The 72089-nt window shown below is 36.2% G+C and overlaps 1 long non-coding RNA gene across 1 annotated transcript; it reads right to left on the bottom strand.

Annotated features, from left to right (window-relative positions):
• Nucleotides 1-46226: 46226 nt before the first annotated feature.
• On the bottom strand, nt 46227-49668 carry LOC123331793. Its single transcript, XR_006548569.2, has 3 exons — nt 49426-49668; nt 49069-49161; nt 46227-47895 (listed from the first exon to the last, which is right to left on the bottom strand). It is a non-coding gene; the product is annotated as an uncharacterized LOC123331793 (long non-coding RNA).
• Between the last annotated feature and the right edge of the window lie 22421 nt (nt 49669-72089).

The raw sequence follows: 72089 nt of genomic DNA, 5'->3' as shown, positions 1-72089 counted from the left end.
GTGCCAGTTACCATAAAGGAAATACACAGAAAGATAGAGGTGGGAGTGTGTGCTGCAAAGTACAACTTTATAAATAATGGTTAGTGATGGTTGGCATGAGGAGGTGACATTTGAGATAAATTCGAAAGTCTCAGTCAATTTATTCACAGGAAAATGTTTTAGGTAATCACTGCATCCAATTAGTAAAATACAGCAGAGCTCTAACAAGTGAGATTTTTTGATTTACAAAGCCAGACTAAATTAGAAAATGAAACCAGGCTTCTAGATACAGGTATGCTTATAATGCAAATAAAACTGCTAAATAATTAAAAATCTCTATGCAGCAATGCAGGAAAAATTCCTGCATTTATTACATTACTCTTAATGAATAATTATATGAATTATATATTGTATTTGTATTTAAAGCACCCATATGCACTTAGATATGTATGTAGGGTGTGGGCATGTGTGTGTGTCTGAGTAGTCGTGCTTTTTCTACTTTAACCGATACATATTTAAATATTCATGTATATAGCTGGAAGGTTGCACAGCAAAATATTAGAAGTCATTACTTTCAAAGTGTGAGATTGGGGAGAAGTGGTAATAGGATTTTGCTCAACAATAATTTATACCCTCCGAGTTTGATAGTATATTCTTTTATTGTAGTATATATAATAATTCCCAAAAAGAGGGACATAGGAAAAAATAAGGAACAAGTAATGGTAGACAGTACAGGTAGAAATGCAAAATACGAAAAAATAATTTTAAATTTTTAAAACTTAATTTTTTTTCAATTAAAATATTTTTAAAAATTCAATTCTATTTAGTTCTTTGGCCCATTTTTTGATTGGGTCATTTATTTTTCTGGAGTTGAGCTGTAGGAGTTGCTTGTATATTTTTGAGATTAGTTGTTTGTCAGTTGCTTCATTTGCTATTATTTTCTCCCATTCTGAAGGCTGTCTTTTCACCTTGCTAATAGTTTCCTTTGATGTGCAGAAGCTTTTAAGGTTAATTAGGTCCCATTTGTTTATTTTTGCTTTTATTTCCAATATTCTGGGAGGTGGATCATAGAGGATCCTGCTGTGATGTGCCAAAGAACTAAATAGACATTTCTCCAAAGAAGACATACAGATGGCTAACAAACACATGAAAAGATGCTCAACATCACTCATTATCAGAGAAATGCAAATCAAAGCCACTATGAGGTACCATTTCACACCAGTCAGAATGGCTGCGATCCAAAAGTCTACAAGTAATAAATGCTGGAGAGGGTGTGGAGAAAAGGGAACCCTCTTACACTGTTGGTGGGAATGCAAACTAGTACAGCCACTATGGAGAACAGTGTGGAGATTCCTTAAAAAACTGGAAATAGAACTGCCTTATGACCCAGAAATCCCACTGCTGGGCATACACACTGAGGAAACCAGAAGGGAAAGAGACACGTGTACCCCACTGTTCATCGCAGCACTGTTTATAATAGCCAGGACATGGAAGCAACCTCGATGTCCATCAGCAGATGAATGGATAAGAAAGCTGTGGTACATATACGCAATGGAATATTACTCAGCCTTTAAAAAGAATACATTTGAATCAGTTCTGATGAGGTGGATGAAACTGGAGCCTATTATACAGAGTGAAGTAAGCCAGAAAGAAAAACACCAATACAGTATACTAACGCATATATGGAATTTAGAAAGATGGTAACAATAACCCTGTGTACGAGACTGCAAAAGAGACACTGATGTATAGAACAGTCTTATGGACTCTGTGGGAGAGGGAGAGGGTGGGAAGATGTGGGAGAATGGCATTGAAACATGTAAAATATCATATATGAAATGAGTTGCCAGTCCAGGTTTGATGCACGATACTGGATGCTTGGGGCTAGTGCACTGGGACGGCCCAGAGGGATGGTATGGGGAGGGAGGAGGGAGGAGGGTTCAGGGTGGGGAACACATGTATACCTATGGCAGATTCATTTTGATGTTTGGCAAAACTAATAGAATTATGTAAAGTTTGAAAATAAAATAAAATTAATTAAAAAAAATTTCAATTGTATTGTTTTTTATTTTAAAAGTAATTTAAAAAATAAAACCCATCTGCAGAATTTCCTGAAGTAGGAATCAATTTTTCTTTCTTTCTTTTTTTTTTCTTTTGCCATATAACCTATAAACAAAGGGTTTTATTATTGTAGGTCATTTAAATTTAATCAATAGTTTTCATTTTTCTTTTCCTTAGGAAAAAAATCCTTTTAGGAAGCTGAAGTTACCATTTAGGAAGTTTTCTATCACAAATATTTAAAATAAGTACAAAAAGTTTCCTGTTTATGGAGATGTGCTTTAAATATGTGTGAAATGAACTCAGAAGGAGTATCTCATTAGTACTTGACAAGTGGAATATAGATAAGAGACCATAAAAGACTGAAAAATTTCCACTGTAAGCCTATGTGTTTTGGCCCCTATTTCTCCCCATCATTATTATTTTTTTTTAATTTTGGATTGAAGGATAATTGCTTTACAATATTACGTTGGCTTTTTCCACACAGCAGTGTGAATCAGCCACAAGTACACACATGTTCCCCCCCTCTTGAACCTTCCCCCCACCCCATGCCATCACACTGAGAGGGTAACAGGCAGGAAAGCTAGGGGTCTCCAAAGGAGGAAAAAGGCTACAAGTGTCAAAGGTTTTTTATCTCTCTTAAGTGGCAGGAGGAAACAAACTACAAGTTTCAGATTTTTTTCCCTTCTCTATACAAAATTAAAAGGAGGTTTCTTTTAGAATTTGGTGTTGCCATGATGACACCTGGTTCCACCTGAACTTAACTTTTCTCAAACCTTGAGCTAACCAATGTTTTTTTTCTTATGGAACCAGTGAGAGACTTTATTTTTTGGGCTACAAAATCACTGCAGATGGTGAGTGCAGCCATGAAATTAAAAGAGGCTTACTCCTTGGAAGGAAAGTTATGACCAACCTAGATAGCATATTCAAAAGCAGAGACATTACTTTGCCAACTAAGGTCCATCTAGTCAAGGCTCTGGTTTTTCCTGTGGTCATGTATGGATGTGAGAGTTGGACTGTGAAGAAGGCTGAGCGCTGAAGAATTGATGCTTTTGAACTGTGGTGTTGGAAAAGACTCTTGAGTCCCTTGGATTGCAAGGAGATCCAACCAGTCCATCCTAAAGGAGATCAGTCCTGGGTGTCCATTGGACGGACTGATGTTGAAGCTGAAACTCCAATACTTTGGCCACCTGATGCGAAGAGCTGACTCATTGGAAAAGACCCTGATGCTGGGAAAGATTGAGGGCAGGAGGAGAAGGGGACGACAGAGGATGAGATGGTTGGATGGCATCACCAACTCAATGGACATGGGTTTGGGTGGACTCCGGGACTTGGTGATGGACAGGGAGGCCTGGCATGCTGCAGTTAATGGGGTCACAAAGAGTTGGACACGACTGAGCGACTGAACTGAACTGAACTACGTTTTGATTGGGTGGTTTGTTTTTCTGATATTGAGCTACCTAAGCTGCTTATATATTTTGAAAATTAATCCTTTGTAAGTTATTTAATTTGCAGTTATTTTCTCCCATTCTGAGGGTTCCTTTCTGTTTATAGTTTCCTTTGCTGTGCACAAGCTTTTAAGTCTAATTAGGTCTCACTTGTTTATTTTTGTTTTATTTTCCATTACTCTAGAAGATGGGTCAGAGATGATAATGTTGTGATTTATGTCAAAGAGTGTTTTGCTTATGTTTTCCTCTAAGAGTTTTATAGTTGCTGGCCTTACATTTATGTATTTAATCCATTTTGAGTTTACTTTTGTGTATGGTGTTAGGAAATGTTCTAAATTCATTCTTTATGCATAGCTGTCCAGTTTTCCAACACCACTTTTTGAAGAGGCTATCTTTTCTTCATTGTATATTCTTGCCTCCTTTGTTGAAGATAAGGTACCTACAGGTACATGGGTTTATCTACGGGCTTTCTATCTTGTTCTATTGATCTATGTTTCTGTTGTTGTGCCAGTACCATACTGTCTTGATGACTGTAGGTTTGCAGTATAGTCTGAAATCAGGAAGGTTGATTCCTCCAGCTCCATTTTGATTTCTCAAGATTGCTTTGGCTATTCAGGCTATTTGGTTATTCAGGGTTTTCATATAAATTGTGAAATAATTTTTTCTAGTTTTGTAAAAAAAAAAATGCCATTGGTAATTTGATAGAGATTGCCTTGAATCTATAGATTACTTTGGGTAGTATAGTCATTTTCACAATTTTGATTCTTCAAATCCAAGAACATGATATATCTCTCCATCTGTTTGTGTCATCTTTAAAGTCTTTAATCAGTGTCTTATAGTTTTCTGTATACAGGTCTTTTGTCTCTTTAGGTAGGTTTATTCCTAGACATTTTATTCTCTGTTGCAATGGTGATTGATATTGTTACCCTAATTTCTCTTTCTGACTTTTCATTGTTAGTGTATGGGAATGCTAGGGATTTCTGTATATTAATTTTTGTATCCTGCAACTTTACTAAATTCATTGATTAGCTCTAGTAATTTTCTGGTGGCATCTTTAGGGTTTTATCTATAGAGCATCATGTCATCTGCAAACAGTGAGAGTTTTATGAGAGTTTTACTTCTTCTTTTCCAATCTAGATTCTTTTGTTTTTTCTTCTCTGATTACTCTGTCTAGGACTTTCCAAACTATATTGAGTAATAGTGGCAAGAGTGGGCACTCCTGTCTTGTTCCTGATCTGAGAAGAAAGGCTTTCAGTTTTTTTGCCATTGAGAAGAATATTTGCTATGGATTTGTCATACATCTCCCCACCATTCTTGATAAAACACAAATCACCCAGCCTTCAGCTCCCCATTCACAGAATCAATTCTTCTCTCTTTCGGGAACCACTGTGATGTAATAATTCCCATGCCAGCTGATCTCTGACTGACCCTATTGCTAAAGCTAAATCTGTCCTTCTTCCTCTAAGCCAGAACATTCCTTCACAACCCACATATTGAAATAAATGCTTAAGTTTAGCAGCATTTCCGCTGGTTTTATTCAAAGGATATATGTTTTACATAAAATTATTTAAATGTAAGTATAAAACTATAGAGCTTGGACTAATATAGGTAAATGAATAGGATGATATAATAGTATTAAAATAATTATATGAGTAACATTGTGACAACACAAATTTATTATCTTTTAATTCTGTGGGCCAGACATCTAGATTGGCTCAGCTATTTCTTGGCTTCAGGTTTCAGAAGTCTGAAATTAAGGGGCTGGCTGGCTGGGTTCTCATCACAGCCAGCAAAGACACATTCATTTCTTCTCATGATAGATTCTAACTTTCCTGTCATCCTCATCTCTCTTCTACCTCAAATTAAGAGGATGGTCTCTGCTCTTAAGCCCTCATGTAATTATATTAGGATCACATGAAAAATTGAAAATAATCTCCCTACCTTAAAGTCCATAATATTAATAATGTGTTAAGTCCCTTTCACCATATAAAATAACATAGTTACAAATTCCAGAAGTAAAAGGATGCATTATATTAATTTATAAATTATATAAGCTTTAATCATCTCTGGTAAAACTATATGAATATGCATGTATATGAAAAGTAAAAGTGAAGGTCACTTAGTTGTGTCCAACTCTTTGGGATCCCATGGACTGTAGCCTGCCAGGATCCTCTGTCCATGGAATTCTCCAGGCCAGAATACTGGAGGGGGTAGTTGTTCCCTTCTCAAGGGGATCTTCCCAACCCAGGAATTAGACCCAGGTCTCCTACATTGCAGGTGGATTCTTTACCCTCTGAGACAGAGAGTGGGTAGCCTATCCCTTTTCCAGGGGATCTTCCTGATTCAGGAGTCAAACTGGGGTCTCCTGCATTGCAGGTGGATTCTTTACCAGCTCAGCTACCAGGGAAGCCCATGACATGCATAGAAAAATTATAACATTTATACTTTATGTATGCTCTATTATCTGAATTTATCAAAATAAACATATCTGATTTGCAACTTCAAAAAGAATTATTATTTTTAAAGAAGGAATCACAGAAAAAGTAATATAACTTTATTTTAAATTTCCAGTTGATTGCATTTAATACATATTTGGAATAATATGTGCAACTTCTTTTTTGTTACAATCAAATTAGAAACAAAGAGGCTGACTATTCAATATGTGAGATTATAAAACCTAATCCAGTACACTCCTTATAACTTCTTGTTGCTAAATAGTAAGGATTAGAAAGTATTACAAGATATGTACTATCGTATAAAGTATAAAATAAGATATATTATACTGTCATTAACAGGTAATACACAGTAGTCTACTTGTAAGTTACTACCAATTCTTTAGAGATACTAAAAGTGACAATAAACTAGAGGCTCTTATTCTGCTTTGTAGTTTTCTTATGATTATTAACCATATAACTTTTTCTCATAAACATAAGAATATTTATGTGCTTTGAGGAAAATATATTTTCAGATTTTGATAGTAGGATTATAGGAAATAGTTGAAAATCATGTTGGAAAATTATCTAAAATATCTATAATATTTTGAAAGCAAAGCACTTTAAGAAATACCTACCAACTTATAGTTTAAGGGAAATCTTTATGTAACAATCAGATGTTCAATCATAATTGCCTTGGTAAATGTAAATTTAATCTTTTTCATAGAAAAATATTAATTTTAATTAATTATAAAACAACAAAAGCAGAGTTAATTTTTAAAATGTTAAATTTCTAGGTAGATTTCAGGCAAAGCCCTTTCCAATATTTACAGAATAATGTTTCAAAGCATAGTAAGAAACTGAGTTTTTGACCCTGAAAATACTAGGTACTCTATAAAAAGAACCATCAAACCAACATATCTCTGTGAAGATGTAACTAAAATAAATAGTGCCTAAAATAAACAGTGTTGTGATTTTGTAACCAGACATATCCTAACAGGGGAAAAAAAAAGATGTGAGTCTGTAATAACTAGATTTTTCAGATTAAGCTTAAAGTAGGTAAAAATACTCATTGGAAAAATTGAAATAAATCAAGGAAAAGAGTTTTAGATAATGAGGAAAATCATACTCTAGAATTCTACAAATGTAAATTTCCTAGTCCAGTGAGTAGCCACCTCTAATCATGGCAGCCCCTGTGGTCTAGAATGGAGTGGTAGATTTCTAATCAGTGGTGAAGAACAGACTCCTCTAAATCAGTAAGTGCTTGCTAGTGCAATTGGCTGTCCATTAGGAAAATACATTTAATTCGGCCCTATTTCCCATTATACATAGAAATAAATTCTAGATGGACTGAAGAGCTACACAGTAAAAAATGATAGTAGTCAAAAAAATTAAATCTCAGTGTTGAAATGGCCTTCTTAAACAGTACAGAGTCATAAATAAAAATGTTAACATATCTTAATATAGATCATAATGTCAAATGAAAAGATACAATGTAGGAAAAATTGTAAATCATTTTATAAACAAAGATTAATATCCAAAAAACATGAGCAGTCTCTACATGTAATGGGCAAAAGGTCCAGACAAATCAGAAAATACAAAATACAAATGACCAGTTAGCATAAGAAAATGTGCACAAGATTATTAAAATTAACATAACAAATTAGAACAGTGCAAAGCATATTTTCTTCTAATCATATTAAAATAAGATCAAAACTATTAGATGTTAGCGGGAATGTGGGAAATGGGCACATGAATAGACTCCTTTTAGAATAAAAATTGTAACCATTTTAGGAAGGTAGTTTATTAGTATCTACCAAAATGTGAACACCAATATATTTTTTCCAATTATTCTTCTAAGAATTTATTTTCTGGAAGCACTACACATGTATTGAATAATCAATATTCAAGACATCCATTTGAAGTACTGACTGTCTAACCTAAATAAACAAATAAATTCAAAATAGCCATCATAAGGCAGTGGTTAGATAAATTGTTTTACACTTTCTCTGTATAATACTTTGTAGTCATTTAGAAGAATGAAGAAGATATGGTTAAGAGAATAAAAATTTATATATATGTATATGTAAGGAACAAAATGTATATGGTTTCTGTGCATTCATGTGTAAGTAAATGGATGGAAATTTAAATGAGTATTTGCTTATCAACTTCTGGACAAAGAGAGGCATCTATATTTCACTCTTTACACTTCTTTATCATCCGGATCTTTCACATGTGTGTATTCCTGTATTACCTGTGGAAGGAAGGAAGAAAAGGAGGGAGGAAGGGGGGAAGGAAGGGAAGAGATGAAGGAAGAAGGGGAAGAATGGTGTACTCCTGTATTACTTGTATTATTTAAAGAGAGAGGAAGAAAGGAAGGTAGAAAAGAAAGGAATGAAAAAGGGAAGAAGAAAAGATAATTTGTTGGTTTGTCTTAAGGGCAGGGATTTTGAATTTTTGTCCCAGTGTAGGTATGTTGCATGCATACATCCTGTCAGGCTCTTCTGTCCATGGGATTCTCCAGGCAAGAATACTGGAGTGGGTTGCCATGCCCTCCTCCAGGGGATCTTCCTGACCCAGGGATCGAACCCAGGTCTGCATTGCAGGCAGATTCTTTACCACTAGCACCCCTTTGGAAACCCATATTGGTACATTATAAGCCCTCAAAAAATTGTTGAAAAAAACAATGAAAGAGAAAGGAAGGAGGGAAGAATTGTTTGCTACGAATTCTTCTCAATACCTGGAAAATATATGAATAATGGTGTAATAATGTGAACCATGAACTTCCAGATGTTCAAGCTGGTTTTAGAAAAGGCAGAGGAACCAGAGATCAAATTGCCAACATCCGCTGGGTCATCGAAAAAGCAAGAGAGTTCCAGAAAAACATCTATTTCTGCTTTATTGACTATGCCAAAGCCTTTGACTATGTGGATCACAATAAACTGTGGAAAATTCTGAAAGAGATGGGAATACCAGAGCACCTGACCTGCCTCTTGAGAAACCTATATGCAGGTCAGGAAGCAACAGTTAGAACTGGACATGGAACAACAGACTGGTTCCAAATAGGAAAAGGAGTACATCAAGGCTGTATATTGTCACCCTGTTTATTTAACTTATATGCAGAGTACATCATGAGAAACGCTGGGCTGGAAGAAGGACAAGCTGGAATCAAGATTGCCGGGAGAAATATCAATAACCTGAGATATGCAGATGACACCACCCTTATAGCAGAAAGTGAAGAGGAACTAAAAAGCCTCTTGATGAAAGTGAAATAGGAGAGTGAAAATGTTGGCTTAAAGCTCAACATTCAGAGGACAAAGATCATGGCATCTGGTCCCATCACTTCGTGGGAAATAGATGAGGAAACAGTGGAAACAGTGTCAAACTTTATTTTGGGGGCTCCAAAATCACTGCAGATGGGGATTGCAGCCATGAAATTAAAAGACGCTTATTCTTTGGAAGGAAAGTTATGACCAACCTAGATAGAATATTCAAAAGCAGAGATTTTACTTTGCCAACAAAGGTCTGTCTAGTCAAGGCTATGGTTTTTCCAGTGGTCATGTATGGATGTGAGAGTTGGACTGTGAAGAAAGCTGAGCACCGAAGAAGTGATGCTTTTGAACTGTGGTTTTGGAGAAGACTCTTGAGAGTCCCTTGGACTGCAAGGAGATCCAACCAGTCCATTCTGAAGGAGATCAGCCCTGGGATTTCTTTGGAAGGAATGATGCTAAAGCTGAAACTCCAGTACTCTGGCCACCTCATGCGAAGAGTTGACTCATTGGAAAACACTCTGATGCTGGGAGGGATTGGGGGCAGGAGTAGAAGGGGATGACAGAGGATCAGATGGCTGGATGGCATCACCGACTCAATGGACATAGGTTTGGGTGAACTCCGGGAGTTGGTGATGGACAGGGAGGCCTGGCATGCTGCGATTCATGGGGTCACAAAGAGTTGGACTCGACTGAGCGACTGAACTGAACTGAACTGAACTGAATGTCTCTCATAATCACTTGTATTTATCCTAAACCACATGGTGGAATCTGTTTTTAATACGCACACCTGAGCATCAAGTATCTTAAAACAAAGGCATGTAAGGACTAAAAGCATTACAGTCTTAGAAATCAGACATGGAAGCAATATGTCAATTCACTTGGATCAGTGTTTTAATTTTTGCTGGCAATATGTATTTCTTCTAAGGAAATTATTTGAAAAGCAATATACTTTTTTTTGTTCAAATATAAATTTTTTGCCACAGTGTGCTACTGCTGTAATATATATATTCTTAGTCATAATTTCTGTCAAGCTTACTAACAACTTAAAATATTCATAAAATAAAGTTGAAATTTATTTATAAATTAGGAAATAATAAGTGATAAAACTAGGAAAACATAATATTTGATTAATAATATAAATTTTATGTCATGCATTCCACATTTCTTCCATTTCATATTTTTCTCTCTTAGATTTATATAAAAATTCTATTGAAAGCAAATATTATACTATTACATTTTAAAATAATCATAGTTACTATATATCATTTTCTTTTCATTTCAGTTCAGTTCAGTTCAGTCACTCAGTTGTGTCCAACTCTTTGCGACCCCATGAATCGCAGCACGCCAGGCCTCCCTGTCCATCACCAACTCCTGGAGTTTACCCAAACTCACGTCCATTGAGTCGGTGATGTCACCCAGCCATCTCATCCTCTGTCGTCCCCTTCTCCTTCTGCCCCCAATCCCTCCCAGAATCAGGGTCTTTTCCAATGAGTCAACTCTTCGCATGAGTTGGCCAAAGTATTGGAGTTTCAACTTCAGAATGAGTCCTTCCAATGAACACCCAGGACTGATCTCCTTTAGGATGGACTGGTTGGATAGATCTTTTAATTCTAACCTACTTTTCTCTTTATTTCTGATGTTGTACTGTATCTTTAGACAAATAATGGTAAAGGTGTCATTGTGAAGATTTAAATGCATATTTAATTTTTTATTATGCTTCTCCATTTGCTTGTTAAGATTCTGCTTTTCCTAACCTTTTCTAATTATCATACATTCTTTTTCTATGTGAAGTTTAGTGATTCTAATAATATAATTATGATATCTAATTTTATATATTAATTAACCTAACAAATATTTATTGAGTGCTTTTTTAAGTCCCTATTACTGTTTTAAGCTCTAGGGATTCAGTACCAAAAAAAAAAAAAAAGGTCAATATCCATCATGGAGCTTCTATTCTAGTAGGAGATGACAGACCACAACCCTAATAAATTAACATGTGCTACATCAGGAAGTAATAATTCTTATAAGAATAATTACAGGATGAAGGGAACAGGGGTATTGTTGAAGTAAGCCTGAAACATCTCAAAGTGATGTTTGAAATCTCTCATCAACATTTCTTGGTGAAAGAGGGAACCAAGCAGATATCTAGGGGAAGGAATTTCTAGGCAGAGGAAACAGGTGCAAATAACTGAGGCAGATGCATTTTTGGTGAGATTTCTAGAAGAGTAAGGAGGCCAGAGCACAAGAATGAAGGGGACAGCTGTTGAGAGCTGAAGATAGGTCTCAGGAGGCAAGACTAGGGGTGAGGTAGGGCATGTAGGCATCTATAAGCATTTTTCCTTTTGCTCTGTGTGAGATGGGAAACCACTGTAAGCTATGAACAGAGAAATAACATCATCTGTCATGCATTTATAAATATCTCTCTGGCTGCTGTTGGAGAATAGGCTTTAATGGACAATGGCAGAAGCAGGGGAACAAGGAGGCTATGTTATAATTCAGAGATGATGGTGGGCTTTCTCAGTGGTTATTTAGATGCTGTGAGGCCATTTCCAATTCTATAAATATTATGAAGGATGTAAACTAGATGTAAGGTAAAAGAGAGAAGAATCAATGATGACTGTGATGCAGACAACAGGAATTCACTTAGTTTAATTTAGCTCAGCACAAAGAATTATTGTGGGGATACCCCTGAACTAAAACAAGAACAAGGCTGGTTCCATCAGGAAACATGGCAGTCGTTGGATCTCTTTCTCCCTCCCAGGGACGGCAGAGCCTGGTGGGCTGCCGTCTATGGGGTCTCACAGAGTTGGACACGACTGAAGCGACTTAGCAGCAGCAGCAGTAGCATATACCTTTTAATCTTCACATTCTATTAAATTACAGAATTCAAAATGCTAACAGAGGGAAATAATTCTTACTGCTGCTACCGCTAAGTCACTTCAGTCGTGTCCGACTCTGTGTGACCCCATAGACGGCAGCCCACCAGGCTACTCTGTCCCTGGGATTCTCCAGGCAAGAACACTGGAGTGGGTTGCCATTTCCTTCTCCAACGCATAAAAGTGAAACGTGAAAGTGAAGTCACTCAGTCGTGCCCAACTCTTAGTGACCCCATGGACTGCAGCCCACCAGGCTCCTCCGTCCATGGGATTTTCCAGGCAAGAGTACTGGAGTGGGTTGCCAGGCATTACTTAATACTTACGTTTTAATTATCCTTGGGTGGGAGAGGGGCATGCAATAAAAAGTGTAAATAGCAAGGCCTAATATCTCTGCAATGACAAGTTTCTCTTAAATTGAGAAAGGATGAATAGCGTGCTGAAGTGAGGGCTGCCCAGCTCAAGAGTTCTTGATGAGGTGGGTTTTTTTTGTTTGGTTGGTTTTTGGTTTTTAAATTTCTTATTTGACTTCATCTTCAATTGGTTGCCTGAAATAAAGTGGATTTTAACATCAAACCAGAAAGAATATCTAAAAATAAAGGACAGTGATCTTAAGAATGGAGAAAGAATGAAAAGAATGAAAGAACCTTGAAAATAGTGATCATTAATTACAAAATAGAATTGAAGTGCAGAAAACACAGTGAGAGAAAACAAAATAATGCAATGGAATACTTTTAAAACACCACTGTTACATAATATGACATTTTCATATTTAAATGCTTTCTACTCAATAGCAAGCATTATTTTCACCAAAATTAAATATTTAAGAAAAATATAAAAGGAGGTTAGATGGACTATATATATTTGTGGTTTTAATGTCAGGTCATCCAACAGTATTCCTTACCCTGAAACTGGAGTTTTTTTACCTGAGGATAGTGCCATATCATTTTATTACACAACATTGCCAAGCTCAATTGCTGATCTTCAGAATTATTAAGCTGATACCATCTCCCCCTATTGGCTATTTGCATTTTAGTCAATTAACATTATTAATAAAATTATTATGCTTTCATTCTGAAACAGGAACTATTCCTAAGGCCAAGGCAAGTATTATTATGGCAATTCCTTTACCAGCTGCAGCTTAAATATTTGGAAACACTGGGGTCACACAAGCCAATGAATTTCAAATATGTGCATCTGATGTCAAAGTGAATATCTGGCATTTGTAGTGATGCTACTAAATTTCCCCTAAGGTATTTGGGACACACTTGCTTTTCTCTTCATCTGAAGTGTAGTACTGTTGTTGGTAAAGTCATTTCTATATTTGATTGCTGATATATTCATTGAAGGGCTTCCCTGGTGGCTCAAATGGTACAGAATCTGCCTGCAACTCAGGAGATCAGGTTCGATCCTTGGGTCAGGAAGATCTCCCGGAGGAGGGCATGACAACCCACTCTGGTATTCTTGCCTGGAGAATTCCATGGACAGAGAAACCTGGCAGGCTGCAGTCCATGGGATCACAGCGTTGGACACGACTGAGCGACTAACACTTTTTTATATTCATTGAAGGAAATCTTACATTCTACTGTGAAATTGATGAGTTTTATTATCTATAACCTACTCTACTTGTACTCAATAGTGAGTGTTCACTGTCTTTGTAAAAATTATAATCTCTGAGGTGTAATGGTTTTATAAGCATACCTATATTTAGTATAAGAATAATATTTGTCCAGATTCTGGCCTAATACCTAATAATAAGGTTCACTGTATTGTTCTTTGTAAAGGTCTCTACATTGCAATAAGCTCTTTTTATATTCAAAGAAAATTACTATTTTAAAAAGTAAGAGTTTAAGACATAATGGAAAACAATAAAAATTCATTGGACGTAACGGTGATGAAAAGTATTGCTTTAGAAAAAACTGTGCTGCTGGTAATATTTTCTTGGTAATTTAAATTCTGTGATACCTTTCAAGAGTTTTAAAATCATGAATGCCAAGTTGATGCTTAGTAAACATCTCTAGAAGGGAGATTTAATTTCTTGAAATTTGTGGATATTTTTTCTGACCTCTTTGACTTTGAACAATATAAAACAATATGAAAAAGGTTGCTATGTTCAAAAATTGGGGCTGGGAAAATATGCAGGGTAAGATTAGAACTTTTGATTGATCTAGCTTTATATCATATTACCCAGAAGAGCTAATATCTAAGTAATATTACCTATAACTTTTCTAAAGAGAATTTCAGGAACTTGGGACCATACATACTTAGAATTATGGGTATTACCTTGTAATGTACAATGTATTTATTTGAATTAATTGAATTATGAAATTAATGAATATAAATATTATTAAAAGTATCCTTAGAATATAGAAAATGCAGGTAAACCAAATACCCCTGGAGATCTTTTTACTTTCAAATTCTATAGTACCATTATTCTAGGAAAAGTTGTGTGATTCTCCACTTTTATGGATGAAAAGACTTAAAATAATGCTGGAAACATATCATTTATTAATAAAATTAATAAATAAAAGCTAGGTTAAATTTTAGTCTCACTAATTATGATGCCATACAATTTGATTATAAGTAACATCTAATTAGGTCTTCTCTGGTGGTTCAGATGGTAAAGATCTATGGGCAATGTGGGAAACCTGGGTTCGATCCCTAGGTCAGGAAGATTCCCTGGAGAAGGGAATGGCTACCCACTCCAGTATTCTTGCCTGGAGAATTCCATAGACAGAGGAGCCTGGTGGGCTACAGTCCAAGGGGTCACAAAGAGTCGGACACAACTGAGCGACTAACACTTTCACTTTGGCTAACATCTAAATTAGGGGGATGTGGGAGAGCCAAGCAGGAGGGGACGTGTCTGCTGGCCTGCCCTGCCTAGTCTCCCAGGTCTCTGGTTTATTCAACCTGCTTCTCTGCAACAAACTCCACACTTGGTGGTGGGGACACAGCCACCAGACTGACACTGCGACATGGTCCTTGCACCACCGTGCTAAGCAAGGAGCAGAACAGTTAAGGTTCAGACCTTGGTTCTGCATCTTAGCTTCTCTGTGACTCAGTTACCTCATCCATGCCATGGGATAACAAATATTATCACTTCATACACTCTTCTAAAGGTTAAATAAAATGGAGTCATTGGGGAGGAAATGTGCATGTAAGAGAAACATAGAGCCCAATCAAACTCTAGGAAAGTTAATTTTGTCTAGTCAAGGCTATGGTTTTTCCTGTGGTCATGTATGGATGTGAGAGTTGGACTGTGAAGAAGGCTGAGTGCCGAAGAATTGATGCTTTTGAACTGTGGTGTTGGAGAAGACTCTTGAGAGTCCCTTGGACTGCAAGGAGATCCAACCAGTCCATTCTGAAGGAGATCAGCCCTGGGATTTCTTTGGAAGGAATGATGCTAAAGCTGAAACTCCAGTACTTTGGCCACCTCATGCAAAGAGTTGACTCATTGGAAAAGACTCTGATGCTGGGAGGGATTGGGGGCAGGAGGAGAAGGGGACGACAGAGGATGAGATGGCTGGATGGCATCACTGACTCGATGGATGTGAGTCTGAGTGAACTCCGGGAGTTGGTGATGGACAGGGAGGCCTGGCGTGCTGCGATTCATGTGGTCGCAAAGAGTCGGACACGACTGAGCGACTGATCTGATCTGATCTGATCTGATGACCAAAATTAATTTCTTATAAAGAATATGAAGTTATTAAAAATTCTGTTTAATGCTTATTTACTTTCATAATTCTTTCTTCCTCATTTCCACTGATAGAAATGTTTGATAGTTGCCTTTTGCAGTGCAGTCAGAAAACAGAATTTGAAGAGAAGGGCATTGGCTTTCAAGTACTATAACTGAAACAAATGGAGTGTTATTCAGTGTTACTAAACCCCCATTTCTCCAATCCCTCACATGCTTTTAAGGGACACCTTCTCCCAACCTAATTCCCAGCATTCTGATCCTGGGGCCACCCCAACTCTCCTTCTTCAATAAAGTCTGAGAAAAGTATCTAAAATGAATTCACACTGAGGTGTTGATAACTGTATCAGTATGGTTCCTTCACATGCATCTCTTCTTCCTCACTGTGAGTTATTTAAAGGCAGGAATCATGTTTTATTCATGATTAGTCTTAGGAACTCTCATGGTGCTAAGGCTAGGGTGCAGTCACTACCTCAATGATTCAACAAAAACGATTTCTTATTGTAATGCTGAACAATTTACCCTTATCTTGTTGTGAACCCTCTAGCTATTTTCTAAATTGTGCTCTGGGATCTGAAGAAATAGAAAAGAAAGAAAGAAAGTGAAGTCGCTCAGTTGTGTCCAACTCTTTGCAACCCCAAGGACTGTAGCCCGCCAGGCTCCTCTGTCCATGGAATGCTCCAGGCACGAACACTGGAGTGGGTTGCCATTTCCTTCTCCAGGGATCTTCCCAACCCAGGGATCGAACTTGGGTCTCCCGCATTAGGTAAGAGTAAAGTAGAGAAATGTGAGTGACGATGGGGAAAAGTGAGTGAGTAATGGAATAAAAACATTGTGCCAGGAGAAAGCATGCAAGGGATGTTTGAGTCAATCTGTCACCCTTTAGTAATAGGAGAATGAACATTTGAGAAACAAGGAGGAAAGAACATGTACTGAGGATCCCAAGGACATGTCCTCCAGCCAGGAATCCTCATTGAATTACATCTTTGGTATTATTAACCCTATCTCACAAATGAGAAAACTGAGGTTCAGAGAAGCAGCCGAGATCATGTACCTAGCAAAAGGTGCAATCAGAAAGAGAGTTTATGTCTTTTTAAAATCTGTCAAAAGAAAAACAAAGATCACTACTACATTACGAATAAATGAATTCTGAGATTCTTCATTTTTTAGATTAATATAATTTAGTTTTTTTATAACAGTCCCCCAAAATTTGAGCAGTTAGTATGGACAAGTTTTAAAAAAAATTCTTCCATTTTCTATTATTATTAACATCCTGAATTAGTGTGGTGCATTTGTGAAAACTAACGAACCAATACTGATGCATTATTATTAAAAAAAAAGCTTAGCTTCCATGAGGGTTCACTCCCTATGTTGTACAATCCTGTGAGCTTCAACGAATGTATAATGTCATTTGTCTACCGTCACATTACCATACAGAATAGTTTGATTACAGAATGCTTTCATTGCTGTAAAAATTCCCCATGCTTGACCTCTTCATTCCTTCCCCATTGTAATCTTTTTGCAATAGTAACATCAAAGATCACTGATCACAAATCGCCATCAGTTCAATTCAGTTGCTCAGTCATGTCCGACTCTTTGCCACCATATGAACTGCAGCACGCCAGGCTTCCCTGTCCATCACCAACTGCCGGAGTCTATACAAACCCATGTCCATTGAGTCAGTGATGCCAACCAACCATCTCATCCTCTGTCATCCCCTTCTCCTCCTGCCCTCAATCTTTCCTAGCATCAGGGTCTATTCAAATGCTCAAACTACCGCACAATTGCACTCATCTCACACGCTAGTAAAGTAATGCTTAAAATTCTCCAAGCCAGCCTTCAGCAATACATGAACTGTGAACTTCCAGATGTTCAAGCTGGTTTTAGAAAAGGCAGAGGAACCAGAGATCAAATTGCCAACATCTGCTGGATCATTGAAAAAGCAAGAGAGTTTCAGAAAAACATCTATTTCCACTTTATTGACTACCCAAGTTACCATAACAAATATAATAATAATGAAAACTATTGAAATACTGTGTTTGTGTTAGTTGCTCAGCCATGTCTGACTGTTTGCAACCCATGGACTGTAAGCTGCCAGGCTCCTCTGTCCATGGAATTCTCCAGGCAAGATACTGGAGTGGGTTGCCATTCCCTTCTCCAGGGGATCTTCCAGACTCAGAAATTGAACCCTGGTCTTTGACACTGTGGGCAGATTTTTTACCATCTAGCCACCTGGGAAGCCCAGTATTGTGAGAACTGCCTAAATGTGCCACAGAAATATGAAGTGTGCAAATGCTGTTGGAAAAGTGGTGCAAATAGGCTTGCTTGACTCAGGGTTGCTGCAAACCTTAAAATTCTCCAAGCCAGGCTTCAGCAATACATGAACTGTGAACTTCAGATACAATATTGGAAAGCACAGTAAAAAATGGAATATTGCAAAGCACAGTAAGCTAAGCACAATACAATGAGGTATGCCTGCGTGTAGCCTTTTCAGATTGGCATCTTTCACTTACCAATAAACTTTAAGCTTCCTCCTTGTGTTTTATGGCTTGAAGCTTATTTTTTAGTGCCAAATAATAGTCCACCATTTGGGTATACCATAGTTTTATTTATAGTTTATTATGTTCATATTTGAGGGACATCTTTGTTGCTTTCAATTTTTGGTAATTATGAATAAAGCTACTAAAAGCATTAATGTAAAATGTTTATGTGAACCTGTTTGCTTTTTTTACTTTATTTGTTTATTTATTTCTGGCTTCACTGGATATTCATTGCAGAATGGGCTTTTCTCCAGTTACAGTGAGTGGGGGCTACTTTCTAGTTGCGGTGTGTAAGCTTCTTATGCAGTGCCCTCTCCTGTTGAAGAGCATGAGCTCTAGGGTTCTTGGACTTCAGTAATTGTGGCACATTAGGTTAGTTGCCCCATGGCATGTGGAATCTTCTCAGACCCGAGATCAAACCTGTGTCCCCTGCATTGGCAGGCAGATTCTTAACCACTGGGCAACCAGACAAGACCCTGAACATATATTTGAGCTCATTTTTGTAAATACCCAGCACTATGGTTATTGGTCATAACTTTGGTCATAAGTTTATAAGCATAGACATTACTTTGCCAACAAAGGTCTGTCTAGTCAAGGGTATGGTCTTTCCAGTAGTCATGTATGGATGTGAGAGATGGACTATAAAGAAAGCTGAGCACCAAAGAATTGATGCTTTTGCACTGTGGTGTTGGAGAAGACTCTTGAGAGTCCCTTGGACTGCAAGGAGATCCAACCAGTTCATCCTAAAGAAAAGCAGTCCTGAATATTCATTGGAAGGAGTGATGTTGAAGCTGAAACTCCAATTCTTTGGCCACCTGATCCGAAGAGCTGACTCATTTAAAAAGACCTTGATGCTAGGAAAGATTGAAGGCAGAGGAGAAGGGGACGACAGAGGATGAGATGGTTGGATGGCATCATTGACTCAATGGACATGAGCTTGAGTAAACTCCAGCAGTTGGTGATGGACAGGGAGGCCTGGCGTGCTGCAGTCCATGGGACTGCAGAGTTGGACACAACTGAGTGACTGAACTTAACCGAAATGATGATTATTGGATTATTTAGTAAGACTATGCCCCAGTTAGTCAGCTCAGTCTCTCAGTTGTGTCCAACTCTTTGTGACCCCATGGACTGCAGCACGCCAGGCCTCCCTGTCCATCACCAACTCCCAGAGTTTAGTCAAACTCATGTTCATTGAGTCGGTGATGCCATCCAACCATATCATCCTCTGTCATCCCCTTCTCCTCTGCCTTCAATCTTTCCGAGAAACTGGGTCTTTTCTGATGAGTCTGTTCTTTGCATCAGGTGGCCAAAGTATTGGAGCTTCAGCGTCAGTCCTTCCAGTAAATATTCTGGGTTGATTTCCTTTAGGATGGACTGGTTGGATCTTGCAGTCCATGGGACTCTCAAGAGTCTTCTCCAACACCACAGTTCAAAAGCATCAATTCTTCAGCACTCAGCTTTCTTTATAGTCCATCTCTCACATCCATACATGACTACTGGAAAAACCATAGCCTTGACTAGGTGAACCTTTGTTGGCATACTAATGTCTCTGCTTTTTAGTATTACATCTAGGTTGACTATGCCTAGCTTCATAAGAAACTTCCTCTCTTCCAAAGTCGCTGTATCATTTTGCATTTCCAACCAGCAATGAATGAAAGTTTCTGTTGCTCTAACTCCTCACTAGCATTTGGTATTAACATTTTTTTTAACCTTTCTAATAGGCATGTAGTATTATGCTATTTTTTAATTTGTAATTCCCTAATAACACATGATGTTGATTATATTTTCATGCACATATTTCTTCTTCATTTAATTTATATGGTCTATTCAGAGATTTTGGCCTTTTTAATTGGGTTATTTGTTGTTTTATAGCTGTTTTAAGAGTCCATTGTATGTTTTGTATATAAATCCTTTTTCAGATACATATTTTGCAAAGATTTTCTCCAAGTTAATAGCTTATGCTTTCACTCTCTTAACAGTATCTTTAACAGAGCAGAACATTTTAATTTCAGTGAAGTCCAAGTTATCAATTTTTCTCTTCTGTGGACCATGCTTAAGTGTTATGTCTAAAAATTCATCACCAAACCCAAGGTCTCCTAGATTTTCTCCTGTTTTATATTCTAAAATGTCTATATGTTTCCATTTTACATCTAGGTTTATGACCCAGTTTGAATTAATTCTTGTTAAGTGTGCAAGGTGTATGTCTAGATTTAATTTTTTTGCATGTAGATGTCTTATTCTTTTCATATCACTTGTTGAAAAGACTATCCTTCTCCATAGAATTGCTTTTTTCTATTTTGTCAGTTGGGTATATTTGGGGACGTATTTTGGAAATATCTATTCTGTTCCATTGATATATTTGTCTGCTTCTTCACCAATATCATACTACCTTGATTATTGCAGGTTTAGTTGGTCTTAAAGTTCACAACGTCAGTCTTCTCACACTGTTCTCCTTCAGTATTGTGTTGACTGTTGTGGGTTGTTTGTTTTTAACTTACCATTCCGGAACACATATAGTAAGGAAATTCATAGAGTGGTTCTACAAGGGAAAAAAATATATATTCTCTTTCTCTCATGGTTTTGTTAATCAATAAGTACAAGTTTACACTCTAGATAATAAAGAATAAATCCATTAGCCTATAATTGATTGATTAAATGAAATTCTAGTATTCATTTTCTAGAAAGAGTCTTAGTAGCAACCAATGTTATGCTACTTAAATTTTCCTTCAAAATAGAGCTTGAAAAGAGATGATAATTAGATGAAAACTTCCCAGTGAAACACCCATTGGATCTCCCTCTGTATTCTTTTTTTTTTTTTTTTTTGCATTCTCCATCTGTGAATTTATACTTTTATTACTTATATATACACTCATTATCTATATATTCATTACGTATTGGACATACTGTGTTTTGTAGTTACGTAAATATATTATGTGTACAATTCGGAATCTTGTTTTTTTCACTCTGAGTTCTTGTGAAGGCTGTACTTTCCTCAGGCCATTTCCAGCCAGTGACTGAATACAGTGGCCATATAAGAGCCCTTGGCCTGAGGAACTCACAGATGGAGAATGCAAAAAAAATACTAGAATTTCATTTAATCAATCTGGGCACAAGGTCAGATAGGGAGAGATTTGAGGTTGACCTTCTGCCCATTTTCCTTTATCATTCAGAAGCATTTCTTTCTTAATTTCTTGTGTGTCCAATACATCTTTCTTCCCGCTTCTCAGAGGACCCAAACTGATATAGTCTTCAGTTAGATCCTGTGGGTTAAATCAGCTAGGATTGCTCAAAAATCATGGATTCAAGGCACATGGAACTGACCTTAACAACTAAGCTTCTTGGTTCCCAAGCTAAAGTAGAGTGTATCATCCAACCTACAGATACTTAAAGGAATCCAATTTCAGGGCCAACTATCTAGGTCTAACCTAAACCAGATGACCTTCAAAGAATTCTAATAATGATAATTTTAAACCATTAACTTTGAGTTGGTTATTCTGGCAACATAATTATCTGATTCAAGGCTTCTCACTAATATACTACTATCAGTCAAAATGCTTTTGATAGAATAAAGTAATCATAATCCAGATAAGATGATTTTATCAATAGAAATTATAAATCTTGCTTCACAGTATTTTCTCCAAGTTACCAAAATCAAGAGAAGCTTTTAGCATAGAAAAATAAGTCTAGTGGAAGAAAGCTAAATAGGGATCTAACTACAACATAAAGGTGTAAGCAAAAAAATACAAGAGCAATACAACAGAGCAGATTTAGAGCATTAGAGGAAAATTTCAAAGAAGCCAGAACTCAATAGTAATGTGTTTAGAAATACAACATATTCCATGCTCAGCATCTGAGAAGATAAGATATATTAGCTTGCTAGTACAGGAAGTAAGTAGAATTGCTCCTTAATAGGAATTCTAAAAAGGCCTGATAGGCAAAGACTAGTATTAGAAAAACAGAGGGAGTAAGTATATTGAACACACAATTCCAGCCATCAGCAGGAGGTTAATGGGGGGAAAAGGTACTAAATTTTTCTTTTCCTATTCATTAAAATCAGCTCTCTCTCTTAATATTAGGAGAATGTTGCCTTATGCAAAAGAAATAAAAAAGAGAAATACTGACTCAACTTGATATACTGACTATGATCTTGCTAATTGTACATTCTGAGCACTCTGATATCAGTATATCAGTATATAAGGCTTGGATATGTAGAAAAATATACACGAACTCTTCAAAGTATTATTCTGGTTACTGTGAATCTGGAGAAAAGATATCATATGAGCAATTTGTCAGAGCTTGAAATTCAGATGGAAAGATGTGTATAACAGGCTTTATTGAAGCAAACTAATATATGGCATTAATAATCAAAATAAAATGGAAAGTGTGAAATTATAGAGGCATGCAGAGACTGCAACAAAGAAAGAAAGGAAGACATTGGCCCTTAGAAAAGAGTAAGGATGTGTAAGTAGAGATAGTGAGGCTTTTGCTAGTGTTTAAATTATGAAACTAAAATATTGAGAGGGAAATCTGGAAAGATAGGCAAAGTAAGTTTACTATACTTTATGTTACTAGGGACCCCTGCAGGATAAAACTGCTTGTGGAGGTGGTTCTTGAGAAGGCAGGAGGGTAAGATATTTGAAGTTTTAAATTGAGATATGCTTACTTAGAGTATCGGAGAAGGCAACGGCACCCCACTCCAGTATTCTTGCCTGGAAAATCCCATGGACGGAGGAGCCTGGGAGGCTGCAGTCCATGGGGTCCCGAAGAGTCGGACTTGACTGAGCGACTTCACTTTCACTTTTCACTTTCATGTATTGGAGAAGGAAACGGCAACCCACTCCAGTGTTCTTGCCTGGAGAATCCCAGGGACGGGGGAGCCTGGTGGGCTGCCGTCTGTGGGGTATAATATGGAGAGCAGATAAAGAGGGCTTACCAGTATTTCCTGTTTAAAGAAGCTGAGGGTGCTACCAGAGTTAAGACAGTATTGTTTTCAAAGACTGGGGCTGCAAAATCAACTTAATTTGTGTTTTGAGAAAATATCATAGGACTAATGTGCTAGAGAAAAAAAAAAACTGCATTTAGAGCAAGTTGTACTTAAAATTTGTTGTGTTTGAAGAGGCATATGAACATTCTGGAAATTTTCACTCTGGAGATTAATTAAAAAGATAGCTGAAGATAAGTTGCCAGGGAAGATACAGTTCTCTAACTGATAAGTCTTACCACAGCGACAATTTAGAGAAACAAAAGGAAATAAAAGGTAGATTCAGTACCATATAAAACCTTTTCTAATGATGAAGAATTTCATTTAATAATTACTCATTGTTTAAATGAGTTCCAAGAATCATTCAACAAAATAGAGGGTTAATTTTTTAAACTATGATAAAGCTTTCCAGAAACCTTAATCATAAATCTAAATTTTTATAGAAATATGCTCCTTTCTTATTTTTATTTTTTAATAACCTAATCATATATAACAAATTTTCCTATTAATTTTGTTTATTAAGATTGAATCTATATATAAATTCTCTAATTTTGAGTTATTTTTAAGAACATCAAGCAGACCTATGAAATTTTACAATTTAACTGCTTAAGGTGATGATTAGCTTTATAGATGGTATCCTATTTAGGGTACAAGCTTTGGACTGTTAATTCAACCTCTCTTTTTTTTTTTTTTTTTGATAACTAACAGTATTATGGACATCAATCTAATTCCTTAGCCAATAAAAGCATTTTTCCATTTAATTGTTGTATTTTTCCTTGCATATTTACCTAAAGAAAAAAAATGACTTAGATTGAAAATGAAAAAGTTAAAAATGGAAATTTGAGCTCTGGACAAGTTGCAAATGCCACTCTCTTTAAAACCTGAGAAACCTTAGTTTATTTGAAAGTTTGCAAAAGCCTCCTAATCAATAGATTCAAAAGTGAAATATTTGTAGCCTAATATTAAAAATTGTATGTGCATCTAAGCATGCATATCTCTTAATAAATTTGACTGGAATAGGTTATTAAATGGCATGCATTAGTTTCTTTTTGAAATTTTGTACTATTTTTATGCTAGACTATTATTCTAAATAAATGACTCTCACTGTAATTGAATCTTTTAAAATCAGCATATGCTGCAATAAACATATGATATTCCTTTCTGAACAATACTGCTTGGAGTTATTGTTCCTTGTTGCCCAAATATGAGAACTAAACTCATTGACATTAAATGGATTCATTTTATATATTTATAAATTTTTCTTCTCTTTGAGCTGAGGAAGATAGGGAAAAAGTAGATAATGCTATAAAGCACTAAATAGTGTCTGGTACAGGGTAAGTGGTCAAAAACATTAGTCATTGCTATGGCTAAGATATTTTATTTGTTTTGTATTTCTTTCTTTTTTTCTGTATCTAGTAAATGCTTACAACAAACTTTGTAGCAGACCCAGAGATATACTACTCACATCCCTCTTCAAGACAGAACTTACTGACAGACTCCAAGGATGGTAATTAGTTGACAACCCCCAGTTGTTAATTAAGGTCATCAGAGTCCATGTTAACTTGTGAGCCGAGGTTATGATCTTTTAGGGCAGCTGAGCAATAATGAAGCAAGGTTATGGTCCAAGAGCCTAGCCAACCTCCCAGTGTGGATCTCCTTAATGAGTAATCTTTGCTCTGGAGCTCCCAGTTGAGCTGTTCAAAATTTTGTCAGGTCTGAATCATGTTCTGACTGATCCTTATATCTAATCCTACTTCCTCCCTTTTCCTTCCCCATTACTCTACAATAAACATTTTGACTCTTACTCCATCTCACCTTCTACTTCTCAGAGAGCTCTACCTGCAGGTAACATTAAATTTATTTTGCATATATTTGAAGGAAATGAGCAATGCAAGATTTGAAATAGTCTGTCAAAGCATAAATTTTGGAATAGAGAACAGAGAATGAACATGTCAAATATTCATTTGTGGGACCACTAAAACTGCCGAGGTATAATTTGAAAAAAGTTAAAAACGTTTTTATATGTGATGGGCTAAATTATGTCCTTCAAAATTCATATGTTGAAACTCTAACCCCTAGTACCTAAAAATGTGAGCATATTTGGACATAGAGCTTCTGAAGAGGTGACTAAGGTAAAATGAGGCCACTAGGGTGGCTCCAAGCCAATGTGACTGGCGTCTATGAGAAGAAGAAATCTGGACACACAGAGTGACTCCAGAGATGCACACACACACAGGAAGGGCCATGTGAGGACCAAACAAGTGGATAGCTATCTGCAATTCAAAGAGAGAGGCTTCAAAAGAAATAAGACTTTCCTACACCTTGATCTAAGAATAAAGGCCCCCATAACTAGGAGGAAATAAACCTCTGTTGTTTAAGCTACCTAGTCTGTGGTATTTTGCTATGGCACCCCAGGGAAACTAATACATCAAACAAATGTAAATAAATATATGTTAAAAAATTATTAAACTCATTAAAGATTCAATCAACAGAACGATAAAGCTGGTTCAAAAAAACATTTGAGGAACTGAGTATATGGTGACACTGAGGAAAGGCTTTTAGAATAAGATTGCTATATTAGATACACAATTAATTAATGTCCTATAGGACAATAGAGTCACTGGTTTGTTTCTACCAGAAGGAAATCATTTGCATCCTTATCAGATAAAAATCTCCATTTAACTTCATCAAGTCCGTCCACAACTTCAGTCTATCCACAAACAGCAGTAATTAGTGTGTCAATAAAGGTACATTTACCCAAAGAATTAAATGATATCTGAAGAGTCCTTTAGACAGTACTCTAGTATGTTATTGAAAGGAAACATGCTCATACTTTTGTTTTATTTCAAGTTTTTTTTATTGTCTTTATTAATGAATCAATGTAATTTACTACATCCTCTATCATTTATTTGTCCTCTGATTTTAGACAAACTTTTAATTCAACTGGATTTTGTCATATTGTGTTAATTCCCACTTTAGTTAAGCCACTCTAGTATGACTTACTAGCTAGTATACTACTATTCTACAGAAGTTGCTCTGTACAAAGTCACTAATATTCTCCTAGGTGCCAAAATTTAATATTCTTCTCTGCATGTTACTCCACTTCTTAGCTAACACTGCCACAATTCACCTCCTTTTTAATATAAATATCCTCTTCTCTCAGCATTTCCGCTACCACATTTAATTATATTATCACTGGTCATGTTTTATTCTATATTATTTGTGCCTCTTCTATTCAAACTTTCATATTGAAATAATTCTTCAGGGTGTTCTCTCATCTCTGTTCCTTATCTCCAATCTCAATCTATATGAGCTCATCCAATAAACATCATCTGCATTCTTAGGTCTTTATGTTTTTTATGTCTTACAAAGCAGTCTCCTGAGTTTCAGATTTGTAAGTCAAATGGCCTTCTAGATGTGTCAGTGCAGATGCTTGCTCTGTCTTTCAAGGAGCTTTGGATACACACTGCCCTGGCCCAAAATATTTCTTTTATTTTCTATAATAATATTAAACTGTGCCAAAATTTCATTCAATGCAGGATATAAGAACAAACAAAACAAAACCAAAGAAACAAAAATGCTGGGCATTACCCTTCATTGGTCTTCATTCCTTACTCCTTGCATCCCACATTCAATTTATCAGCAAGCTATAAGACTTTTTTTCCCTAGAAACCATATTTCAAATCCATCCACTTCTCTTTGTTGCCACTGAAAACTCAATTATTCTGGATGCCATTATCTACCATTTAGATCACTGAAATAATACTTCTGTGTCTACACTTCCTCAAATTCTATTCAGTCTCCATATAGCAAATGCACATCTGATATGACATGCCTTTTATTAAATATTGAGTGTCTTCTTATATAACTCAGAATGAAGTACAAAGTATTTCACAGTTTCCCTGGTTCTAGCATATGTCCTCCAACACATCTCACACCATTTTCCTCTTATACAGTGTGCTTCAATCACATTACTCACATGTATTCTTCGAACATGGCAAACTCTTTCCCAAACACTAATTTTGTACTTATTATTCCCTCTGTTTGAAATATGCTGCTTTGCCAGCATATTTGGTCAATCAAACATACCTTGCCAACCTTCTGTATGATCTGAGCTTAATCTGCCAGCCTGGTGTTAAGATCTAAATGGAACTCAAAATGAAAGGAAAGACAACCAGTATGCTTAAGCCTTTCTAGAATCCTTGAAGGAAAGGCTGCGTGAAAGCCTTTGAGTTTTACTGGACATAATGCTACCGCCTGCATTTATCCTACATATTGATGAGGTCCTTGAGGATGCAGTAGTGCTCTTTACCAGGGGGACTCATGACGAAAAGATTACTCAGTTTTCCATAGAGGGTATATCTGAAAGAAAGTCATTGCCATTTATTTGCAAACTAAAGTTCACACACTAAAGTGGAATATTCCTGATTAGTTCAGAGGATGTTTTCAAGGTGAACCCTTTCAAGTTTGAACTGTTAGCACAGCGTATTCAGTGCCATGTCACTCAGCATCCACCTTATCTGAAGAAAAAGCAAAAGAGAACTCAATAGGCAGACCCACAGTAGTGGCAAGCAGTCAGAAGAGAAAAAAAGCTCCTCTCAGTAGGGACACTCGAGATTTCTGTCAGTGTTGAGATAACTGTTTAAACTACGCATGAGTACAAATCAAGTGAGTGCTAAACCAGGTACTACTGGTGTCTTTGAAAGGCCAGGCAAATGCCTGTGGTGGTGGTGGTGTTTTTGTTTTACTTCAGATGTCTACTTCAGGGTTCTGAAGACTGCATAACTGGATTTTCATGATTAGGTTAAATACTAGATTAATGTGGTCCAAGAAAATGTCGAGTGTATTTTGTGAGTTCAAGAGGAAAACTGAGAGACAAGTATGAAAAATGATCCTTCTCCTAAGAATTCAAAAATCTTGAATTATTCTTGTTACTCCCAAATCTGCTTCCAAATAGAAAGCTTCCAGTGGTTCTTTATTGAATATGTCAGTCAGTATGTACAGATGAAAAGATGTAATGGGACCAGTGTGAGGCATTTCTAGTTCATTCATACAGCGCAACAGAAAAGGCACTAGTAGATTCTCATCCTGTATGTTGGTATTTGGCAGAGTCCAAGACTTCCAGTGTGTCTCTGATGACAAGTAAATAATAGAGTAGAAATGTCAGCAATCTCACCCAATCAGGGGTAACCTTATTAGCTCAGAGGGCAGTGGTTCTGAAGCAGCATGATTTGAGCCATTAACATGTTCAGGAAGCCTTGTTGGCAGATATGCAGCTACAAAAGAAGAGGAAATTATTCCATTAGAATGGGAAGGCCCTATATAATTAAAAAAGTTAATTCTTACAATATTTTGTGTGAAATAGTACAAGCTGAATGAAACTGGAAGAACACAAGTTACATGCTGCCTAACACTCATGGAAGGCTCCTAGAGTGTGGGGAGCTAAGATCTGTTGGGCAACAGAGCCAGGATTTTCAAATACCGTGTCACGTGTTCTATTGTTTTGACTTTCCAGAACTGAGTTAAAGACCAGTTATTTAATTCAGTCCCAAATATCCACACGCCTGCTCTGACAAGCCTTATGACTGTCATATAAGTAGGACTGCATAATTTTAAAAGTTGAACTTCATAACTTACAAGTGTTATAGGGAAAGATATTATTATGTCTGACAACTATCCTTTTATTTGTGACACTTCATTTTTATTGTCACATTTCTCTGAATATAAAACATGTATGCTACTTTAATGAGCATTACATGCCAAAACCAAAAAAAAAAAAAAAGATAGCAAATAAATCACCGTAGAACTCTGTTATTTCCTTTATGAATGTAACAGAGACTGGAAGCCAATACTTGGTTCTCCTGGCCTTCTTGGACCCAAAGTTTAACTCTCACCACAAGAATGAGGGCAGAAATATAATGTGTCACTTAAAGACTAAGAGAAGCTATCTGTGTTCCCCTAGATGCATTTTGAGTCCTGGATCCCTGAGTCAGCTGACCACAGTCATACTTGTTGGATTGTCATTTCAGTGAACAGTGAACTGTTATTTTGCTAATTTAGTGACTTTTCCCTTTTTCACAGCAGTTAGGCTACACTGAAAAAGCAGGGAGGATGTAATGTTTGTTCTATCTCCTCAAGAACGGGTTGGTTGAAGGTAAGAAGTAAATGCTCCATGCTTGATGGGAAGTAGCATACACTGCCCCTAAATGTGCCACTTTGGCAAGTGGATCATTTTGAGCTGAAGATAATTAAGACCCAGGAGACCCAGGAAGAGGTTTTTGCCTCTCCCTCAACTGCCTAAAATAATTCAGGTAGGGGGTTTGGCCCAGGGAAAAGAGTTATTTTCAAAGATAACTTTTTTTTTTAATTTCTCTAAGACTAAACATCTGTTCTTCTTATCTTCCTGTGAATTGCCCTCCTCCTCTTTGAAGCCCCAGGTCCCTACCCCATTTTTTGGTTCAAGACAGCATATAAGCCTCAGTTGTTCACCTTTGAGTCTCATGTCTTTGGGACTTACATACACACAAAATTTGGGGGTTTTTTCCTGCTGATCTCTTATGTCAATTTGATTATTAGACCAGCCAACCTGATTGGGAAGAAGAGAAAAGATTTCTGTTCCTACATTCTGATTAAAAAAAAAAAGTTGTTTCTGTCTTGAAAAATTTTAGATACAAGTTATTGTTTTAAGTGACCCCATGGACTGTAGCCTGCCAGTCTCCTCTGCTCCTGGGATTCTCCAGACAAGAGTACTGGAATGGGTTACCATGCCCTCCTGCATGAATCATCTAGACCCAGGGATCGAATCTGCACCTCCTGCAGTTCCTGCCTTGTAGGCAGTTTCTTAACCACTAAGCTACCAGGCAAGCCCTAAAAGTCTATATTATTCTCTATACATGTTGATTTAGTTCCTGATGTTAGGATGTGGAAAGATCTGCAAAAGGTTTTGGTTGTGTGATTATGTGTCTGTGTGCTTATGTGAGCATTGGTTCATACCTCATTGACTGGTATTTTCACTTTGTCCCACTCAATATTTTTAGTTTAATATATATAGAAAATTGTAATCATATGAGCTCTGATTCACTGCCACTACCAAGCAATTAATACTAATTTCTAAAATCCTTATAACTACTAACTAAATATGATGGCTCATTCAAAGTTACCTTTCTTATCTGTAGTGTTACTTGGGAAGGAGATATATATATATATAATTATATACATACACACCCTCATTTTTGGATTTCCTTTCCATTTAGGTCACCACAGAGCATCAAGTAGAATTCCCTGTGCTATACAGTAGATTCTCTCATAGTATCAATAATGTATTTATGTCTGTCCCAATTTCCCAATTCATCCTACCATGCCCCTTTAGCCCTTGGGCTTCCCTGGTGGCTCAGCTGGTAAAGAATCTGCCTGCAATGCAGAAGACCCAAGTTTGATTCCTGGGTTGGGAAGATCTCCTGGAGAAGGAAATGGCAACCCACTCCAGTATTCCTGCCTGGAGAATCCCATGGACAGATGGGAACCTGGTGGGCTACAGTTCATGGGGTCACAAAGAATCAGACACGACTAAGTGACCAACACTTTCACTTCACTTTCATTCACACATTTGTTCTTTATATTTGTCTTTTGTTTCTTCTTTGCAAATAATATCATCTACATCATTTTTCTAGATTCCACATAATGTGTTAGAATATGATATTTATTTTTCTCTTTTTTACTTACCTCACTCTCTATGACAGTCTCTAGGTCCATCCATGTCTCTATAAATTCAATTTTGTTCCTTTTAATGGCTGAGTAATATTTCATTGTATATATGTACCACATCTTCTGCATAATTTCCTCTGTTGATGGACATTTAACTTGCTTTCATATCCTGGATATTGTAAATAATGATACAATGAATATCGGGGTGTATGTGTCTTTTTGAATTATGCTTTTCTCTGGATATATACACAGTAGTGGGATTGCTGGGTCATATAATAGTTCTATTTTTAGTTTTTTAAGGAACCTTCATACTGTTATCCATAGTGACTATATCAATTTACATTCCCCAAAACAGTGTAAGAGGGTTCCCTTTTCTCCACACCCTCTCTACAATTTATTGTTTGTAGATTTTTTGATAATGGCCATTCTGACTGATGTGAGTTGATACTTCATTGTAGTTTTGATTTGCACTTCTTTAATAATTAGTGATGTTGCGCATCTTTTCATTTGTTTGTTGCCCATCTATATGTCTTCCTTGAAAAAATGCCTATTTACGCCTTCTGCCTATTTTTTGATTGGGTTATTTGTTTATTTTTTTGACACTGATCTTCATGAGCTATTTGTATATTTGGAGAATTTGCTAAGCCAGGCACATATCCATATTCTAAGGTCACATTTCAGTAGTCAATTGCCAATATAAAAAAATACTATATGCCAAATACAATGTAAAGTTTAAATAAATATATCTGAAAATGAGTTTATTCACATGTCATATTTTCATCATGTCCTTTTTTCCAGTAAATGAATTATTTCTCTCTCAGGCCTTCAGTGTCAGGTGTGGGGCAAGACTGTTTCACAGCTCACACCCCTTAAATATCACTGGAAGAAGACTGGGAGGAAGGAGAATCATCCAACTTGGCATTTATGAATATTAATGTTAATACCACTGTTCCTCCCCATTCATCTTGAGTCTGAAGTAGGAGAAACTGTTTCCATAGAAACAAAGCTCTTGGACAGTCACTTTGTCACTTCTCCCCTGCTAAGTGAATCAAGTTTAAGTGGCACGAGCAGTCACCGTTTCATAAAAATTAACATCAGAAACATGGAATGCAAGAATAAAATGAATTATGTTAAAACTTTATATATTTTGAATTCTTATTAAGCAATAGTATATTGAGTTCTTAAAACGGTTTTACTAAACAGTTAAAAAACTGTTGTTTTTAAAATATTTTAAAAACACATATGATTCAAATAATTTAGTTGATAATTAGTGGAGAAAGCTGAAGATGGAAATTTGTTCCAATGTTCCCTTTTAACAATAAGTACTATATCAATCAGCACTCTGAAAATTAAAATTAAAATATTTTTAAAAAATATATAGTAGAGGGTGACTTAAATACTGATGTCAGCATGTGCCTGACAACGGGGAGAAAACAGAAAGTAGAGAGGAGAGAGGGCAGTGATTTTTGGTATTAGAAAGGTGGATTTTATATATAGGATTTACTGTTCTTTGTATCTTCAGGTGTGAGGATGAAAACCTTTTGTGTCAAGAAAGTAAGATACCTAGAGGCAACAGCCGTATTTGTAGGCATCTGTTTTTCCTCAAAGCTATGTGTCCTTGAATTCCCAATAATTGTACCTTGTCATCTGATTGAGTAATTATCATAACATGGGAGTTCTTTTTTTTTCCCCTCAGTTCCAATTCTCCTATTAATTGCCTTTGCACCAGCAATTCATACATTCAGTGTCATGTTTCCTGACTTTTCAGGTTTTAGTCTTGTCCTGGATTCTTTTAAAATTCTATTCTAGATCTAACATTTTAGCATGCCATGTTGAGCTCCAGTGATCTCAGCTTGGTAGATTATAGAATACTGAGGAGGGAGCAAGAGAAAGAGCTGATTTCCATTGATTGACCCAAGCAATGTTTTAATTGATCCTGTAATTTAACCATTTGCCACCCACAGATCACGAACATCCTAATATAAATTTCTAAGAAGGCTTTTACTGATAAGTGAGAAGTAATAATAATAACAAAAATAATAGCCATAGCAGAGGATCCCATTCATTTCTATAGGCCTTTGTCAAGGGCACCATGTTTAAGCGTTTTATATGCAGTAAAGCCCTTAATCCTCATGGAATTTCTCTGTGGCAAACATTGTTGTTATTCCCAGTTTACAGAAGATGAAATTCAGGCTTATTCCTGAAAAGTAGCAAAGATTATAACCTAATGTTTAAGAGGTTCAGAGTTTCAGAAAATAAGAATTTTGGGGACCCTCAAAGCTATTATATTAAACATATTGTCATAATAAAAATCTTTCTAAATAAAATTTCTTTACAGCTTCAGCTTCACCAATAATTCTGTTTCATTGGCCACAATCCACCATCCTCTTTTTTCTGATATACTCTTTGTGCTCAGGAAACGTTATGACTTTGTTCTGTTGTGCTGAATCTAGTTATTCTTAAGTTTTTCTATGCAAACTACATTTCTTGTTAAAGTTTCTAACCAGCGTTTTGTTTTGTTTTGTTTTGCTTCAATCTTATTGTATGTTATTCTTTCAGTCTCCCTTGTTTTATTTTTGAAAGTCTCAGCAAAATACTTATATAACCTCTGCTTCAGGCCTTTTCACAAATTATCAGGGTGCTAAAGGGTCCATTTTTCAAGTCTCCCTCTTGCCATCTCAGGAAAATTGCTTCAGTCCCCATTCAATATTTTGTGTAAGTCACAAACTTTCCTGAGAATTTCTGGAATTCCAAAGAAGCTTCTATTTTCATGGTGACCTCTGTTTTCTAATTTAGGCTTCTCAGTTTCTGGTTTGTTTACTGTTACTAAGCTCAGGTTTGGCTGCTTGCCACTTGAAAAGTCAATACATGGGAGGCAAGTACTAGTCGGAAAAGGAAAAGATGCTTTAATCAGGAAGCTGGCTACCTGGAGAAAAGGCAGATTTGTGTCCCAAAAATAACTCTGAAGATTTTGCTCAGCCATGAAATTTTTTAAAAGGGAAATGAAAGTGAAAGTGAAGTTGCTCAGTCGTGTCAGACTCTCTGGGACCCCATTGACTGTTCCCTACCAGGCTCCTCCATCCATGGGGTTCTCCAGGCAAGAGTACTGGAGTGTGTTGCCATTTCCTTCTCCAGGGGATCTTCCTGACCCAGGGATTGAACCCAGGTCTCCCCCATTGCAGGCAGACACTTTACTGTCTAAGCCACCAGGGAAGCCCAAAAGGGAAATAATCTCAGTTAATTATTAAGGTAGGAGGTCAGGTTCTTTTCATTTTTCCATCAGGTGCAGACCTGCTGAATTCTCCTGATCTTCCTTTGGAAGCTATCTTGCCCACATGGTCCACCTACAAATTTGGTAAGGGGGAAGTTGGCAGTAGAGAGTCAGTTGTTCTTTAAGTACCTAATTCTTCACTGTTACTCCTTTTAATCCAAGCAAGGAATCAACAGGTTAGGTAAAGTATTGTGTACATTCAATAGAGAAGAAGTCAGGAACTGGGTGGGTTAAATGTTCCCCAGTGGTCTCATTTTTTTTTTTTTTTTTTTTTTTTGGTAATTTAGGTCTGAGGAAAACAGAGATGAGCAAACAGAAAAGGAGAGACAATTGCTACTTATATTACTATCCTTAAATGCTTGACCACTCAGATTTTGTGAAGATTGGAGGCTGATTCGAGGATAGTGGTTAAATAGGGACTGACTGTAATGTTCAAAATAACTGAACATTACAAATCTATTTTATTCATTTAATGTTGCTATAGCACTTCTGGGGAAATATCACTGGCTATCTATGATTCTTAGCCTTACAGTAGGTTCCCATATTTTTAGATTCTTACCCAACACTGGTGCCTTTTAAAGTAAACTAACTTCTAATGGCAGCTGGAAATCTTCAGCTTCACTGTGGAGAGTGGATATATCAAGTTCATCTTCAGGAATGACTAAGAGCAATAGAAGAACTCGCACTTCAAACAGTATTGGGAACCCCATGGGGATTTTTAAACTTATCAGGGAATTTGATAAGAGAGTAGAAGAGAGGACGGAACAGGAATTCTCTCAAATCTGAGATTTGGAGGCTCCAGTTTAATACTTGTAGTGATGGGGGAAGTTGTTATTCACACACAAACTCTGACAAAACACATCAAACTGAACACTTAAAATTGGTGGAATTTGTTTTACGTAAATTATATATCAATGAAAATAACTTTTTAAATGGCATGCAAATAAAAACTTACATTATCTCAAAGCCAAATATGTTTGTCAGGTCCCTCCAGAGAAACAGAACCAGTAAGATATAAGAAATTGGCTCCTATGATAATCGAGGCTGTATGCAATCTTGCTATATGCACGCTGGAGACCCAGGAAGACTGAAGAGGTAGTTCAGCCTGAGTCTGAAGGCTGTATAAAAAGTAGTAAATCCCAGTCCAAAGGTTTGGAAAAATGAGATGTCCCAGCTCAGTGAGACAGGAAAAAATGGTAGAATTACTCTTTCCTCAGCTTTTTGTTCTATTTTAGCCCTCAAGGGTTGGATGCCGCTCAGTCACATTGAAGGGGATAGTTTAATTTACTGAGCCCACTAATTCATATGCTAATCCAAAAACACCCTCACAGATACAGAAATAAAGTATAATCTGAGCACTATCTGGCCAGCCAAGTTGACACATAAAACTAATCGCCACAAGTCCACCCTTTGACAATTTAGCACCTAGATACATCTCCTTAAGTCCTAGTTTATCTCCAAATAAAGACAATAACAAGGTCATAATTCTGCCTAGACTGATAAAACTATACTGCTTACAACTGAAAATTTATTCTTCCCCAGGAGACGAGGTAAAATCTTGAGTGATGCTTAATCTTCTCCTTGGTATCCCATAATTTAAAAGCTATTATGTAAAATTAACAGTGCTTAAATACTATGATAAAAATATATCTTGTGCCACATGATAAGGGATTAAGAAAAAAGCAGAAAGAAAACAAACACAGACAGAAACATAAACGTAGTCATTGCAAAATGTATAGGAAATGCTCATCGCAGTTATACCCCTGCCTGTAATTGATCACGCAGTCATAGCTGGTATTTTAACTAAATTTTTCCACTACTTATTCTGTATTCCTACTTATTCTGTATTCCCTTAACCCATGGCCATTTAAGTTGACACATAAAATTAACCATTATACTAAGATTGGAAAGGAAGTTGTCCAAATCCAACATGAATTACCCTATTGATTGAAAATAATGAATGGTAATTTCAAAGTCGTAAGAGAAATCATGGGGGGAAAAGAAATGAATCAATAAATTCTTCGTGTCTGCAAATTACAGCCACAACAGCTTGTTTAATTGACAATTAATAAGTGTTTTGCTTTGTTGAATGTCAATTTATTGTAGAAAGCTCTAAAAATTATAAACAAATCTTAAAAATCACTCATAAGGCACATTTCTGAGTTAATTCATATTCATATTTAAAGAATTTCTAGTTGTGTTTCTTATGATTAATTATACTATGTATTTTCTCTAGTATTATATTATAGTCATGTTAAGTAATATACATGTTTTTAAATGAAATTTTTCTATCTGTATAATATAATATCCATTTTGTAAATAAAATATTTTGACCATTCCTTTATTTTGATCATTGTGCCTTCATTTAAAAAATTATTATAAGATATGCTGCAATTAATATCATAACATATACATTTTTCCTATGTATCTGTTCAGTTCTTTAGGACTAGACTTTGAATTCTTGTACCAATAGCTATGAATTTTCCTTCAAGTACAGACTGTAGATTTCTAGAAAATTTTCCTACTTTAAATTCTCTGCTACACTGTATACAGCTGTTTAAACTATCACATTTTCAATTGTAATGACTATTAGACATTTTGTTTTTATATTCTTACTCTGATATCTTAGAATGATCAAAATTGTTTTTATTTCTTTTTTTTCATTTTCAGTTTTGAACTAGTTAAGAGTTTAAAACATATTTGTGTGTAATGATGAATATATCTGAATCTTAGAGCTTTAGTGGTCATTTTGTCTATTCTCCGATATAAGTATAGTCAGTCATCACTGGGTATTCTCAGGGAATTGGTTCCAGGACCCCCCCCCTCCAAGACACCAAACTATGTGGATGCTTAAGTCCCTTATATAAAATGATGTGCATGCATTCTAGTCGCTTCAATTGTGTCCAACTCTTTGTGATGCTATGGACTATAGGCCGCCAAACTCCTCTGTCCATGGAATTCTCCAGGCAAGAATACTGGAGTGGGTGGCTGTTGCTCTCCTCCAGGGGATATTCCTGACCTTTACATCTCCTGCATTGCTAGGTGCATTCTTTACCACTAGCACCACCTGGGACATTCCATAAAATGATGTAGTCCTCCATATTCACGGCTGGTTCAGTCTGTGGACGTGGGGCTCCCAAACATGGAGGACTGACTGTACACAATTCAAATTTGAAAAATCCTGGTGAAAGAGAGCTCATTACTTCCTATCATATAATAATGAAATGATGTAATTAGATCTGTAGCTATATCAAATTAGGAAAAGTCCCTAAGAAAAAAGCATACTTAGAAAAAGTGGAAACATCCGATTGAAGGTCACTGTCAGTGATGTGGGCCATCCTGTCCTTCCATGTGCAGATTCAATGTATGAAACAAATAGTCAAAATGATTAAATTAAGCATCTATAAAAATGGCATCAGGTTGAAAATAAGACAAAAAAATGGTAACTTGAGTTTAAAAGAGACTGTTGAAAGGGAAGTAAGATTTTTGGGGGCTCCAAAATCACTGCAGATGGTGATTGCAGCCATGAAATTAAAAGACGCTTACTCCTTGGAAGGAAAGTTATGACCAACCTAGATAGCATATTCAAAAGCAGAGACATTACTTTGCCAAAAAGGTCCATCTAGTCAAGGCTATGGTTTTTCCAGTGGTCATGTATGGATGTGAGAGTTGGACTGTGAAGAAAGCTGAGCACTGAAGAATTGATGCTTTTGAACTGTGGTGTTGGAAAACACTCTTAAGAGTCTCTTGGACTGCAAGGAGATCCAACCAGTCCATTCTAGAGGAAATCAGTCCTGGGTGTTCATTAGAAGGAATGATGCTAAAACTGAAACTCCAATACTTTGGCCACCTCATGCAAAGAGTTGACTCATTGGAAAAGACCCTGATGCTGGGAAAGATTGAAGGCAGGAGGAGAAGGGGACAATAGAGGATGAGATGGCTGTATGGCATCAGCGACTCGATGATGAACTCGATGAGTTCACTCGATGAGTGAACTCCAGGAGTTGGTGATGAACAGGGAGGCCTGGCGTGCTGCAATTCATGGGGTTGCAAAGAGTCGGACATGACTGAGCGACTGAGCTGAACTGAAGTTCATAAGGAAAACAAGTTAAACCATCTTTCTTGCTATTCTACAAAGGCATAGTGTTGAAGGAGGATGAGATCTCCCTATATTGTAGAAAAAGTGCAAACACGTTGGAACCAGGGAGTCCTAGGTTTAAATTCTGCTGTTTACTGCTCGTATGACTTAAATTTCTTTTAATATTGGTTTGTTTTTTTCAATAAAAGAAGAAAACATTTTGGGGGGACTACTAAAATTTAAAGGGATGACATACGTAATTATCACAGTGCCTGGCATATAATAACTGTTGAAAAAAATGTTAGATCTCATTTCTACCACTCTCGTCCATTCAGAAACATCAATTTTGTTTTGCAGGTATCTTCTAAAAAATATAGTATTCTAGGATTATCTATCCTGTTGCTCCCCACCTTTAAAATTACATTTTCTGACAGTTCTCAATGAAGGATTGCATCGGTTGTCTTTTGGATCTCCCTCCATAGCCTCTTACCCTTTTTTTTTTTTCTTATTTTTCCTGCTGAGAGTGATGTCTTGTCACTCCAGATTTCTCAAGAGGCCCTCTCTAATCACCTGTACCATGGATTAATTGTGTTTGTATTTTAAATTCGTTTTCAACATCTCTCTCTATGGGTTTTATCATCATGAAACACTGTATTTTAATCCAGTCTTCTTTCCTTGGATTATACCTCTTTGAAAGGCAAGAATTCAAGTTAATAAGCATTTGTAATGAGAACATTTTATTTGTCATTCTCAAATGTAAGTTCAGTGCTTTAGGAGACAGGCAAAATTAATTCAAGTACTAACAAATGACATATTGAAGAGTAATATGAAAATTCAAAAAAAGGAAAAGTATACTCATATTCACTATTTCACTTAACATAAGCCAAAACTGTAAAAGGCACATTCCCAGAGGAATATGTTCTCAATCAAAAATAAAGCATAAAATGAAAACTGAAACACCTATTTTTTTACTCAACATTGATTGCTTTTTGGATTTATCTTTCCAAAAAGAAAGTGACTGTTTAAGCTGACTCAAAATCATACTACTATGCACCCCGAATCACTGTTGCAGAAACAGACAAGAGGGTAGTTTGTGATTTTTTTAAGGTGAAAAAGTAGGTCTTTCTTTTGATGATGAATGAATACTGTAGTTAGTTTATGATGCTCAAAATCTTGTGAGAACAAAGTTTGAGCACTGGGAATTTCAGAACCACTGGATAATCAATGTTGCAGACGCCCTGTTGCTTATAAAAAAATAACTGCCATTACCACTGTAATTTAGTAAAGATTGTGGAAAGAAAGTCTGAGTATAAAAATAAATCTGAAGGATTACTGTTTGATCTTGCACGTAGAGAATCTAGGTAAAAGTGGCACAGAAACAAGAGCAGTTCATTTTGTACCCTTTTTGGAATCACAGGGTAGCCCAATAAATAAGGTTGAGATATGGTACCATGTTTCAAATCTAGGATGACTTAAAGAAAAAGTAAATAAATTTCATTTGTTTAAACAAGAGAGAAATCAAATCATTTGCTAAATAAAAATATCATTCAAGAGTGTTCTAAAATAATATAACTTATTTAAGAATTGTTAATAGAAACTCACATGTCTTTTCTCATTTTAAAATAAATTCACTCCAGTGGAATTCATTTGCAGAAATTATGTGTAGGGAGAATGCATTACTTTTCTATGGCTGCTATAATCTTAGAAATTTAAAACAACATAATTTATTAACTTATACTTCTGTAGCCTGGAAGTCTGATAGAGGTCTCATCAGGCTGAAATCTCTCTCAACAGGACTGCATTCTTTCCTAGTGGCTCTAAGGGAGAATCGATTTCCTTGTTCATTCAGATTTTGGCAGGATTCAATTCCATGTGATTGTAGGACCTCTTTTCCTTGTTGGTTGTCAGATAAAGGCTGTTCCCACCTTCTAGAGGCTGCCTATATCCGTGGACTCCTGATTCCCTTCCTTCATCTCGGGATGGTAACAGCAGGTTACGTCCCTCACATTTTGAATCCCTCCTGTCCCTGCTTCCATTGTCCCATCTCTCTGACTCACTCTTCTAACTTCCTGTTCCACTTCTAAGGACTCATACATTACATTGGGACCACTTGAATAATGCAAAATCACCCCCTATCTCAAGATGCTTAACATCTTTAAAATCTCTTTTAATAATTAAGATAATATATTTACAAGTTCTGGGGATTAGGGCATAGTTTTTGTTGTTGTTCTTTTTTTTTTTTTTTTTTAGAAGAGAGGGTTACTCCCCTTGCCTACCACAGAGAGATAAAAAGATACCTGAGGTTCTCCCTTGATGTTTTCCTAAATTGCTCAGTGGGCATTTCAGAAGTTTAATTGGTCACAGAATTTGAGGAGATAAGTCAGTGTTTGCAAATGATCTACTTGTGTGGTTCAGGGTGGTTGATATGCCTTAGAGTTTTGATATGAAATCAGTTTCTCTAGTATTTACTCTCAAAGCCATAGTTAGATTCATGTGGAGAGGGGTGTGGGAGTGGGAGGAGAGAGGTAGATGGATGATATGGCTCTTCCTAAAGCTCCCAATTTGGGATTTAACTTTTCTTTCTGAAAAATTCTCCATGAATGCCTGCATGCATGCTAAGTCACTTTGGTCATGTCTGCTTTTTACAACCTCATTGACTGTAGCTGCCAGACTCCTCTGTCCATGGGATTTCCCAGGCAAGAATACTGGAGTGGGTTGCCATGGCCTCCTCCAGGGGATCTTCCTGACCCAGGGATCAAACCTGCATCTCTTACTTCTCTTGTATTGTCAGGTGAGTTCTTTTACCACTAGTGTCCCCTGGGAAGCCCCAGGTTACTAGCTGAAACAAATTGGGAATAAAATTTCTTCAGATACAAATGACTAGTCTGTAAGTATGTTTATTTATATGTGTGCACTAAGTAGGTATGGAGGCTAATTGAATTTGACAACTTTAGATTCTGATATAATATTATTTGGTTAGAAAAATGAGTTTTGTTTTAAAAAGTTGAAAATAACTCCACTTTTGAACATGTGGCACTAGCTGAGAAGCAAATTACTTGTTTGACTATATTTGTCTCCAATATACAGCTTGATTCATTACATATGGATTGAATAACACTCTATCTACATTTGAATTAGAAATGAGTAGTTGTGTTGATATAGAACAACACAAAGGCTTTTTTCTTTTCTATTTTGTCTACTACAATTAGGTACTAAATAGTAATACATTATCAGCTGTTGAATCTGTTGGGAAAATAGTTTTTATAGGTATGTGTTAATAGGTACTCACTGGAGAAATTTTATATTTACTCTATAACAAACATAATTTTATTTATATAATGCATATTAAGGGGGAAAATTATTATTGAGTTGTGCCTAGTCGTGTCAAGAAAACCTGTAGTTGAAAAGTACTTATAGCAAAAAGTTAACACTGGTTTTAGAAAAAATCAGTATTTAAACTTCAACAGGGATTTGCAAACTGATATCTGAAATGAATTTTATTTCAACATTAATTTCAGCAAAAATAAATGTTACTCTTCAAGTGCTAGTGAGTAATAGAAGGCTGTAGTTATACCATGTACCTGTATCCTCCAAAATCTAAATTTCACAGGTGCTTTTTATGAATCATCTAATTGAAAAGGAAAAAAATAAATAAAAAGAAAAAAGTCATAAGAGACCTCCGAATACATTTTTTCCCTTGTATCTGAACAGTATACCAATTAGGTTTTGAGAACCATTATGCTAATACTAGTTAGTTATAGGATTCATTTTGAGATGTTCTCTTAGTGATTGAAAAAAATTAATCTCATTAAATAATTGAACTTCAAAGACAAAATGATAACCTAACTTTGGCATCTTTTTTAGGGATCAGAAGGAGAAGAGATTCTCAAAAAATATGGATCATTAACTTTCTCCCAAAGAAAGGAAAAGGGAAGAGAAAAGAATATGTCTAAGCTGCAATGCATATTAGAAATTACAATATGAAAAATTTGTTCAGAATAATTCCCTTCCACAGCTTCTTTGAAATAGTACATTGAATGGCTTCTCTGAAAATCAAGTTCAGGAAGTTTCTTGTAGTTGTTATACTAATAGAAAAGCCATTACTAGTTGATACTTAGAGACATGTTATCTGGAGAACCATTCTGTACTTAGCTGATTCTGCACCACTGGTTTGAGATCTTTGAGTTTTTCTGTGTTTTAAAATAACTGAACTCAAAGGACATTTAAGCTTAGTACAAACCAAAGTATAGACAGTGAAATATTAGGTTAATGTACTTATAATAGTTACTATAACCCCTATGATCTAGTTTTAGTTTTGCTTGATAAAACATAGATGAATTTGATAAATTTTTTTCATTCAGATAAAAATACTTATTTAGTTCATTTTGCCATTGTAATTTAATTTTGATATCTGTTGAGGCCATTATAATTAGAGGTAGTTCATACCTAAATGGACATTACTTACTTGTTAATGTAATGTACAATGTTGTTATTGTTAAGGGAAAAGTATATTTGAAATGAGTCTAAGTACCTTTTTATTTATTTATTTATTTTTCTTTTAAAATAAATGTTTTATACTTAAACATCCCCCCACCTCAGTGTAGGTTATAACCAAAGGAGTTGCACAAATATCAACACCAACTCAAGCATATATAAGAAACACTTTCCACTATCATAATAATTTAACTGTAAAGAGTATGCCTTTGTCTCTTTTCAGTTCAGTTCAGTCACTCAGTCCTGTCTGACTCTTTGTGACCCCATGAATCGCAGCACGCCAGGCCTCCCTGTCCATCACCATCTCCCAGAGTTCACTCAAACTCACGTCCATCGAGTTGGTGATGCCATCCAGCCATCTCATCCTCTGTCGTCCCCTTTTCCTCCTGCCCCCAATCCCTCCCAGCATCAGAGTCTTTTCCAATGAGTCAACTCTTCGCATGAGGTGGCCAAAGTACTCGAGTTTCAGCTTTAGCATCATTCCTTCCAAAGAAAACCCAGGGCTGATCTCTTTTAGACTTACATAAAAACAAAAAGAGGGTTTCCTGTTTCACATGTAAGGAGCTTAGTAGTCACTACACCTTCCTAACAGGTAAAAGTTGAACAGACTGAAAAATTAACAACTCTTCTTGGATTTATGAGTAGGAAGACCCAGGGCAAACTGCTGCCCCCACTACTGGAGGGACAAAGAGATGAGTAGATGGAATCACAGCTTATTAAAACAGAGACTCGCAAGCAGAAAACTGCCCTGGGAACCAATACTGAATTAGGAAAACCTGAATGGTAATTGACAAATGCTGGATGCTCCACGTGGACAATTCTGAGAGTTTTAAAATTCCAGGGGGCCTGGGCATACAGAGGCCCCACAATATTGTGAGATTTATCTCCAGGAATTTCATCAGGTTCCCACGGTAGATATCAGAGCGAGATTCTCTCTTGCTTCTGGCAGGGGGAGGAAAAAAAAAAGAACTGTTTTGAAATAGGCCAGAGTACTCTGTTATTCTTAACAAGGCCTGTTCTCAGTAGAAAGAAACTAGCTACCCTGAGCCTTACTTGCTGCCATAATGTTAGAGTCTGATTGACCTGGGGAAAGGGTAACAGCCAATTTCAGTCCACTGTAGCTACCCTGTGCTACCTAAGTGGGGAGAAAAAAAGGAGATACTTTTGTAAGTTCACAGTTTAGAGGCACAACCTTACTAAAAACTGAAACTTAGTTCTAGGACTATAAAATGCTTCCAGCCCCCCATACCTCTCCACCACATTTTAAAGGCCCATTTATTCTAGTTCCTTTTACTCAGTACATCATGTTTGGCTATCAAGAAAACAAAAATTGGAAAGCATGCTAAACAGGAAAAAAAAATAATAATTGGAAGAGAGAGTAAAGGTTAGAACCAAGCATGGCAGGGATATTGGAATGTCAAACCAGGAATTTAAAACAATTATGATTAATATGCTAACTGCTCTAATGAATAAAGTAGACAACATGCAAGAACAGATGGGCAACGAAAGCAGAGGGATAGAAGTCCTAAGGAAGTCCTAAGAAAGAACCAAAAATAAATGCTTAAGGTCCAAAAAAAAAGAAAAAAAAAAAAACTAACAGAAATGAAGAATGCCTTTGATAGGTTTATTAATAGACTACAAAAAACTGGGGAAAGTTATTTGTAGTCTATTTGCCTGAGATTAAGGATATAGAAATAGAAATTAAAAACTAGAAGAGGAGAAAAACAACTAAAGGTTATTTTTTTTTTAAAAAAAAGCAGACTATTCAAGGACTCTAAGACAACTGACATATACAAGTATGAACACCATAAGGAAAAGAAATTGAGCAACAAATAGAGGAAATACTTGAAACAATAATAACTCATAATTTCTTGAAATTAATGTCAGACAGACATGAAATCACAGATCCAGGAAGCTCAGAGTACACCAAGAAGGATAAATGCCCCCAGAACTATACCTAGGCAAATGATTAACAAACTACAAAAAAAAAAAAAAAAAAAAAAAAAAAAAACACATCAAACATAAAGAAAAAGTTCTGAAAGAAGCCAGAGTGAAAACACACCTTACCTACAGAGGAACAAAGAAAAGAATTACATTAGACTTTTCCTTAGAAACTACAAGCACAAAAAGAGTGGAGTGAAATATTTAAAGTGTTGAGAGAAAATAAGCACCAACTTATAATTGAGTACCCTCCAAAGTGATCTCTAAAGAGTAAAGGAGAAATTAACTTTCTCAGACAAGCAAAAGTTGGGGGAATTTGTTGCCAGTAGACCTGCCCTGCCAGAAATGTTAAAAGAAGTTCTTGAGAGAAAAAAAATTATATGCATATATATATATATATATATATATATATATATATGTTAGAAACTTGGGTCTACATCAAATAAAAGCTTCAAAGAAGCAATGAGTGAAGGTGAAATAACTTTTATTTTTCTTATTCAGATAGTAGTTTATTCCAGATAATAATGCTGATAATGTATTCAATTGTGTATGCTTAAGAATATATCTTATATATATGTATAAGTGAAAAGAATGACAGCAATGATACAAGGGATGGGAGATAGTGAGTTAGGAATTAAGAATTAACATTAATAGGAATTAATATTATTATTAATATTTTATATGATAGATTCCTTAGGATTTTGTAGATTAAAATTTTTTGAACAGAGAACATTTTCTTTCTTTTCAGTCGATATGAATTTTTTTTCTTTGCTGGACAACTATAGCCACTAGTAAAATGTTAAATAAATGTATTGAGAGTGACATCCATGCTTTGTTTCCATTCTCAGAGAAAAAACATTGAAAAATTAATCTTTGAGCATAATATTATTTGTGTGCTTTTCATAGATGCTATTAATCAATCAGGCTGAAGAAATTTCCCTCTGCTCCTAATTTTGAGTTTTCACCATGAACAAGTTTTGAAGTGTGTCACATCCTTTTTCAGGCATATTGAAGCATATATTTAGTTTTATCTGTTATTCTGTAAATAAAGTAATTAGATTGTTTGATTTTTTTAAAGATGTGTTTACTTATTTAATTTACTTCTGACTGCTGGCTCTTCATTGCTGTGTGGGCTTTCTCTACTTGGGGGATCAAGGGCTACTCTTGCTTGTATTCCGCAGGCTTCTCATTGTGGTGGCTTCTCTTGCTGTGGGCGCAGGCTCTACAGCACTTCGGCTTCAGTAGTTGTGGTGCATGGGCTCAGTAGTTATGGCGCACAGGCTTAGTTGCTGTGCTGCATGAGGGATCTACCCAGATGAGAGATCAAACCCACGTCCCCTGCATTGGCAGGCAAATTTTTAACCACTAGATTACCAGAGAAACCCAGATTGCTTGATTTTTAAGTGTTAAGCCAATCCTTATTTCCTGGAATAATTTCGTTTGCTATGATATATTATCATTTTATTTTAATTGTTGGTTTTGTTCTATTGATATTTTGTTAATGACATTTCCATGTATGCTCAAAAGTAATGAAAGGTGTAATTGTTTTTTTCTTTTAATATCTTTGGCAGGATTTGGTACCAGGCCTCTATGGCCTTCTATAATGAACTTGAGTGACTTTGGCTTTGTGGTTTTATGACAGAATTTCTAAGGTATTTATTATTTCTGCCTTAAATAATAGATATAACCAATGAATCCCTTTAAAATTGCAATGTTCTTTAGAGGATATATATCTTTATTCACATACAATTCATTTAACAGAAGAAAGGCTATTAAGGTTTTCTATTTCTGGCATGTCAATTTTGATTAATTATACATTTTAAATAATTTCTTCAATTTTTGTCTAAGTTGACAACTTTATTGGCATTATTATTTGTAATATTTACCCATATTCATCTTAGTTTGGTAGATTCTGTAGTGACATTTTTCCTTGTTATTGATAATTTTTTTCTTAATAATGTTCTTATGGTTTCATGAATTTTATTTGAATTTCAAAGAACTAAAGTTTGGGACTTTAAACATTTGCATTGCCGGACACTTTCTATTTAACTGGGTTTTTCTCATCTTTATTATTTTTTCCCTTTTATCACATTGAGTTTAATGTATTTTTCATTATTTAGATGAAACTTGTCTTCTTTCCTAAAAATTATATGCAAAGCTATAAATTTTCCTCCTAAATCATTTTTTGCCTTCATCTCACAAATTTTGATGTGTTGTCCTTTCATTATTATTATTCACTTGCAGATGGTTTTCTGTTTTTTCCTTGTCTCTTGAATAGCTTAGATATTAGTTTCTGAATAAATAGTTGTATATTTTCTAGATACTTTTATTGACCTGTAATTTAATTCCATTTTGGCTGGAGAATATATGCCTTAAGAGTTCAGACTTTTAAAGGGTATTGAGATTCATTTTCTGATTCAGCATGTTTTTAATCTTCATAAAAACTTTTTGTGCAGTTGGTGACAGGCTGATGTAAATGACAATGCTCGTTACTGCATACCATTCTGTTGTATATGAAAGTTATATTTCCTAAGGGATTCTCATTGCAACATCTGTTTTAAATACCTTAGCATTTTGAAGCAGTGTGTGTATTCTCTCTCATGCCCAAGTAGGTATCAGTATGTCTGACCTGATCTCTAGATATTTTATAACATATAGTTCTTTTTTATGCTCACATTTTGTTTTACTCCAATCTCATAATATTTTCTGAGACTCATGTTGATGCAGCTTCATTTTTATGCAGCTCACTTGTGAGTGATTAATATCAAGTTTGTCTAGTCAAAAAAATTGCTCTCAGAAGACAGTATTAATAATCATAACAACATCAAAACACACTGCATAAAAACACTTTGATGAGATATTGAGTCAGATAGCACAACTCTTAAATTTAAGCCATGGTGATCTTGATCTGCAATTTCAAAAATCTAAGTCTTGTACTAATAATGACTTTGGCTGGCATAACAGACTGCTGTTGGTAATCACTTATATCTATGTTCCTTTACAATTCCAATCTTCTCTTGCAGTTAAATTGATCAGGTGACTAATTTTGGCCAGTAGAATGTGAGCAGAAGAGACCTTGTAGCTAAATTAGTTAATTATCTGGCTTGCCTTCTCCACTCTTTTCCTCTTCTTTCTGGAAAGATGTGACAGGGTAACTCAGAGGATACAACACAGCCAACTATCAGCGGACACAGCCTGTGTAACCCACATACAATCATGACATCAACAAGACATAGACTTCTTTCCTGTTAGAGCAATGAGACCACTTGTAATATATTAATAGTTCAATTCAGGTTTGGAGGGTGTTTTATTACATGGAATCTGTAAATGTCCTTAATTCTATAATGCTAACTGCTGCAGTTAAAAGAAAATATAACAGATAAGCTTGTAAAGAATATTTTCATTTTTTTTTTCTGAAAGCAAAACATAAAACAAGTGTTAGAAGAAAGATAAGAGAATGTATTTTCAAATTGGAATATGGGCTTCTTCATATATAAAGCACAAAACCAAAGGCCATAAAATAAATGTTTGATAAATCGACTACATTATAAGCCACAATTCTTTGTGACAGATGATGCCACAGAAGTTTTTGAAAAGTGACAAATGTGTTAAAAATATTGACAACTTATTTAAGACAGAAAAAATTAGGATCAAGAATGAAAAAAAAATCAATAAGAAAAAATGAACAATCTCACAAAAATGAACAGAGGATATGAACTGGCAATTCACAGAAAAGGAAATACAAATGGCCAGAAATCATGTTTAGAAAGATGTTTCATCATATTGAAAAAGATGTCACATTTCCCTAGTAATTTGAAGACTAACTGCAAAGTAAATTATACTATTTTTCACTTATTAGTTCAGCAAAAGTTTTCAAGTTAGAGTATAACAAGTGTTGGCAGGATTGGGGTAATAGATTCACACATTATGAGAGGAATGTAAAATGTATATGAAATGTATATAAAATGCCATTTTTTGAAGGGTAATTGGGCAGGACCAAAAGAAAAAAATTCACACCCTATATAACATGACATTTCCACATCTTTGCTTCTACCTTGGAGAAACATTGGCTCACAGTCCAAGGGAGATTGCACACTTTTGACTGCAGCATTACCTATAAGTAAAACCTGAAAATAATCTAAGACCATCAAACAAAATGTGATTGAATAAACTATATTAAATCCATGCTATGCAATATAACACAATAGTGCTGTAAAAGAATGCTACATATAAAAGAATGAAATTGGAGCATTCTCTAACACCACACACACACACAAAAAAAACTCAAAATGGATTAAAGACTTACTTGTAAGACTGGATACTATAAAATTCTTAGAGGAAAACATGGGCAGGTCATTCTTTGATATAAATCACAGGAATATATTTTTGAATCCATCTCCTAAAATAATGGAAATGAAAATAAAAATAAACAAATGGGATCTAATTAAACTTAAAAGCTTTTGCACAGCAAAGGAATCCATAATCAAAATGAAAAGACAACCTATGGACTGGGAGAAAATATTTGCAAATAATGCTGCTGACAAGGGATTAATCTTCAAAATATACGAACAGCCCATGTAGCTTAATATCAGTAAATAAAGGTAATATATTTTTGAAATGTATTGGATATAATATGTATTCAATAACTATAAAGAATGCTTACCATTTTATATGCTCAAAAACTGAGGCTTTGATTTTATAAATCACAATGGCTAAGAGATAGTGTACTCTCACTAGATGATATCAATTATATTACCCTCTCAATTCTGTAAAATGAAAATTTTACATATTCAACTAATTTGTTCCCACTTGCATACCTAATAAGATTGGACTACAAAATTAAACGCAAGTCTTAACTTAAAATCAATGGTTTTAACATTACAGTCAAACAACTCGGTCTTTTCAGCCTTTCTGTATTCTTTTAAATAGACCTGGGTTTCAGTTAAGCCAAGTGGAATCAGGCTAATTTTCCTAACATGTGCTATCTAACCTATCAATCTTTATAACTAGAAACAAAGTAATTAGCCTCTAATTAAAATAAATAAATTTAATTAAAAAAAGAACATTTTAAAAGAACTGGGAAACCAATGATTTTATTTCATTTTCAATTCTCTCAGAAGTGTAGTTTTATTGTAAGACATTAATTGTGAATGAATTTGTACATTAAAATTTATCTGTTGATATATAATTTGATGGATGAACAAGTAGATAACATGCAAAGTGTTAGGAGGTAGCTTTGATAAATGCATATTCCATAAGGAGTCTTTGGAGTTGAGGAATCTCTCACCTCTAAAATCACATAACACAGATGGCCATCTATTTACTGTTATTGAAGACCTTATTTAGCTAGGAACTTCCTTACCACAATGTCAAAAATAAGAGCATCTTAGAGAAGACTCATCTTGCCCTCCATCTTCAACCTGATGCATGTGTCCCCAAGGAGTTAAAGAATTTATTGCAATAAAATTTTTATAAACAGAGTAAAATGAATATCTCAGCAAATTTTCCAAATTAGTGATTCTCAAAGTGTCCCTGGCATCATCATCACGTGTGAACTTGTTAGAAATGCAAATTCCTGGGCCGCATCCAGATCTCATGAATTACAGACTCTGTAATTGGTGAGATGGGTCCACTAATTGGTGTTGTAACAACCCTCCAGTTGATTCTAATGCATCTAACATTTGTAAGCCTTTTCTCTAAATCAGCACTGTCCACTACAGTAGACACTAGTCTGAGTATTGAATATTTGAAATGTGGCTTGTCCTTTGGGGATGTGCTGTAAAGTGTAATTACTTTGCAAACAAAGGTCCGTCTAGTCAAGGCTATGGTTTTTCCAGTGGTCATGTATGGATGTGAGAGTTGGACTGTGAAGAAAGCTGAGTGCCGAAGAATTGATGCTTTTGAACCGTGGTGTTGGAGAAGACTCGAGAGTCCCTTGGACTGCAAGGAGATCCAACCAGTCCATTCGGAAGGAGATCAGCCCTGGGATTTCTTTGGAAGGAATGATGCTAAAGCTGAAACTCCAGTACTTTGGCCACCTCATGCAAAGAGTTGACTCATTGGAAAAGACTCTGATGCTGGGAGGGATTGGGGGCAGGAGGAGAAGGGGACGACAGAGGATGAGATGGCTGGATGGCATCACCAACTCGATGGACGTGAGTTTGAGTGAACTCTGGGAGATGGTGATGGACAGGGAGGCCTGGAGTGCTGCGGTTCATGGGGTCACAGAGTCGGACACGACTGAGCAACTGAACTGAACTGTAAAGTGTAATATGTGTATATAAGATTTGGATAATGGAAACTATTTCATTAATAAATGTTAACATGATTAAATGTCATATTTTGGACACAGCGGGGTTAAAAGGAATACAAACTCTCTGCCTTATGATGGTTCAACCTACAATTTTTTGACTTTATGATGGTAGGAAAGCAGTATGTCTTAGAAACCATACTTTTGAATTATAATCTTTACTTCTCCTAGTTAGATATGGTACAGTACTTTCTCATGATGCTGGGCAACAGAAGAAGTCACAGCTCCCTGTGTGATCATGAGGGAAAGCAACCAATACACATACAAACATTCTGTATTCATGCAACCATTTGGTTTTTCACTTTCAGTATGCTGCTGCTGCTGCTAAGTTGCTCCAGTCGTGTCCGACTCTGTGTGACCCCACAGACAGCAGCCCACCAGGCCCCGCCGTCCCTGGGATTCTCCAGGCAAGAACACTGGAGTGGGTTGCCATTGCCTTCTCCAATGCATGAAAGTGAAAAGTGAAAGTGAAGTCGCTCAGTCGTGTCCAAGTCTTAGCGACCCCATGGACTGCAGCCTACCAGGCCTCTCCGTCCATGGGATTTTCCAGGCAAGAGTACTGGAGTGGGGTGCCATTGCTTTCTCTGCACTTTCAGTATAATAGTCAATAAATTACATGAGATATTCAATACTTTAATATAAAATGGGCTTTGTGTTAGATGATTTTGTTCATACATAGGTTAATGGAAATGTCCTGAGCACATTTAAAGTAGGCTAGGCTAAGCTAGCAGAGAAGGCAATGGCACCCCACTCCAGTACTCTTGCCTGGAAAATCCCATGGACGGAGGAGCCTGGTAGGCTGCAGTCCATGGGGTCGCTAAGGGTCGGACACGACTGAGTGACTACACTTTCACTTTTCACTTTCATGCATTGGAGAAAAAAATGGCAACCCACTCCAGTGTTCTTGCCTGGAGAATCCCAGGGATGGGGGAGCCTGGTGGGAGGCTGTCTATGGGGTCAAACAGAGTCGGACACAACTGAAGTGACTTAGCAGGCTAAGCTAGGGGCTTCCCAGGTGGCTCAGCGGTAAAGAATCCAGCTGCCAATGCAGGAGATGCAGGAGATGTGGGTTCAATCCCTGTGTTGGGAAGATCCTGCAGAGGAGGAAATGGCAACCCACTCCAGTGTTCTTGCCTGGAGAATCCGGTGGACAGAGGAGCCTCACAGGCTACAGTTTATGGGGTCACAAAGAGTCAGACATGACTGAGCAACTGAGCATGCATACTGGCTAAGCTATGGTGTTCAGTAGGTTAGTGTATTAAATGCATTTTTGATTTATAATATTTTCAGCTTATGTGTTTATCTGTAGATAATCTCATTATAAGTTGAATAAGTTTTATGTATTATTACAACTAATTTAACCTGTATTGTTTTACTTTTTAAAAATATGATTACTAGAAAATTTTAAATTTTATGTGTGGCTTGAATTCTATTTCTTGTAGACAGTGTTGCTGGAGAAAACCCAAGCCCTCAAAATTTCCTATCTAAGCCTCTAAGTGCAAAAAGATCTTCTCTGTCATTAATATCCCCATTAAGGAATCATTTCAATTCTTGATTTACATGCACAGGTTAAACTTTTGAGTGCCTTTCATCTGAACCTGAAAAATCTCGGCTCTTTCTGTTTCAACCAAGTTGTCACAAATTACAAGATTTTTCCATACCATGGCTATTGTGAATAATACTGCAATGAACATGAGAATGCAGATACCTTTTCAATATTCCATTTTCATTTATTTTGGCTATATACCCAGAAATGGGTTTGCTGGATCATGTGGTAGTTCTATTTTTAATTTTTTGAGGAACCTCAACACCATTATCTATAGTAACTCTATCAATTTATATTCTTACCAATGGTGTGCACAGGTCCATTTTTTTTCCTACATTCTACCAACACTTGTAATCTCATCTATTTGATGGAAACTCTTCTAACACATGTGAAGTGACACCTCAGTGTGGTTTTGATTTGCATTTCCTTTATGATTACTGGTGTTGAATACCTTTTTATGTACCAGTTGGCAATTTGTATGTCTTCTTTGGAAAAATGTCTATTCAGTTCCCATGACTGTTTTTAATTTAATTATTTATTTTTATAGTGATCTTAGGGAAAAGCTTTCAAACTCTCAACATTAACAGTAATGTTGCTTGTGTATTTGTCTTATGTAGCCTTTATTTTGTTGAGGTATGTTCTGACTACAATCAATTTGTTGAGAATTTTGATTGGATATTGTAAAGGATATTGTATTTTCTCAAATGATCTTTCTACATGTATTGAGATAATTATGATTTTTATCTTTCGTTTTGTTAATGTTGTGGATCACGTTTATTGACTGGTGTGTATTGAACAACCCTTGCCTCCAGGGAATAAATTCCACTTGATCATGAGTTATTGTCTTTTTAATATGCTGTCGAATTTGGATTGGCAATATTTTGTTGAGAATTTTTGCATCTGTATTCTTTAGGCATGCATGCATGCATATTCAGTCATGTCTGACTCTTTGTGACCCCATGGACTTTAGCCAACCAGGCTCCTCTGTCCATGGAATTTTCCAGGCAAAAAAATTGGAGTGGGTTGCCATTTCCTTCTCCAGTATTCAACAGGGGTATTAGCCTAGAGTGGCTTTTCTTGTATTGTCCTTATTTGGCTTTGATATTAAGGTAATATTGTCATCATAAAGTAAGATTGAGGTTGTTTCTTTCTCTTCAGTTTTTTGCAAGAGTTTGAGAAGAATTGGCATTAATCCCTCTTTAAATGTTTGGTAAAACTCACCAGTGAAACCATTTGCTCCTGGGCTCTTTGTTGGGAGGTTTTTGATTACTGATTCAGTATCCATGCTTTCCTGGTGACTCAGTTGGTAAAGAATCCACCTGCAATGTTGGAGACCTGTTTTCGATCCCTGGGTTGGTAAGATCCCCTGGAGAAGGGAACGGCTACCCACTCCAGTATTCTTGCCTGGAGAATTCCATGGACTGTATAATCCATGGGGTCACAAACAGTCAGACACGACTGAGTGACTTTCACAGTCACTATCCTTACTCATTATTGGTATGTTCAGATTCTCTCTTTCCTCATGATTTCAGTCTTGATGGGTTTTATGTTTTGAGCAATACACACATTTATTCTAGATTGTCCAGTTTTTTTTTTTGATTGTCCAGTTTTTTTAATGTATAATTGTTCATAGTAAGTAGTCTTTTGTGATCTCATGTATTTTTATCATTTGTAATATCTTCTTTTTCATTTCTGATTTTATTTATTTATTTTTCTTAGTATACCTAAAGGTTTGTCCATTTTGTTTATCTTTCCAAAGCACCTAGTTTTATTGATGTGACCCTGGTCTAGTGATGCAGGGTGCCAAATTCAGGGCCTCATGGTGTCATCTTGTCTGTGTGTAGGAGTGATGTCTCTTCAGCTTAGGCTGCTGGGTTCCACTGCATTGACAACTTTATAGTCCTTAGTGATTGCCTTGGGTCCACATCCAAAGTAGCTGCAAGGGCTGTTAGGACCCACAGTGGTGCCCTCAGGTGCTGTAGCTATGGATTAGGGCAGGCAGATTTTGTGGCTGGAGCTGATGTTATGCACACATTCAGGTGTGGGGGGCCAGCTGCAGGTGCCTAAGTAGTGGATCAGTTCAGTTGCAGAAGTATATGCATAGTAGTGGGGGCCAAGGCCTGCAGCATATGCGGTTGCCATATACGGGCTCACTGGCAGCTCTGGGGACTGGCTGTCAGCATGTTCTCCCTTGGCTGCTTACTTTCCCCCCACTTGCTCACACTACTGTGGAAGAAAGCTGATGATGTGTATCAGGCTGGTAACATTCAGGTACATGGCTAGTGTAGCTAGTCTTGAGTGTGTATGCAGTGGTGGGAGTGATCTGAGGGATTCTAGCTGAGTGTTTTGTACTCCTGAAGCCACAGACGCCTAAGCTGGCTGCTGGTCCTTTTCCTGGTCTGTGGCAGGGGCATTAGGGGAGGGAAAGGGCTGGGCAAAATTAGGATGGCTCATGTTTTGCATTCAGTGGGAGAGACGTGAGCTTGCTTCTGATGTGGTTCACAAGCTCCTAGGCTCTGGCTGGGTGTGAAAGGGAGGGAGCAGGATGGAGCTAAATAGATGGCACCCAGGACTGCAAATACCTGTGGAACGAAAGGCTGTAAAATCTGCAGAGATCCATGACAGCTGTGCTGGTTATTGGTTTCATCACTGGTGGAATCTGCTGAGTTTGTCTGCAGAGCTGGTCTCTGAGCCACAGTCATTCTTCATGACTGCTATTAATAGGCCTTTCTTTTCTTCTGTATTTGTAGGTATCTCTATGTATCTCAGCTTCAGCAGTCTGGGTGGGGTAGAACCAAAGTGGGGCCTTTCTGTGTTGCCCCAAAGGCTGCAGAAACTGGTTGCTTACCATTCTTTTCTTTTTCTAGTGAGGAGAACGCTTCCTACCTGGGAAATTCCCTTTTGGTGTTGAACAACATCAGCTTGGGAGATGGGACGATGCAGGCAAAATGCATCTGTCTTTTTTCTCTTTTTGTGCATTTTTCTCTGGTTTTTGGTGCTACTGTGTTGCTAAAATTTCTTAATAGGATGCCAGAACTCTCCCAGAGCAGTTTTTGTTTGTGAATAGCTGTCTAGCTACTGAGTTTTGTGGGTGGATGGAGAGGAAGGGGTTTCCTGCCTTGCCATTTTGGCCTGCTGTAATTGCATTTTTAAAAGGATATTTGTAAATGTTTCTAGTTTTCTAAGATTGTCAAATGCCCACAATCATACTTTTATTATTGCTGCAATTGATTCTCAAAAATTTTATTCTGTAATATGTACAACAGAACTCATAAGGATTTAACTTGAAACCTTGAAAAATAAGAATTTGTTTATCATTTACTTTTTATGAGGAAAAATTCAGAATATTGAAGATACCAGAGTATTTTCAGTTATAGTACCAGAATATTCTCTTGCTCTATATTCAGTTCAGTTCAGTTCAGTCGCTCAATTGTGTCAGACTCTTTGTGACCCCATGGACTGCAGGACACCAGGCCTCCCTGTCCATCACTAACTCCCAGAGCTTACTCACATTCATGTCCATTGAGTCGGTGGTGCCATCCAACCGTCTCATCCTCTGTCGTCCCCTTCTCCTCCTGCCCTCAATCTTTCCCAGCATCAGGGTCTTTTCAAATGAGTCAGCTCTTTGCATCAGGTGGCCAAAGTATTGGAATTTCAGCTTCAGCATCAGTCCTTCCAATGAATATTCACGACTGATTTCCTTTAGGATGGACTGTTTGGATCTCCTTGCAGTCCAAGGGACTCTCGAGACTTACCAACACCACAGTTCAAAAGCATCAATTCTTCAATGCTCAGCTTTCTTTATAGTCCAACTCTCGTATCCATACTTGACTACTGGAAAAGCCATACCCTTGACTAGACGGAACTTTGTTGGCAAAGTAATGTCTCTTCTTTCTAATATGCTGTATAGGTTGGTCATAATTTTCTTCCAAGGAGCAAGCGTCTTTTCATTTCATGGCTGCAGTCACCATCTGCAGTGATTTTGGAGCCCCCCCAAATAAAGTCTGGCACTGTTTCCACTGTTTCTCCATCTATCTAAATTGCTCTAAATTACTATGTCACTTAGGGTCCAAAAAAAACAATCTTTGTTTTTTCTTGTGATAGACTATAGATATATACCATAAGAGCTACAAAAGAAAAAGTGAAGGATCTAAGACAGGAGAGAGAGATGCTAAGGTAGGAGCAGGTTTTTTGTTAAAGATTCACATGTGGATCAGTTTTTTTCTTAATTCAATCTGCATTTTTCTTCAGAAAACATGACAATATGACCTAGTGTATTTTTAAGGCAATCCTCAAAATGCTCTTTAAACAGACTATAAAAACTAAATTTCCACCAAAGTACTACCTAAATAATAATAAAGTCTCAGAATTTTTAATCAGCATTCCCCAAACCTCACAAATTGTTGCAGAACACCTCACTGGTCAGACTCTCTGGCTTTGCATCTCTCTGCTAAGTCACAGGAAGTCAGTGAGTGTTGATTACATATGGTGGAAAAGATCAACTTAATAATTAAAAGGCTGGGTTTTTACACCAGTGCCTGCTCACATCTTTTTGCCTATTCTAGTCTAGTCTATTTAAGTCTGTGTGTGTGTGTGTTAGTCACTCAGTCATGTCCAACTCTTTGTGACCCCATGGACTGTAGCCCGCCAGGCTCCTCTGCCCGTGGGATTCTCCAGGCAAGAATACTGGAGTGGGCTGCCATTCTAGTCTATTCAAGTCTAATCTATCCTATTCTATTCTATGTATGTTTGTATGTATGTATGTGTTTGTGTGTGTGCATGCATACACCCTACTGGTATCACTTACTTCGGTTTTTATTATTTTACCTGTGGTTACTGATCAGTTGTCCTCCTTCATTTGTATACTAGGCCACAGTGAAGAGTCTCATACATATTTCCTGTCCATGTGCACACACACACACACACAACCCACATTCTTACACACTCACTGTTCTTTTAATGCACCACAGACACAGGTCTTTTGAGATATTCTGGTGATACTTCCAGGGGCAAATAAAAAATAGAGAAATAGATGTTAAAAGAATAACAAAAAGAAAAATAATTGTCAGCACTGAAACATGTATAAAAATAATATTCCCCTGATGTCATGATAATATAAATTAAAATATGCCAAATACTATCTCTAGCATACCATTTTTACTCTGTTTCTCTAAGTCTCATTATTATTTCCCTGAATTTGTTCCTCTTTTAATCCTGGAGTTAATTTTTTAGTTTGTCTGTCTTTAATAAGTATACTGATACTTATAGAGAGAATCTGTTATACCTAATAGTGAAAATCTTACACATCTGGGCATGGTGGATCATTAATGAAGAAGAACTGTAGGTATTAAATATGCATAAAATTATGATAAATAGCCAGAACCCATATCTAGTTATGTCTTTTGCTAGTTATATATCCTGGGGCAAATTATTTAACTCTCTTAGTTCCTGTTTCCTCAACTGTAGAATGGAGAAAAATAATATCTCCTATGTAGAGTTACCATGATACTGAAATAAATTAATGCATGTAAATCACTTTGTTCAATTCCTGAAACACACTTGATAAATCTAAGTTTATTTCATTATTATTACTTGTTTAATTAGATGCAATTATATATTCTACAACTGGAATGATAAACAACATAGTTCATGTGAAAAGATGAGATGTAAATTTGGGAAAGCTTTCATATTTTGAATGAAATTAATTGAACAAAAGCTCAATGATGAGATGAAAAATCTTGAGAGTAAAATAAAATATGGAGACTGGAGAGCCAATGAAACAAACTGAAAACCAAAATAATACAAGTACAAATCTAATAAATGAGAAAAATTAGAAACAATATGCCTAGATGAAAGTAATTTCTATCAATAGGAAAAGCCTTTGTATATCCTTGGAATGGAGAGAGAGGGAGATAGAGACACAAAGAGACAGAGACAGAGATAGAATAATTAAACCAATCAGAGAGTATATTTGGACACCAATTAATAATGAACCAGTATAAGGATAATTGACATCCCTAAAGAAAAGATATCCATGAACAAAACATAAAAGGCACTCACAGGTATAATACAGGAAATTTTAACTAAAATGAAGGGAGGAATGAATCTATAGATCAAAAGAGCAGATCGTTTATCAGTGAAACTCATTCAGAACAATTGACCTCAAGGCACATCCTGTTAAGTTATTGAATCCCAAGGATAAAGACAGCATTCCACCCCAACCTGGGTATAAAAAAAAGCCACTGACTAAGGGAATAATAAAGTATACCATAGAAATCTCCATAGTTACACAGAAACTAAAATAGAAATGTACAAATACCCTTAGTGTTTTGAAAGAAATAAAATATGTTCTAAAATAATTTATTCATCCAAATTGTCATTCAAAAATAAAAGCAAAAAGCAATATTACATTACAGATGACAGAATGCACATTGAAGAATTTAGGGTCTAGAATAGTGAAATCTAGTTGACCTAGAAATGATAAAAAACAAATAACTTCTGAATTGGAATGTTGGGATAAAAATGCCTGGTGGTATGAATTGATTCTCTTTAAGTTATAACTCTCAACAAATTGAAATTAAAGTTAAAATGTAAATTTATCTTAAAACAAAGTAAAAATGAACTAAAACTATTGTTATTATTAAACATCTATACATTAAAGACCTATATCTTTAAAAGCCAGAGTTAATCCTACTGATAATTTTTCTTAACCTTAGTTGAACTAATAGTCCAAATTATAAGGAAGTATTTATCTAAAGTTTATTACTTTTTTCAGGTTTATGTTCATGTCATTTCCTTCATTTTTCTATTAAATTCAAGGAAGGCTCATGTTATTTTCATATAGCATACAAGGTATGTGTTTGTTGCTCTGTCATGTTTGACTCTTTGCAACCCCATGGACTATAGCCTGCCAAGCTCCTCTGTCTATGGAATTCTCTAGACAAGAATACTGGAGTGGGTAGCCATTCCCTTCTCTGGGGGATCTTCCCAACAGGGAGCAAACTCAGGTCTCCTGCATTGACAGGTGGATTCTTTACCATCTGAGCCACCAGAGAAGCCCATATAGTGTATATCTTTTTAAAAACTGTCTATTTTTCTACCTACCAGTATATGTCTCAATTCTTCTATGTGTATGGAAGAATAAATAAATGATTGAAAGTATTCACCAGATAATTATCTAACACCTTTGGAAGGACTTAAAATTATCTATTTCTTCCTTGTATTTCATAATTTTAAAACTATTATTTGAATTTTTACAATATGCTTCCCAGTTTTCCATAAGACAAAAATTTAAATTGGTTTTACTATTGCTAGTATTGCTGTTGCTATAATTTGTTATAGTACAGGATATAGAGAAAATAAAGGAGTAGTATTCATGGGAGCCTATGAGGTTTTAGGAGTTAAGCCTCATTTATTTGGTACCCATGTTTTAACATGTGATACAAACTGGTAGGGAAGTGAATTTCTCCCTACTTATGAGTGGAACAGTGCTTCTGTGACAATTCAGTGTTCCTACTATAAGATGTATCTATAAATGTAATACTTAGCATAGATATCAGAATTGTGAATGTTAGGATTTTCAGCAAAGACATCAGAAAATCAGCTTCATGTGGCTTCCTATATAATAGAAATTGATAATGTAGCTGGAGTGATCATATGATTTCCATAATTAGCATTTTCATAAGCACAAGTATAAGACCTTCCTTGTAGTATCCTTGTCTGGCTTTGGAATATGAGTAATTCTGGACTTATAAAATTAGTTTGGAATTGCTGCCTCCTCTTCAGTTTTTGAAGATTTTCAGAAACAGAAAATTATTCATTATTCTTTAATGTTTGATAGAATCCACCCATCAAACCATCTGGTCCTGGACTTTTCTTAGTTGGGAGGTTTTTGGTTACTGACTCAATCTCCTTACTCATTAGTCTGTTCAGATTTTCTATTTCTTCATGATTAAGCCTTAATAGGTTGTATGTTTCTATAAAATTTTTTCCATTTCTCCTATGTTATCCAATTTGTTAGCATATAATTTTCACAGTAACCTCTACCTTATTTTTTTGACAACAATTGTGACATCTCTTCTTTGTTTTCTAATTTTATTTGAGTCTTCTCTTTTTTCCTTAATCTAGCCAAAGTTTTGTCAGTTTTGTTGATCTTTTCAAAAAACAAGTTGTTAATTTTATTGACATTTTCTATTGATTTTTAGTCTCTATTTCACATATTTCAAAAATAGACAAGTGAGATGACATCAAACTAAAAATCTTTTTCACAGCAAAGGAAACTATCAACAGAGTTATAAGGCAACCTATGAAATAGGAGAACATATTTGAAAACCATACATCTGATGACAAGGTATCAATTTACAAAATATATAAGGAATTCCTACAATCCAATAACAAAAAAGAAAAAAAAAAGAGGCAAAGAACTTTTATAGACATTTCTCCAAAGAAGACACACAAATGGCCAACAGGTATACAGAAAGTATTCAAATTCACAGCATCACTAATCATCAGAGGATTGTGAATAAAAACCTCAAGAGATATCACCTCACACCCGCTACAGATGGCTATTAGCAACACAAACACACACACACAGATGCACAAAAATAAAAGATAATAGGTGTTAGCAAGTATATGAAGAAACTGGAACCCTGTATTCTGTAGTTTGTTGTTGTTAGTTACTCAGTTGTGTCCAACTTTTTGAAACCCCGTGGACCATAGCCAACCAGGCTCCTCTGTTCATGGAATTGTCCAGGCAAGAATACTGGAGTGAGTAGCCATTTCCTTCTTCAAGGGATCTTCCCGACCCAGGGATCAAACCAGATCTCCTGTACTGCAGGCGTATTCCTTACCATCTGAGCCATCAGGGAAGCCCATTCTGTTGGTAGGAATATAAAATGATTAAGCCACTATCAAACACAGTATAAAGTTTTCTTGATAAGTTAAAGAACTACCATGTGTACCATATGATCATTAATACCACTCCTGAGTATCTACCTAAAAACTGAAATCAGGATCGTGAAGAGATAGCTGTACTTCCATATTCACTGTAGAATTATTTGCAATAATCAAAACATGCAAGGAACCCAAATGTCTATCAACAGATGAACAGATAAAGAAAATGTGGTATATACAAACACGGGAATATTATTCAGCCTTAAAAAAGAAGGAAATCTTACCAGTTGCAACAAATCAAATACTTGGAAGACATTGTGCTGAGTGAAGTCAGTCAGTCACAGAAGAATAAATACTGTTTGATCCTACTTATATGAGGTATCTAAAATAGTCAAACTCACTCTCCTGGAGTAGGAAATGGCAACCCACTCCAGTATTCTTGCCTGGAGAATTCCATGGACAAGGAAGCCTTACAGGCTACAGTCCATGAGGTTGCAAAGAGTTGGACCCAACTGAGCAACTAACACACACATAGAAGCAGAGAATAGAATGATCACTGCCAGAGGATGGGGACAGGAGAAATGGAGAGCTATTTTTCAGTAGATATAAAATTACAGTTATGCTAGATGAGTATGTTTTAGAGATCTGTTAAACACAGTGCCATAGTGTACAGGGAACAATGTGGTATTGAGCACTATAATCTTGTTAAGAAGATAGATCTCATATTAAGTGCTCTTGCTACAAAGAAAAATACAGCAAGAGGACACAGGAAATCTTTTGGAGATGGTGGAAATATTTATTACCTTGACTGTGGTGATGGTATCAAACATAATTTTCTAGATCCAAACACAGAAAATGTGTACATGAAATATGTGCATTTTTGTATATCAAGTATGCCTCAATAAAGTAGAAAAAATTCTATTGAATCTGTAGGGATTATGTAAAAACTCTGTACATGTACTATGCAAAGCTGTTTATGTTTACTTTTTTTAAAATGTCGGTAAATTTACCTAATGTTTTTCTACTTTGTTAAATTCTGAGTCTTGAGCATTCAGGGAGTTGTAGTAACCAGAAAACATGGGAACAGAAAAACAATGTACAGAATGGAAAAACAATACACGTCTTGAGTATTGTTTATTGTACATTTTTCTGGTTAAACAAGAACATTGTCTCTGCTAGCTATCTCTTAGTACTGATGATTACCATTTTAAATAAATTTATAAATAGTCTAGTAAAATGCTTACTTGTGTCTCAGAGGCAGACTGCCTGACTACCCAAACCTCAGCCTTTACAACTACTTATGTGCTGTAACTGTCTGAACAGCTGGATGAGAACATAGAAGCTGGCAAGCAGCCACTGCTTCCCCTTGAAGTCCCAATGAAAACAGTCCCACAGCATTGAGGGGAAAGTAGCAACTGCAGATTTGTCCTACAGCAGACAGTTGCTATTGAAAGTCTTCCAAACATTCTTTATGTTGTTTCTTGCTTCCCCAATTTATGAAACTCACCTATAAATTATTGCCATTTTGGAACTGTTTTTTAGTCTGCACCTTAATTCATCCCACCAGGATACTTATTCTTTGAAAACAGTAGGATGTTTCTTACCCTCAAACTAATAATAATAAAAAAAAAACTTTCCTGTTATCAAAGCTAGAAATGTAGGAATTTTTACCTCAAAACTATAATTGCTTCCTGGTTAGTTATTATCTTTTTGGAATTATGTGTGTAAATATTATCATTTTTACTTTTGTGTATCTTTCCTCTGCACCCACTGAAATTCTGAATCAATTCTTTAAAATAACTGAATATCTTAATACTTGATTCTTTGTCAGGTACAGAGACTCCCTTGTATATGAACCTTCAAGTTGAGAACTCTCAAAGATGCGAACATGTGTTCACATGTTCAGTCACATAAATTAGTCCACATGTCTGGCATACATTGTTACATGTGAGCATCCTCTACAAGTGCTTGTGCTTTTGTGTGCTTTGCTGTACAGTACCGTATAGATTACAGTAGTACAGTGTCTTAATTTCAAGCCCAGCATATCAAGAAACAAGTGTAAAAGCTTACTATTTTTGTGTTTCCTTGTTTTTTATGTATTATTTGTGTGAATAGTATTATGAACTTATTATAGTTCAGTACTACATAGCTGACTGTATTAGTTGAGATACCTAGGCTTATTTTTGTTGGACTTATGAACAAATTGGACTTACAGACACACTCTTTGAATGGAACTTGTATGTTGAGGACTTGCTGCTACTGCTGCTGCTAAGTCACTTCAGTCATGTCCGACTCTGTGCGACCCCATAGACGGCAGCCCAACAGGCTTACCTGTCCCTGGGATTCTCCAGGCAAGAACACTGGAGTGGGTTGCCATTTCCTCCTCCATAAGTAAGAGGACTTACTTATGTGTTATTTATAAGACCTGTCAATAAATTGTCTTAAAAAATCATCCTTTTAGTTAAGTTGAAAAAACTAACTTCAGAATTACAGAAATGTTACAAAAATAGTACAAAGCATTTTTGTATGACTTTCATCTAGATTCCTCAAATATTAATATATTGCCACATCCTCTCCTGCTCACTCTCATGTTGCAGACACAATGCCTATACATTTCTAAATATTTCAGAATTTCCTTTAAAAACATTCTCTTATACAACCATAGTACATTATCTAAATCAGAGAATTAATATTGATACACTACTATTATTAATTTAGTGACCTTTCCAAATTTCATCAATTGACCTCATGTTCATTATAGCAAAAAAAAAAAAAAAAAAAAGCATTTTTTTTCTTGGTTCAGGATCCAAACGACACACATTTAGATGTTATGTCTCTTAAGTCTCCTTTTGGGAAGAGCTCCTATCTTTGTCTTTCATGACCTTGATATTTTTTGAAGTGGGCAGGCCAGTAATTTTATAGAATGTCCCTCATGTCTTTTATTCCAATACTCTAGAGTAGACTATTATAAGATAACCAAGCATATAAAATCTTCCTCAGACTTTTATTAGCAATTGTATTAGTTTAATATCTGTGAACTTTCCTTTAAGGCTTGGTTTATATAGGCAACTGCACTCAACTGTGCAGCAAAATTTTATAGTGTGCCTACTGTGTGACAGGTATTCTGTTACAGATAACAAGTGTTTCTCTAAAAGATGGTACTGCCTTTTAGCCACACAGGTCTTTACCGAAGCATATTTCTAACTGTAGTAATATCTCTCTTCGGGGAGTGAGCTCCACCCGTGGCAAAGGTCATGAGGAAGGAGGCTTGGCATATGCAAAGGCGGGATCAAGCCTCAGGAGTCTCCCTGGAAATTCTCAAGCATCTACCCCCAAAACCAGAGTCTGCCTACTTTCTGCTTTGTGCTCTCACCTACACCTCTGACTTTATAGGGGGCTGTCCTCCACTACCTCTCTCTGAAAAAAGAGTTAACTTACAGCTCCAGTTAATAATTCCTGGGTGTGACAGTGTTTCAACCTACAAACTCCTTTGGAAATCCTCTAGCCTGCCTGAATAGGTTTTTCCGGCCACATGTGATTGCTCAGAGCCTCCCAACTGTGAGAGGCATGAGATGTTCTAAACTGTCTAAATACAGATTCCTTTGAGCAGTTAAAAGATTGATTAGAAATTTTATTGGTGAAGGGTTTTTCACTTGTTGGGCCAATGTTTGCTGCTTAGTCTCCATATCCCTTACCTGCTGTGTCCCTGGCAGTGTATTGATTAATATAATTGGTGTAAGTAGTAGCTTTAATGTTTGTAACCTGGGACTTGAGTTAATTCTTTTTCTTGTTATAGCCCACCACACCTTTGCTCTGTAGGAATGCAACTTTATCTAATGCTTTTGGAGGGTGGCGCTTGACCAATCACCTTTAGAGAAAAATAAGTTTTCTGAAGAAAGGGTCTTAAAATGTTAACAGGCCTCCGGACCAGATGATGCAAATCACCTAAACTTTTGCATATGATAAGTTTGCAGGAAGAAAGCCTGGCTTACTGCATGACTCTACCCCTTCCCCCATTATCCTCTATGCATAACTTAAGGTATAAAAACTACTTTGGAAAATAAAGTGCGGGCCTTGTTCATGGAAACTTGGTCTCCCCATGTCATTCTTTCTCTCACCTTCTGGCTGAATTATTCAGCCTCTTTTCTCCACTGAATTTCCTCACTGAGCTATCCTTATTTCAGCCTCTTTTTTCCACTGAATTTCCTCACTGAGCTATCCTTATTTCAGCCTCTTTTCTCCACTGAATTTCCTCACTGAGCTATCCTTATTCTATTACTCTTTATATCCTTAATTAACGTTTAATTAAGCAGTTGTTTCCTGATCCTCGCCGACGCCGTCCCCGCTTCGAATTCCCTGGATCTACCAGGGCTGAACCCCAGCATCTCTCTTCTCCTCCAATAGTTTTGAAGAAAAGATGTGCAATTATTTTTTTTTTTTGCTTGTTTATTTGTTTAGATTTGGTTCACACAGTTTTTTTTTTTTAATTGTTATTGTTGGGTTATTTGTTTTTTACCTTAACCTAATGTTAATTTTTGAAGTGTAAAAACAGAAGAAATTCTCTTAGTAAGTAAGTAGACTGGATGTTCTGATATAGAGGAAAAAAGAGTAGAACGATTCAATCCCTACCTATGCTTTTTAAACAGATCTTGTCAGTCTTTAAGCTTTCTAGAGATAGGAGGTGTTTTTTTATGTACTTGGCTTGGACAGTGATTCATATTTTTTCCTCTTAACTCTATTTTGAGTGGTCAAATTTATGGTGAAAAGAGATATCTTACAAAGAAGATATCATTTTGGTTAAAGAAAATTCATGTGAGCTACCCTTGAAAGCTGAATTGCATAAATTCCAAAGGACATACTTCTATGTAAAACAAGTATGTATAGTACTTGATTTAAATGCATATTTATAAATAGAACATCCCATTGAATTCTGCTTGGATAATCCATTAAGTTGACTCTAAAATCTCAAGAATTTTGAAATTCAATGTCAATATCAATTGTTTAAAACATAAATAAGATAATTTAAAATATATGAAATAATTATATAAAGTAGTAACTATGGAGATGGTTTTATATATTGAAATATATGTACATTTATATATATTCAAAAATAATAGGTAGATAGATGTCTCATAAAATATAAATGTGGAGCATTTTACCAAGTGGAAGAATGTATTTTACAGCAGGGAGTAAAACAGTATCAGAGTATTGATGGGACCATTATCCTGCTTTTTCTATTTGCATACAAGATTTTTCTCCCATCAGTACCCCCATACAATTTAAAATAAGTGAACAGCAAGACTATAAGAATTCAGAATATATTTAGACAATCTCCTTATTCATTAAAATTGATTACTGCTAATCTCTTGCAGCAATAATCTTCAAATCTATGACAAAAGATCTCAAACAGTAAATCACCCTTTAATTGCTACAGCAATTTTTGCATAATAATTCCAAGGAAATCTAAATGTGATTATTGTGTTTAAACATTATTTTCTATTCTCAATGAAAAGCAAAAAAAAAAAAAAAAAAGAGCACCAATACCAGCTCCCACGTGTACTGAAAGCCCAGTTTCTTAGTTGTGTGTTCCTGAAACATGAATACATTTGTTGAACATTTTAAGGAATTCTATAGAAGAATTTGAGAATCTCTACCCACTGTTTAGCTCTAGGAATTTCTTCTTATCCTTGATCTGAATTTAAACTACGGGTTTCCAGGTGAATTTCAGTTGTGTCATTTATCCTACTCTTTGTACAATAGGTTCTTCCAATATCAGGATCCATGTACACTTCCAATTCTGGGACGTTTTCATTCATGATTTCTTCAAATATTTTTAATCCAACATTCTTCCACCCTCCCATTCAGAAATCTTAATAGAGAAATGGTGGAACTTCTGGATCTATTTATGTCTTCAGAATTTTCTTCTGCAATTTTCTTTTTCTTATATTTTGTGCTCTGCTTTAGATACTTGCTACACTTGACCTTTCAGCCTACTCATCTGTTCTTCAGTTGTGGTCATTCTTCATTTTGTTTTCATTTAGCTAAAAGCCTGTGCTAAGATTTTTAATCTATTTCAACATTATTTCTTTTAAAAATGGCAATTTGTTTTTCTTCATAACTGTCTATTATTTCATGACTTTTTTCTAATTTGTAACTAACAAAACGGATATGATGACTTTGTTTTTTGAGGGTATTAAAAGCATTTCTTTTTAGGCCTGAACAACTTACTCTAATATTCCTAGTGCCCCAGTATAAGTGTCGTCTGCTGTTAGGGGGTTTCTCTTCCTGCCATTGGCCTTATTAGATAACTGGTGTTTCAGACTTAGGCTCTCACTTTCCAGTGAGAATATTTTCTCAAGCCTTCTTGTAAGCGTCCTGGATTGTGACTACCTCCAGGCCATAGTAGCCTAAGCTCTAGTGTTATAGTACTCACGTTGGCCCTTTTTCTCAGGGGACATCACTGCTTATCTAATTGCTTTGATTTCTTTGTTGCTTTTGTTGTTTTACTGTGTTTATGGAATTGCCTTTCTGTTTCTTGATACAGTAAAACTGTATGTGTATGAGAGTGCATAATATACATCTTATCGTATACATGATGCTAATTTGAATGCAAGCAGGGAAAATTCAGTGTCTACAAGTTTGAAATATGAACCATATTATCTTTGATATAACTATGTGTTTTTAATATCATATTTCAGTGTAGAATTGTCATGACAGCATGTTCCAAGGCTTGTGTAATTTCTATGGTTATTATTCATAACATTACTTGTGTCATTTTTTCTTCTAAATTCCTTTGTGGATGCTTCTTTCTAAAAATGGAATGCCTTCCTGATTTATCTAACTTGTATTAATTTTTTCTTAGTATAGTATATTCTGAGAAACAAGAGACCTAGATTCTAGTTATGTTTCTGACACCATGAAATTGTGGTATATTAAGCAATTATGAATTTCCCTGTCCTGAAAACAGGGAAAATATTAACTCTGTCATCAGTTTCTGAAGTGAGATTGTTTTAATTTCTAATGGTGCATTGCTGTCAGTTAGTTCAAATTTTAGATAAAGTACACTGAGACCCCACAGAGTTGGACAGGCTAAAAATCATTAGTATTTTAAAGCTCTCTCTTAAAAATAGATGGGGACTAGTAAGTTTAGTTCTCATTTCTTTGCTTTTTAAATTGTGTTCTGAAGAAGTCAATCAAGTAATCAATGAGTCTAGAAATAATGACCAATATTGAAAATAGCAATGAAGAGAATGAGAGCATGTAGTGTCTAAACAAAAGTAAACAGGCCTTTTAATTATAAATCTAGCCATAATTCCTGTGCTACTTTGGGTGAGCTAATTAATATCTCCATGCCTTACTACCTCCTGAACGTTCAGTGAGATTAAATTATACTACAAATTTTAAATCTATGAGGTATTTGATGAATTTTACTTCTCCACTTTCCTGTTAAATTGACTGGACTTACTGTTCATAAGCTTCTCTTATGCTGTTTTTTAATATCTAGTATTCCACCTCCATATTTTTTTGGCATCTGATGTTGTAAGAAAGAAATCTGACAGCCTATGATTAATTTTATTTTGGAGGGAAGTGTATGTTTTTTCCTATGTGGAACCGTAAAAGATTTTATTTTTACTCTTACTGTCCTAACTAAATGTCCTAATGAAATTAAAAGACTCTTACTCCTTGGAAGGAAAGTTATGACCAACCTAGATAGCATATTGAAAACATTATTTTGTTTTCAATTGAAGACATTACTTTGCCAACAAAGGTCCGTCTAGTCAAGGCTATGGTTTTTCCAGTGGTCATGTATGGATGTGAGAGTTGGACTATAAAGAAAGCTGAGCGCCGAAGAATTGATGCTTTTGAACTGTGGTGTTGGAGAAGACTCTTGGGAGCCCCTTGGACTGCAAGGAGATCCAACCAGTCCATTCTGAAGGAGATCAGCCCTGGGATTTCTTTGGAAGGAATGATGCTAAAGCTGAAACTCCAGTACTTTGGCCACCTCATGTGAAGACTTGACTCATTGGAAAAGACTCTGATGCTGGGAGGGATTGGAGGCAGGAGGAGAAGGGGACGACAGAGGATGAGATAGCTGGATGGCATCACTGACTCGATGGAAGTGAGTTTGAGTGAACTCCGGGAGTTGGTGATGGACAGGGAGGCCTGGCGTGCTGTGATTCATGGGGTCACAAAGAGTCGGACACGACTGAGCGACTGAACTGAACTGAACTGTCCTAATATTTCATCACTATGCATTGAAATGTGGATAGTTTCATTCATCCTATTTGCCAAACAACTGGCTGTTGGGCATTTAAATTTTAAGGGCAAGACTTTTTTTCCAAGTCTGGGAAATTTTATTCCATGATTTAATGATTTTCCTCCTTATGTTTCCTCTATCCTTTCCTTCTGGAAATCCAACTAGAAAAATACCAATTCATATGCTGTATACAGTCAGCAAAAACAAGACTTGGAGCTGACTGTGGCTCAGATCATGAACTCCTTATTGCCAGATTTAGACTTAAATTGAAGAAAGTGGGGAAAATGAACAGACCATTCAGGTATGACCTAAATCAAAGCCCTTATGATTATACAGTGGAAGTGAGAAATAAATTTAAGGGACTAAATCTGATAGGTACCTGATGAACTATGGACAGAGGTTTGTGACATTGTACAGGAGACAGGGAGCAAGACCATCCCCAAGAAAAAGAAATGCAAAAAAGCAAAATGGCTATCTGAGGAGGCCTTACAAATAGCTGTGAAAAGAAGAGAAGCAAAAATCAAAGGAGAAAAGGAAAGATACACCCATTTGAATGCAGAGTTCCAAAGAATAGCAAGGAGAGATAAAGCCTTCCTCAGTGATCAGTGCCAAGAAATAAGGAAAATAATAGAATAGGAAAGACTAGAGATCTCTTCAAGAAAATTAGAGGACCGAGGGAACATTTCATGCAAAGATGGGCTCAATAAAGGACAGAAATGGTAGGGACCTAACAGAAGCAGAAGATATTAAGAAAAGGTGGCAAGAATAGAAAGAAGAACTGTACAGAAAAGATCTTCATGACCCAGATAAGCACGATTGTGTGATCACTTACCTAGAGCCAGACATCCTGGAATGTGAAGTCAAGTGAGCCTTAGGAAGCATCACTACAAAAAAAGCTAGTGGAAGTGATAGAATTCCAGTTGAGCTCTTTCAAATCCTAAAAAGATGATGCTGTGAAAGTGCTGCACTCAGTATGCCAGAAAATTTGGAAAACTCAGCAGTGGCCACAGGACTGGAAAAGGTCAGTTTTCATTCCAATCCCAAAGAAAGGCAATGCCAAAGAATGCTCAAACTACTGCACAATTACACTCATCTCACACTCTAGTTAAGTAATGCTCAAAATTCTCCAAGCCAGGCTTCAGCAATACATGAACCATGAACTTCCAGATGTTCAAGCTGTTTTTAGAAAAGGTAGAGGAACCAGAGATCAAATTGCCAGCATCTGCTGGATCATCGAAAGAACAAGAGTTCCAGAAAAACATCTATTTCTGCTTTATTGACAATGCCAAAGCCTTTGACTGTGTGGATCACAATAAACTGCAAAATATTCTGAAAGAGATGGGAATAACAGACCACCTGACCTGCCTCTTAAGAAATTTGTATGAGTCAGGAAGCAACCATTAGAACTGGACATGGAACAACAGACTGGTTCAAAATAGGAAAAGAAGTACATCAAGGCTATATATTATCACCCTCCTTATTTAACTTATATGCAGAGTACATCATGAAAAACAGTAGGCTGGATGAAGCACAAGCTGGAATCAAGATTGCCAGGAGAAATATCAATAACCTCAGATATGCAGATGACACCACCCTTATGGCAGAAGGTGAAGAAGAACTAAAGAGCCTCTTGATGAAAGTGAAAGTGGAGAGTGAAAAAGTTGGCTTAAATCTCAACATTCAGAAAACTAAGATCATGGCATCTGGTCCCGTGACTTCTTGGCAAATAGATGGGGCAACTGTGGAAACAGTGGCTGACTTTATTTTGGGGGGCTCAAAAATCACTGCAGATGGTGATTGCAGCCATGAAATTAAAAGACGCTTACTCCTTGGAAGGAAAGTTATGACTAACCTAGACAGCATATTAAAATGCAGAGACATTACTTTGCCAACAAAGGTCCGTCTAGTCAAGGCAATGTTTTTTTCAGTAGTCATGTATGGATGTGAGAGTTGGACTGTGAAGAAAGCTGAGCACCAAAGAATTTATGCTTTTGAACTGTGGTGTTGGAGAAGACTCTTGAGAGTCCCTTGGACTGCAAGGAGATCCACCCAGTCCATCCTAAAGGAGATCAGTCCTGGGTGTTCATTGGAAGGATTGATGTTGAAGCTGAATCTCCAGTACTTTGGCCACATGATGTGAAGAACTGACTCATTGGAAAAGACCCTGATGCTGGGTAAGATTAAGGGCAGGCAGAGAAGGGGAAGACAGAGGACTAGATGATTGGATGGCATCACTGAGTCAACAGACATGAGTTTGGGTAATCTCCGGGATTATCGATGGACAGGGAGGCCTGGAGTGCTGCAGTCCATGGGGTCGCAAAG

This window comes from Bubalus bubalis, chromosome X (assembly GCF_019923935.1).
Source record: "Bubalus bubalis isolate 160015118507 breed Murrah chromosome X, NDDB_SH_1, whole genome shotgun sequence".
Lineage (NCBI taxonomy): Eukaryota > Metazoa > Chordata > Mammalia > Artiodactyla > Bovidae > Bubalus > Bubalus bubalis.
Note: the sequence above shows the minus strand (reverse complement) of the source record. Positions and strands in the feature narration are given on the sequence as shown.